The 72,089-nt window shown below is 42.0% G+C and overlaps 2 protein-coding genes and 1 pseudogene across 4 annotated transcripts; 2 read left to right on the plus strand and 1 right to left on the minus strand.

The window, feature by feature from the left end:
• Positions 1-35,194: 35,194 nt before the first annotated feature.
• Positions 35,195-42,235, plus strand: znf710a (zinc finger protein 710a). Of its 3 annotated transcripts, none has more exons than XM_029757600.1 (5): positions 35,195-35,259; positions 37,211-38,725; positions 39,581-39,772; positions 39,861-40,035; positions 40,563-42,235. In XM_029757600.1, the coding sequence occupies exons 1-5, from the start codon at positions 35,215-35,217 to the stop codon at positions 40,727-40,729; spliced, it is 2,094 nt and encodes a 697-aa protein (XP_029613460.1). In that variant the 5' UTR covers positions 35,195-35,214; the 3' UTR covers positions 40,730-42,235. The 3 variants fall into 3 exon arrangements, with proteins under 3 accessions (XP_029613460.1, XP_029613461.1, XP_029613462.1); XM_029757601.1 differs by having other exon boundaries at positions 37,211-38,695; XM_029757602.1 differs by having other exon boundaries at positions 37,211-38,614.
• Positions 42,210-53,657, minus strand: LOC115196730 (isocitrate dehydrogenase [NADP], mitochondrial-like; annotated as a pseudogene).
• Positions 53,658-59,967: 6,310 nt separating this feature from the next.
• si:ch211-107o10.3 (retinol dehydrogenase 12) lies at positions 59,968-71,068 on the plus strand. The gene is made up of 7 exons (XM_029757603.1): positions 59,968-60,239; positions 61,878-62,018; positions 62,116-62,307; positions 68,265-68,426; positions 70,191-70,307; positions 70,467-70,671; positions 70,833-71,068. Exons 1-7 carry the CDS (start codon positions 60,164-60,166, stop codon positions 70,927-70,929), a joined length of 990 nt encoding a protein of 329 aa, XP_029613463.1. The 5' UTR covers positions 59,968-60,163; the 3' UTR covers positions 70,930-71,068.
• Positions 71,069-72,089: the final 1,021 nt, after the last annotated feature.

The following is a 72,089-nucleotide window of genomic DNA, read 5'->3' on the forward strand; positions in this document are numbered from 1 at the left end:
CAACCTACAAGGGTAAAAACTCCAATAACTTTTGAACGGATTATTATAGAGACATAAGGTTTGGACCATTGGTTTTCTTAGAGGATTATCTACACATTTATTTTACCCACTGGTCAAAATATGCTTTTCGATTGGACACCCAACATATAGCAAAACGGCGCATATTCTAAATGTTCCATACATTTAACTTCACTCATAGAGGGACTTAACACAGATAAGAGCATCATTTCACACAGGAGGAAAATTCCAAGAATTATCTCACAAGAGAAAATCCTAAGAAATGTAGTTGGGTTAGCAATGAGCATACATTACATTATCGCTACTGTACGTTGATACTTGTGTCAGTCTATAAATTAATAGGCAAGATAGCTGTGTATTCATAATTGCATAAGGACATAATCTGGGACCTATTATTTTGCAATGATTAAACCTCATTTAAATTTTTTTTTTTTTAATAAGACTCGGGATGCTTTTTCAGCCGTATTTTCAATATACCAGCACTGTATGTCCACGTAATGGACAATGTAGGGCTGACTCCATTTAGTTGACTGGTTGATTGTTTGGTCGATAGGCTGTTGGTCAACTGAGATTTCTTTAGTCGAGCAGTTGCAATTTTTTATATATTTTTTAGGTGCACAAGACAGCTGTCTGATTCGTCCCTATGTGATTCATGTGATACTGAAATTGTATATGGTTATATTATGTAAAAACTAATGGTGCAACACTAACAAATCTAATATTATTTTCTCCCGCCTTGGATAGGTCGCTGTCAGCGGTTCTGAAACAATCTTCAGTGGGCCGTAGAATTGGTGACATTCCCTACGTAATGTTGCTATGTGCATAATAGCAAAGTTAACAATAAGAACAATGCGGCAGAGGCAGCAGCAGCAGAAATGAGGAAACAGCTTTGAAATGCAATCAAACAATTTAGTTTTCAAACTAAATAACAAAAAGGTAGCTTTGAATAATTAGCCTAAAAAATAAATAAATCGCAATTCACGAATGCATGCAACTGTTCTTAATCTGCTGTAATAAAGGCTTTATATATCTGGTACACTTATTTAGTGTTTCCACTGTTCCATATGGTCAGACAAAATTATAATATTGTAATCTAACTGTTTGGCACACATAATACTCACGGAACGCTTGCACCAATACCCTCCTTTTTCTGGATCTCCAGTAGTTTCCACAACTAAGTCAAATGTCTTCCACAGATCTGACTTCCCCTTTCCCTGCTGAGCAACCAGTAAACATTCACCCGTTTCGAGTTGCTTTTTCACATCCTCCGCATCCATTTTGCTGTCACGTGTTACTGTGTTAGGAGTTTGTTATAACCAATTTATTGATGTGATTGTGATAGGCCAGGCCCTATTAGTGACATGCATGCGATGCTTACATGTTTCACGTAAAGAGAGCAAGGGTTGAAGGAACATGAAATGTTTTTCCTAAACAAATTAAGAATTTCGGTAACAGAACTTTTCAGTCAGAAACAAGTAAGAAACTAAATGGCTGTAATTATGTTGCAGCTTCAGCATGGACAGCGCAATAAACACTTGTGCTGTGATGCCTATTCGCTGCAGTACGGAGGAGAGCAAGACATCGTGCGCCAGTCAGACAGGCACTCGCTGTCATTTTTGTTAAGAAAGAGCCCGATGGTCACACTGTGTTAAGTCATTTGTTTGTCTTAATTATTTAATCAAACAGTGTGCTTAAAACATCAGTACATATGTAGTTGTTTTTATTCAAACACATAGGGTGTGTCTGTCTATATATGGAAAAATTATTTTAAACAAGAACAGGACGACTCGGTCAACCAAGATTTTCTTTAGTCGGGACAACCCTAGGACTATGACCCTGAATTTGAAATATAGACCTGCATATACAAGACTGTATAGACATGCAGACCCAGATGTTCAGGAGGGATAGCAAAGCCATCAGGGTGTGATGACAGGAACTGTTCTCATACAGGGGTCAGGGCTGTAGGTAGCCTTCTGCTGTTGACACTGATACTGGCCTGGACACGCCTCCAGCCACAGAGGCCAGTCCAACTCAACACATAGAGATCGCTAACTGCTCACATACTCCTCAGACACACAGTTCTCAGTTGGGTTACAGGATACTTACTGACCTTTGCCATTCTAACCTGCCCAGCTCTCAGCGAAAGGGGGATGTCTTGATGTAGAGTTTAAAAGGTACTCACACTTAAACTATGAAAAGGAAAATCCAAAATCCAAGGAGGCCAAGATACAGAGATATAATTAAAAGGATAGTTCACCCAAATTGCAAAATGACACATTGGTTTCCTTACCCTGTAAGCAGTATACAGTGATGGAAAAAAGTATTTGATCCCCTGCTGATTTTGTACGTTTGCCCACTGACAAAGAAATGATCAGTCTATAATTTTAATGGTAGGTTTATTTGAACAGTGAGAGACAGAATAACAACAACAAAATCCAGAAAAACGCATGTCAAAAATGTTAGAAATTGATTTGCATTTTAATGAGGGAAATAAGTACACTGCTCAAAAAAATAAAGGGAACACTTAAACAACACAATGTAACCCCAAGTCAATCACACTTCTGTGAAATCAAACTGTCCACTTAGGAAGCAACACTGATTGACAATACATTTCACATGCTGTTGTGCAAATGGAATAGACAACAGGTGGAAATTATAAGCAATTAGCAAGACACCCCCAATAAAGGAGTGGTTCTGCAGGTGGGGACCACAGACCACTTCTCAGTTCCTATGCTTCCTGGCTGATGTTTTGGTCACTTTTGAATGCTGGCGGTGCTTTCACTCTAGTGGTAGCATGAGGCGGAGTCTACAACCCACACAAGTGGCTCAGGTAGTGCAGCTCATCCAGGATGGCACATCGATGCGAGCTGTGGCAAGAAGGTTTGCTGTGTCTGTCAGCGTAGTGTCCAGAGCATGGAGGTGCAAGCAGGAGACAGGCCAGTACATCAGGAGACGTGGAGGAGGCCGTAGGAGGGCAACAACCCAGCAGCAGGACCGCTATCTCCGCCTTTGTGCAAGGAGGAGCAGGAGGAGCACTGCCAGAGCCCTGCAAAATGACCTCCCGCAGGCCACAAATGTGCATATGTCTGCTCAAACGGTCAGAAACAGACTCCATGAGGGTGGTATGAGGGCCCGACGTCCACAGGTGGGGGTTGTGCTTACAGCCCAACACCGTACAGGACGTTTGGCATTTGCCAGAGAACACCAAGATTGGCAAATTCGCCACTGGAGCCCTGTGCTCTTCACAGATGAAGCAGGTTCACACTGAGCATGTGACAGACGTGACAGAGTCTGGAGACGCCGTGGAGAACGTTCTGCTGCCTGCAACATCCTCCAGCATGACCGGTTTGGAAGTGGGTCAGTCATGGTGTGGGGTGGCATTTCTTTGGGGGGCCGCACAGCCCTCCATGTGCTCGCCAGAGGTAGCCTGACTGCCATTAGGTACCGAGATGAGATCCTCAGACCCCTTGTGATACCATATGCTGGTGCGGTTGGCCCTGGGTTTCTCCTAATGCAAGACAATGCTAGACCTCATATGGCTGGAGTGTGTCAGCAGTTCCTGCAAGAGGAAGGCATTGATGCTATGGACTGGCCCGCCCGTTCCCCAGACCTGAATCCAATTGAGCACATCTGGGACATCATGTCTCACTCCATCCACCAAAGCCACGTTGCACCACAGACTGTCCAGAAGTTGGCGGATGCTTTAGTCCAGGTCTGGGAGGAGATCCCTCAGGAGACCATCTGCCACCTCATCAGGAGCATGCCTAGGCGTTGTAGGGAGGTCATACAGGCACGTGGAGGCCACACACACTACTGAGCCTCATTTTTCCTTGTTTTAAGGACATTACATCAAAGTTGGATCAGCCAGCCTGTAGTGTGGTTTTCCACTTTAATTTTGAGTGTGACTCCAAATCCAGACCTCCATGGGTTGATAAATTGGATTTCCATTGATTATGTTTCTGTGATTTTGTTGTCAGCACATTCAACTATGTGAAGAAAAAAGTATTTAATAAGATTATTTCATTCATTCAGATCTAGGATGTGTTATTTTAGTGTTCCCTTTATTTTTTTGAGCAGTATATTTGACCCCTCTGCAAAACATGACTTAGTACTTGGTGGCAAAATCCTTGTTGGCAATCACAGAGGTCAGACGTTTCTTGTAGTTGGCCACCAGGTTTGCACACATCTCAGGAGGAATTTTGTCCCACTCCTCTTTGCAGATCTTCTCCAAGTCATTAAGGTTTCGAGGCTGACGTTTGGCAACTCGAACCTTCAGCTCCCTCCACAGATTTTCTATGGGATTAAGGTCTGGAGACTAGCTAGGCCACTCCAGGACCTTAATGTGCTTCTTCTTGAGCCACTCCTTTGTTGCCTTGGCCGTGTGTTTTGGGTCATTGTCATGCTGGAAAACCCATCCACGACCCATTTTCAATGCCCTGGCTGAGGGAAGGAGGTTCTCACCCAAGATTTGACGGTACATGGCCCCGTCCATCATCCCTTTGATGAGGTGAAGTTGTCCTGTCCCCTTAACAGAAAAACACCCCCAAAGCATAATGTTTCCACCTCCATGTTTGACAGTGGGGATGGTGTTCTTGGGGTCATAGGCAGCATTCCTCCTCCAAACACGGCGAGTTGAGTTGATGCCAAAGAGCTCCATTTTGGTCTCATCTGACCACAAGACTTTCACCCAGTTGTCCTCTGAATCATTCAGATGTTCATTGGCAAACTTCAGACGGGCATGTATATGTGCTTTCTTGAGCAGGGGGACCTTGCGGGCGCTGCAGGATTTCAGTCCTTCACGGCGTAGTGTGTTACCAATTGTTTTCTTGGTGACTATGGTCCCAGCTGCCTTGAGATCATTGACAAGATCCTCCCGTGTAGTTCTGGGCTGATTCCTCTCCGTTCTCATAATTATTGCAACTCCACGAGGTGAGATCTTGCATGGAGCCCCAGGCCGAGGGAGATTGACAGTTCTTTTGTGTTTCTTCCATTTGCGAATAATCGCACCAACTGTTGTCACCTTCTCACCAAGCTGCTTAGCGATGGTATTGCAGCCCATTCCAGCCTTGTGTAGGTCTACAATCTTGTCCCTGACATCCTTGGAGAGCTCTTTGGTCTTGGCCATGGTGGAGAGTTTGGAATCTGATTGATTGGTTGCTTCTGTGGACAGGTGTCTTTTATACAGGTAACAAGCTGAGATTAGGAGCACTCCCTTTAAGAGTGTACTCCTAATCTCAGCTCGTTACCTGTATAAAAGACACCTGGGAGCCAGAAATCTTTCTGATTGAGAGGGGGTCAAATACTTATTTCCCTCATTAAAATGCAAATCAATTTATAACATTTTTGACATGCGTTTTTCTGGATATTTTTGTTGTTATTCTGTCTCTCACTGTTCAAATAAACCTACCATTAAAATTATAGACTGATCATTTCTTTGTCAGTGGGCAAACGTACAATATCAGCAGGGGATCAAATACTTTTTTCCCTCACTGTATGGGCGAAGTATGACAGCAATCCATGCTTTGGTTTAGTTTCCCTGGCAGTGGCTGGCTCTGTTTCCAAATGCTAATTCAAGTAATTGAACCGATATTAGCATTTTTCATGGATCATTTTCAAATCATCTTTAAGTGACATTGTTGAGCTTCACAATAAATGTTGAATACTTTTGAATGATTTGGACCTGATGCGTGAAAAATCATAATATCAGTCCCATTCCTTAAATGGGATTTGTGCCACAAATGCTAAAACATTAACATTTGGAAACAGTGCCAGGGAAACTGAACGGGCCAAAGCATGGATTGCTGTCATACATAATCAACACACATGTCCCGCCCACCTGAGGATCTGTCTTTTTCAGTCATCTATTTGCTGTGTTTGAGGGATGCAAAATCCACTTGTCACTTAAGTCTCGCTGGATTGATTGCAATCATTTTAATCTGAGGGTATCCTGCTATTGACACACTTGTTGAATTATGCAAGAGAACGTGACAACAACAGTAATTAATGAGGCAGTCTAGACAGCGCAGGAGAATGCAGGTAGTGTAGACAGAGCAGGTAGTGTAGACAGAGCAGGTAGGGTAGACAGAGCAGGTAGGGTAGACAGAGCAGGTAGGGTAGACAGAGCAGGTAGGGTAGACAGAGCAGGAGAATGCAGGTAGGCAGAGCAGGTAGGGTAGACAGAGCAGGTAGGGTAGACAGAGCAGGTAGGGTAGACAGAGCAGGTAGGGTAGACAGAGCAGATAGGGTAGACAGAGCAGGTCTATGGTGGTTGCAGCCGTGTTCTACACCTTTATGTTAATTTATTCATATACAGTGCCTTCGGAAAGTATTCAGACCACATTTTGTTACGTTACAGCCTTATTCTAAAATAGATTTGTTTTAATCCTCAGCCATCTACACATAATACCCCATACTATGTGTAGATGGGGGGGGGGATACCTTATTTACATAAGTATTCAGACCCTTCACTATGAGACTCAAAATTGAGCTCAGGTGAATCCTGTTTGCATTGATCCTCCTTGAGATGTTTCTACAACTTGATTGGAATCAACCTGTGGTAAATTCAATTGATTGGACATGATTTGGAAAGGCACACACCTGTCTATATAAAGGTCCCACAGTTGACAGTGCATGTCAGAGCAAAAACCAAACCATGAGGTCGAAGGAATTGTCCGTAGAGCTCCGAGACAGGATTGTATCGGGGCACCGATCTGGGGAAGGGTACCAAAACATTTCTGCAACATTGAAGGTCCCCAAGAACACATTGGCCTCCATCATTCTTAAATGGAAGAAGTTTGGAACCACCAAGACTCTTCCCAGAGTTGGCTGGCCAGCCAAACTGAGCAATCGGGGGAGAACGGCCTTGGTCAGGGAGGTGACCAAGAACCCGATGATCATTCTGACAGAGTTCTAGAGTTCCACTGTGGAGATGGGAGAACCTTCCAGAAGGACAACCATCTCTGCAGCACTCCATCAATCAGGCCTTTATGGTAGAGTGGCCACACCTCAGTACAAAGGCACATGACAGCCCTCTTGGAGTTTGCCAAAAATCACCTAAAGACTCTAAAACCATGAGAAACAAGATTCTCTGGTCTAATGAAATCAAGATTGAACTCTTTGGCCTGAATGCCAAGCGTCATGTCTGGAGGAAACCTGGCACCATCAAGATGGTGAAGGATGGTGGTGGCAGCATCATGCTGTGGGGATGTTTTTCAGCAGCAGGGACTAGGAGACTAGTCAGGATCGAGGCAAAGATGAACGGAGCAAAGTACAGAGAGATCCTCAATTAAAACCTGCTCCAGGGCGCTCAGAACCTCAGACTGGGGTAAAGGTTCCCCTTCCAACAGGACAACAACCCTGTTGGAAGTCTCTCATTGTCCTTGTCTGACCCAACCAGAGCCTGAAGTTGAACCCTATCAAACATCTCTGGAGAGACCTGAAATTAGCTGTGCAGCAATGCTCCCCATCCAACCTGACAGAGCTTGAGAGGATCTGCAGAAAACAATGAGAGAAACTCCCCAAATACAGTTGTGCCAAGCTTGTTGCATCATACCCAAGAAGACGCGAGGCTGTATCACTGCCATAGGTGCTTCAACAAAGTACTGAGTCTTAAAGGGTCTGAATACTTATGTAAACGTGATATCAGTTTAAAATGTTTTATAAATTTGCAAAATGTCTAAAACCTGTTTTTACTTTGTCATTATGGGGTATTATGTGTATATTCATGAGGTAAAATATATATATATATATAGGGTTTTTCTTTATTTTTACTATTTTATACATTGTAGAATAATAGTGAAGACATTAAAACTATGAAATAACACAGAATCATGTAGTAACCAAAATAAGTGTCAAACAAATCAAAATATATTTTATATTCTTCAAAGTAGCCACACTTTGCCTTGTCATCAAGGTAAAGTAAGGCTACTTTAAAGAATATAAAATATATTTTGATTTAACACTTTTTTGGTTACTACATGATTCTATCTGACTGTCTAATTAGTTATGCCTTTAAATGTTCCCACAGAGGTCATAAAGTTAAGTGGTCGTGAGAGTCCTTAGGTGCCTTTCGGCAAACTCCAAGCGGGCGGTTGTGCCTTTTACTGAGGAGTTTGGCTGGGCAGCCAGCTCTAGGAAGTGTATTGGTGGTTCCAAACTTCTTCCATTTAAGAATGATGGAGGCCACTGTGTTCTTGGGGACCTTCAATGCTGCAGACATTTTTTAGTACCCTTCCTCAGATCTGTGCCTCAACACAATCTTGTCTCTGAGCTCTACGGACAATTCCTTTGACCTCATAGCTTGGTTTTTGCTGTGACATGCACTGTCAACTGTGGGACCTTATATAGACAGGTGTGTGCCTTTCCAAATCATGTCCAATCAATTTAATTGATCACAGGTGGACTCCAACCAAGTTGTAAAAACATCTCAAGGACGATCAATGGAAACAGGATGCACCTGAGCTCAATTTAGAGTCTCATAGCAAAGGGTCTGAATACTTATGTAAATAAGGTATTTCAACAACAAGAAATGTATCTGCGAAAATGTCTAAAAACCTGTTTTCACTTTGTCATCATGGGGTATTGTGTGTAGATTGAGGAGGAAAACATTTATTTTAATCCATTTTAGAATAAGGCTGTAGACAACATTAGAACTGATTTAGCATGTATTAATTTTGTCTGCTTTCCAACAGACACTGAATTCACCTTTCAGCAGGACAATACACAAGGCCAAATCTACACTAGAATTGCTTACCAAGACAATATTGGATGTTCCTGAGTGGCCTACTGACAGTTTTGACTTAAATCTGATTGAAAATATATGTCAAGACTTAGCTGTCTAGCAATGATCAACAACCAACTTGACAGAGCTTGAACAATGTTTTAAAGAATAATGGGCAAATATTGCACAATCCAGGTATGCAAAGCTCTTACGAGACTTACCCAAAAAGACTCACAGCTGTAATAGTTGCCAAAGGTGTTTATAACATGTTTTGACAGGGGAACTATCTATTTAATTGAATCTATGCTCGAAAGAATACAAAGGTGAAAGTCATACGAAGTGCTGTACAAAAAAAGGAGCATACGTTTCGGCTTCAATACCTTCATCAGTGCTTTCGAATGATTTACAAGCATTTCGCTACACCCACAACAGCATCTGCTAAACACGTGTGTGACCAATAAAATTTGATTTGATGATGTCTAGATGCCCATTTTTAATGAGGACTCTGGATTGACTTGCAAAACCCACAACTTCAAATGAGACCCAGGTTTTCCTATTGCTATCTAATTTTTCCCTTGTGGCAAATGTTTTCCACCTGATCAGTTCATTTTATACTCAACAACCTTCCTGTTTACTACCAGTCTATCTAGTCATTCTGTGTGTGTGTGTGTGTGTGTGTGTGTGTGTGTATAAAAACACCTGCAGCAGTGTCAGTGATCATAAATATTCCACTGGGTTTGGAGCTTCAGCCTGAAGGCAGTGTAGTGTACAGCTGGCTCTCATTTTAATCTTGGAGGTAAATCAACATTAAAGTCATGGCCAGGACACGTCTGCACCTGCACAGCTGGGAGCTACAGGTTATGACATCACAAGGAGCAGCAGCACAGCTAGGCAACTTTAACACAGCCAATCTCAGCCCAAATTTGGGATTAATGATCAATTTAATATTTTGCGGCACATTGGGCCAAACATAAAATGGTAAGTATTTTGCATGTGTTCCAGTCCTGCACATTGCTATTGAGGTTAGTAATGCTCACTTTATCAAGCATCGCTGTATAATGTGAGCAGAGGGGGAGACCAATTCATTTCCAACCCCTGAACTTCCTCATCTGTTCCATGTCAGTCTCAGCTGTGTGTCATGTATACTAAAGCCTTCTCACACACATTCATCATGGAGCACACAGATCTCTTTCTAACTGGGAAGCTTTGTAGATGAAGCCAAAGCAATTGTCCTTGCATAATGTTCCTCCCCATGGGTTCTGGATGAATTGATTAGGATGTTTCAGGTGTGAAGCTGCAACTTGACTTAACCATGCTTTTATCTGTTTATCCTCTAGTCTAAAACTATTTACTTCTTACTACGCTTTTGACCCAGGAAGTAATTTTTTACAGTAAGCCTATTCCAACAAGTCTTCAAATGTGAATATGTGGTGTGTGTGTGCTTCCATACTACTGTTCAAAACAAGTTAACCCCCTGTGGATAAGACCAACAGTTGTTGTTACTGTATATTGTCTTCTGATTTACAGTAGTAAGAATATGGTGGATAGAGACCCCCCTACTGGTCAACCACAACCACATCAGGGCACAACCTCAAACTGGAATTAGCTCAACCCTCCAAAACTCTGCTATTTTGGCAAAAGGGCCCAGTAGGAAGGTATGCCTGCTTGAGATAAAATGTAGAAACAGGTGGCTCTTATTTTCTTGTCTATTTCCGTTCCCTTGTGGAAGTTTATTTGTATATCGTTAAAACAAGAATTGTTTCACAGTCATAAAGTTACACCACAAACAAATCATTTGTGGTGGTGATTACAATTTACAAGAAAAACATGTTCACTCCACTTTATGACCTCTGTGGGAACATTTAAAGGGATAACTAATTAGACAGTCAGAGGGTAAGATAAGTGAAGGAGATGCTTATTTGGATATAGTCTTGTCAAATCGTACAGTTCCTGAATACAAGGAAATTAGGAAGAAATCAAATCTCACCTAAATGAGCTGGACTATAGAATATCAGCATCATCTCAATGCAATAACTGTCTACTATGTATCAAGTTGCCCTCTCCAGAGCCCACCTACGGGGAGAGAATTTAGGAATCTTGTGAGAAGACTGGACCATTTTGGCAAATACACACACACTTCATCAGCCACTAAAATCCTTTCACTAACATTCACCTTGGTGACGAGCTGTACTTGTGCTGGTTATGTTGAAATCTACCAACAAAAAAAATGACATAAAGGTTACACTGTCTGTCACATATATAAAAACGTTTTAGCAGCCTGAATGTGCCATCAATCAATATGTTATTTTGGTTATTCAGTCGATTCATAAGAGTGCAAATGGCACTCGTTCTAAAATGTTAGGACTAAATTCAATGCAGGGCTGCCTGGGCATGACTAACTGGATCATTGACAGGCTCATTGACTGGTCTGAGCACATAGCCTACTCCTGTCGGCGCAGCCTCCCGGTCCCGGCAGCATTCAGGGGAAACAACTTCATTTACCCATAATACAAAAAACTAATTGATGAGAACCATAAAAACATTGCATGCTTATTCTATTTCTACACATAGACTGATTTCAAAGTGCAATCTGCGATATGTAGGCTACTGTTGATCATTGGTTTTAATTAATATTGATTCTTGAATAATTCATTGTATAAATGAATCATAAGCTTAAAATTAAGCTTACTTCATAATTTGTAAACAAATACTGTATTGCTTTAAAATATGCTTAAATAGTTAATGTTGACAATCACTTGATTGTATATAATCTACGGACTTTAATGCAAAATCCATATTCATATCAAATCAAGCCAGTCGCCCTACCTGCATGTCTTGAACGGAGTTCCTGCGCCATCTGGTGGATTTTCAATTTCACTACAGATAATGACGTCCGGGAATGTGAAATTCGACATGGAGAGAGGTTGAATTCACAGAGGTCGTTATTAATGTTGGTGAATTCGGTCAAAGTAACGTTGACTATCTGTCTAGAAACATTGTTACTTTATGCTGTAGTAGACCTACTCTTTAGAGTAGTGTAACTTCACTTTAATTTATTAAAAACGCTGTTCTCAGTCAGTGGCTTGGCACTGAATCAGCTGAAGAGAACCTACTAGCTGAAGAGAGTGCTAGCATTTGACGTATCATTATCAATCACACATGTGTTGTTCGAATCGTATTTAGGACTTTTTTTTGCAATGATTTACCATATAAGTTGTTGCATTGTGCACCGACCCATACCCTCCTTCAAACCAAACAAAGTGAGCCCTGTGTTTGGGAGTCTCATAAGGGCGCGCACAATTGGCCCAGCGTAGTTTGGGTTTGGCCGGGGTGGGCCGTCATTGTAAAATAAGAATTTCTTCTTAACTGACTTGCCAAGTTAAATAAATAAAACACGTTACGTCAAAGACAGTACAATATGATGATTGGCTAAAACTACTTCTCCAATCGAAATCCCTGATCACACTTGAAGGCGATGTCATGGCGACGTTGGCAAGCTAAGTTCACATGCTGACCAGACCGGACACGTCGCGTGCGCGAGCGTCGCAAAATACATTTAGAAATCCATGTTATTCAATTATTGCACCAACGAGCGTCAAAGATGCCAAGGGCTAAAATAGAACTCCTTTCTATTTCTGACGCAGATCGTGCTGAAAGTCCTGCCTCTCCCATCTCCTCATTGGTGTATAGAAGCAGGTACCCACGTGGGTGATTGAAAGACTAACTGTGTTGCTGGTCATCTTGGTAATACTATGAAAGTTTAGATGCGATCACCATATAAATTCAAAGATGAAAAAGCCTGGAAGGACGAGAGATGACTAGAAACCATTCGGTTGGCCGTTTTATGTGTGGATTAATTGTCGGAGTAGAGGACCTTGTGCATTTCAGGCAAAATAACAACTCAATGTTTATATCTCAGGACAAATTAGCAAGCAAGTGCACTTGAAAGCCTAACATTTCTAATGTATTGCTTATAAAGCTAATGCATAACCTATCCAAATGAATACATTTCATACCAGTCAGTAAACATGGTAATTGTATCAATGATTGACAATAACAGTTTTCCAATCTGGTTATGGATGTCACTGCAACCTTAAAGGTTCTAAATGATTTTACTACAGCCCTTGACTCTAAGCAATGTTGTACTGCTATCTTTATTGATTTGGCCAAAGCTTTTGATATGGTAGACCATTCCATGCTTGTGGGTTGGCTAAGGGGTATTGGTGTCTCTGAGGGGTCTTTGGCCTGGTTTGCTAACTACCTCTCTCAAAGAGTGCAATCTGTAAAGTCAGAACATCTGCCTGTCACCAAGGGAGTACCCCAAGGCTCGATCCTAGGCCCCACCATCTTCTCAGTTTACATCACCACATCCAGGGTGGCAGGGTAGGCTAGTGGTTAGAGCGTTGGGCTAGTAACCGCAAGGTTGCAAGTTTGAATCCCCGAGCTGACAAGGTACAAATCTGTCATTCTACCCCTGAACAAGGCAGTTAACCCATCCCGTCGATGTGGATAGGGGTGTGCTCCCTCTGCTATTTCCTGAAGTCTACGATCATCTCCTTTGTTTTATTGAAGATGAATGAGAGGTTGTTTTCCTGACACCAGACCGAGTGCCTTCACCTCCTCTCTATAAGCTGTCTCGTCGTTGTTGGTAATCAAGCCTACTACTGTTGTGTTGTCTGCAAACTTGATGATTGAGTTGGAGGCGTGCATGGTCACGCAGTCATGGGTGAACAGGGAGTACAGGAGGGGGCTGAGCACGCACCCTTGTGAGGCCACAGTGTTGAGGATCAGCAAAGTGGAGATGCTGTTTCCTTCCTTCACCACCTGGGGCTGGCCCGACAGGAAGTACAGGACCAACACAGGGCGGTGTTGAGACCCAGGGCCTCAAGCTTAATGATGAGCTTGGAGGGTACTATGGTGTTGAATGCTGAGCTGTAGTCAATGAATAGCATTCTTGCATAGGTATTCATCTTGTCCAGGTGGGATAGAGCAGTGTGATGGCGATCGCATTATCTGTGGACCTATTGGGGCAGTACGCAAATTGAAGTGGGTCTAGGGTGACAAGTAAGGTGGAGCTGATATGATCCTTGAGTAGTCTCTCAAAGCACTTCATGATTACAGAAGTGAGTGCTATGGGGCGATAGTCATTTAGTTCAGTTACCTTTGCCTTCTTGGGTACAGGAACAATGGTGGGATGTGGGGACAGCAGACTGGGATAGGGAGAGATTGAATATGTCCATAAACATGCTCTGAGGACGCGGCTAGGGATACCATCTGGGCTGACAGCCTTGCGAGGGTTAACACGTTTAAATGTCTTACTCACGTCGGCCATGGAGAAGGAGAGCCCACAGTCCTTGGTAGCTGGCCGTGTTGGTGGCACAGTATTATCCTTAAAGCGGGCAAAGGTGTTTTGTTTGTCTGGAAGCAAGATGTCGGTGTCCGTGACGTGGCTGGTTTTCCTTTTGTAGTCCATGATTGTCTGTAGACCCTGCCACATACATCTCGTGTCTGACATTTTACTTGTTTGATTGCCTTGCGGAATGAATAACTACACTGTTTGTATTCAGCCATATTCCCAGTCAACTTTCCATGGTTAAATGGGGTTGTTCGCGCTTCCAGTTTTACACGAATGCTGCCATCTATCTATGTTTTCTGGTTAGGGTAGGTTTTAATAGTCACAGTGGGTACAACATCTCCTATGCACTTCCTTAAACTCACTCACCGAATCAGGATATAAATCAATATTATTTTCTGAGGCTACATGGAACATGTCCGCGTGATTGAAACAGTCTTGAAGCATGGATTCCGATTGGTCAGACCAGCGTTGAATAGTCCGTCACGGGTACATCCTGTTTGAGTTTCTGCCTATAGGAAGGGAGGAGCAAAATGGAGTCGTGGTCAGATTTGCCAAAGGGAGGGTGGGGGAGAGCATTGTATGCATCTCAGAAGTTAGAGTAGCAGTGATCCAGAGTTTTGCCACCGCAGGTACTACAATCAATATACTGATACACTTTAGGTGTCCTTGTTCTCAAATTTGCTTTGTTGAAATCCCCAGCTACAATAAATGCAGCCTCAGGATATATGGTTTCCAGTTTGCATAAAGTCCAGTGAAGTTCCTTGAGGGCCATCATGGTATCGGCTTGAGGGGGGATATACATGGCTGTGACAATAACCGACAAGGATTCTCTTGGGAGATAATACGGTTGGCATTTGTTTGTGAGGAATTCGAGATCAGGTGAACAAAAGGACTTTAGTACCTGTATGTTGTTACAAATACACCTTGAATCGTTAATCATGAAACATACACCCCCGCCCTCCTTCTTCCCGGAGAGATGTTTATTTCTGTCGGCACGATGCACAAAGAATCCCGGTGGCTGTACCGACTCTGACAGCATATCCCAAGAGAGCCATGTTTCCGTGAAACAGTATGTTACAATCCCTGATGTCTCTGGAAAGCAACTCTTGCCCTAATTTCGTCTACCTAGTTTCTAGAGACTGGACTTTAGCAAGTTATATACTCGGAAGCAGTGGGTGGTGTGCGCGCCTCCGAAGTCTGACCAGAAGGCCGCTCCTTCTACCTCTTCTGCGGCGACGTTGTTTTGGGTCAGCCACTGGAATCAGTTCAGATGCACTGGGTGGTTCGGACAAAGGATCCGCTTTGGGAAAGTCATATTCCTGGTGGTAGTGCTGGTAAGTTGACGTCGTTCTGATATCCAATAGTTCTTCCCGGCTGTATGTAATAACACTGAAGATTTTCTGGGCTAACAATGTAAGAAATAATACATAACTAAATACTGTGAAGTTTCCTAAGGACAGGAAACAAGGTGGCCCTCTCTGTCGGCGCCATCTAGCATGGTGGTGGAACAATTGTGTTTTGTAAAGGAAGTATGCATATTTTCAATTTTTTTTCCTGCATTCTCGCCATTAAATCGAGTTAAGGAGGAAATTGATGTCTTTGCAGCCTGGATGGAGAATGTTTTATGTACGAACCGGTCCACGGGGGATACGAGTGTATAGCCGGCTGCATTCAATGCCTTTGGACAGTAAGATGAAACAACTCAAAATCGCCATCTGACGGATGTTGGGCTGTTAAAAGCCTATGGAGTCAATTTCCCTTAAGTGTGATTACCTTGGAACTAGAATGACCTTGTTTTTAGTCCGACAGTCATGCTACATGCTAACCCTTCAATTTGCAGCATTGGCGTCTGAAGTGGGATAGTTATGCCATTAATTTATTTAGCCAGTAATAGTCCACTCAGTAACATGTGCCACTGTTTTCTAGGGAGTCCTGGAATCCATAAAATAAATAAAACAGTACCAGTATTACATACAGTACCAGTCAAAAGTTTGGACACCTACTCATTCCAGGGTTTTTCTTTATTTGTACTATTTTCTACATTGTAGAATAGTAGTGAAGACATCAAAATTATGAAATAACACATATGGAATGATGTATATGTAGAAACCCAAAAAGTGTTAAACAAATATACAAATTTTTCATATTTAATATTTGAGATTCAACATATTTTTTATATTTGAGATTCTTCAAAGTAGATGACAGCTTTGCACACTCTTGGCATTCTCTCAACCAGCTTCATGAGGTAGGCACCAGGAATGCATTTCAATTAACATGTGTGCTTTGTCAAGTTAAATTGTGGAATTTCTTTCATTCTTAATGCATTTGAGCCTATCAGTTGTGCTGTGACAAGGGTGGGGTGGTATACAGAAGATAGCCCTATTTGGTAAAAGACCAAGTCCATATTGTGGCAAGAACAGCTCAAATAAGCAAAGAGAAATGGCAGTCCATCATTATTTCAAGACATGAAGGTCAGTCAATCTGGAAAGTTTCTTCAAGTGCAGTCGCAAAAACCATCAAGCGATATGATGAAACTGGCCCTCGTGAGGACCGCCACAGGAAAGGAAGACCCAGAGTTACCACTGCTGCAGAGGATAAGTTCATTAGAGTTACCAGCCTCAGAAATTGCAGCTCAAATAAATAATTCAGAGTTCAAGTAACAGACATCTCAACATCAACTGTTCAGAGTAGACTGCGTGAATCAGGCCTTCATGGTCGAATTGCTGCAAAGAAACCACAACTAAAGGACCCCAATAATAAGAAGAGACTTGCTTGGGCCAAGAAACACAAGTAATGGACATTAGACCAGTGGAAATCTGTCCTTTAGTCTGTGTCCAAATTTGAGATTTTTGGTTCCACTGCCGTGTCTTTGTGAGACGCAGAGTAGGTGAACGGATGATCTCGGCATGTGTGGTTCCCACTGTGAAGCATGGAGGAGGAGGTGTGATGTGTGGGGGTGCTTTGCTGGTGACACTGTCAGTAATTTATTTAGAATTCAAGGCACACGTAACCAGCATGGCTATCACAGCATTCTGCAGCGATACGCCATCCTATCTGGTTTGCGCTTAGAGGGACTATCATTTATTTTTCCACAGGACAACCAAACTCACTTCCAGGATGTGTAAGGGCTATTTCACCAAGAAGGAGAGTGATGGATTGCTGCAGATGACCTGGCCTGCACAGCCACCCAACCTCAACCCAATTGACATGGTTTGGGATTAGTTGGACCACAGATTGAAATAAAAGCAGTCAACAAGTGCTCAGCATATGTGGGAGCTCCTTCAAGACTGTTGGAAAAGTTGGTTGGGAGAATGCCAAGAGTGTGCAAAGCTGTCATCATGGCAAAGGGTGGCTAATTTGAATAATCTCAAATAAAAAATATATTTTGATTTGTCTAACACTTTTTTTGTAGTAAAAATAAAGAAAAACCCTCTTATTTAACCTTTATTTAACTAAAGGTTAAGTCAGTTAAGGACAATTTCTTATTTACAATGACGGCCTACCAACGGGGGCTGGGATTAAAATATATATATATACACACTTGAAGTCGGAGGTTTACATACACTTAGGTTGGAGTCATTAACTCATTTTTCAACCACTCCACAAATTTCTTGTTAACAAACTATAGTTTGGCAAGTCAGTTAGGACACCTACTTTGTGCATGACACAAGTAATCTTTCCAACAATTGTTTACAGACAGGTTATTCCACTTATAATGCCCTGTATCACAATTCCAGTGGGTCAGAAGTTTACATACACTAAGTTGACTGTGCCTTTGAACAGCTTGGAAAATTCCAGAAAATGATGTCATGGCTTTAGAAACTTCTGATAGGCTAATTGACATAATTTGAGTCAATTGGAGGTGTACCTGTGGATGTATTTCAAGGCCTACCTTCAAACTCAGTGCCTCTTTGCTTGACATCATGGGAAAAATCAAAAGAAATCAGCCAAGACCTCAGAAAATAAATTGTAGACCTCCACAAGTCTGGTTCATCCTTGGGAGCAATTTCCAAACGCCTGAAGGGACCACGTTCATCTGTACAAACAGTAGTACGCAAGTATAAACATCATGGGACCACGCAGCCGTCATATCGCTCAAGAAGGAGATTCGTTCTGTCTCCTAGAGATGAGCGTACTTTGGTGCAAATCAATCCAAGAACAGCAAATGACCTTGTGAAGATGCTGGAGGAAACAGGTACAGAGGTATCTATATCCACAGTACAACAAGTCCTATATAGACATAACCTGAAAGGCTGTTCAGCAAGGAAGAAGCCATTGCTCCAAAACCGCCATTAAAAAAGCCAGACTACGGTTTGCAATTGCACATGGGGACAAAGATTGTACTTTTTGAAGAAATGTCCTCTGGTCTGATGAAACAAAAATAGAACTGTTTGGCAATAATGACCATCGTTATGTTTGGAGGAAAAAGAACACCATCCAAACCGTGAAGCACAGTGGTGGCAGCATCATGTTGTGGGGGTGCTTTGCTGCAGGAGGGACTGGTGCACTTCACAAAACATATGGCATCATGAGGATGGAAAGTTATGTGGATATTGTCACAGGCCGGCTCATAGCCTGTGGCAAAAATGAGGGGACATCAACAACAGGTATAGGCCAATTCAAATGGTTCTTTATTGTAAACAAAACTATTAACTCTAAACAAAGAAAAAGGAATAAGGTGTGGAAATGTCATAATGTAGGGTGTATGTAAAGTGCATGGATGCGTGAATATGTGTGTGTGAACATGACTGATTGGAAACTACATAAAACTACAAAGGAACAAACAAAACAGGATCATACCTGGAGGAGCAAGGAGAGAGGTAGTGGAGCAGTTTTATACCCTGAGCCCAGGTGGCTCCAATCACGCCAGCTCCAATCACTAATGACCCTCCTCTGCCTGCAGGAGGAACCGCCCCTGCACTGCAGAGGAGCCGTGACACCCCCCTCCTTAAAATGAGGGTCCCACCCTCAATCCAAATTACAACCCAACATATTCAAAACCATCCAAAATTCCCCCCAAAAAACAAAAAAACGGATACCAGTCCCGGCTGCTAGTAGTAGTCCCATGTCCCCTAGCTGACTGTCCGTCCTCAAACTCAGCAGCCCTGGTACCTGGGGAGCAAATTAAGAGGAAAGAGGCGCAGACAGCCCGCAGGGGTCAGCAGAGAGAAAATACAAACTAGGCTAAAGGAGCATGGGACAGAGCATCAGCAATGATATTATCCTTACCCCTAATGTGTCTAATATCGAGGTTGAATGGTTGCAAGAACAAAGCCCAACGCATCAGGCGCTGGTTGGGATTTTGCAGGGACTTCAGAAAAATAAGGGGGTTGTGGTCAGTGAACACAGTTAAAGGGGTTAAACCAGAACCAACATAGACCTCGGAAGTGCTGTAAAGCCCAAATGAGACCTAAAGCCTCCTTTTCAATTACAGAATAGTTTTGCTGATACTTATTAAATTTCCGGGAAAAGAAACTGACAGGACACTCAACATTGTCATCATTTTCCTGGAGAAGCACAGCCCCAGCACCGATTTGACTGGCGTCTACCTGCAATTTGAAAGGTTTCCCAAAATTTGGTGCTGCCAACATGGGTGCCAAACACAAAAGAGCCTTAACTGCATCAAATGCCTCTTGATACTGGGTGGACCAGATAAATTCAGCCTTGGCCTTCAGATTGTCAGGGCGGACACTACTACCGAAAAGTTTACAGAAAGCACGGTAGTACCTCGCCATTCTCAGGAAGCGCATCAGTTCTTTCTTTGTGGAGGACTGTGGGAACTGCTTCACAGCCTGAACCTTGGCTTCCACGGGACAGACAACACCCTGACCAACAACCTTGCCTAGGTATGTGACTGTAGCTTTGGCCAACTCACACTTTTCCAAATTGATAGTCAACCTGGCCCACACCAGTCTTTCGAACAGGGCTTGCACTCTCCAGGCATACTCCTCCCAGGAGTCTGAGTAGATGACCACGTCGTCCAATTGAAGTCTCTTCTCCTGAGATACACAATAAAATCTCTGTTTGATAGGCTTAGCATCGCCGATGTCTATGTCATGTTCAATTAAGTGGGTTTTCGATAGTGTCAGAAAACAAAACAGGGTAGTTTCTAATAAGAGCTACCAATTCATCACATTTCTCAGTCTAAATGATCTACCAAAACCCCAAGGTTTTGCAAAGTCTGGGAGTTTTTCAACCGACCTTGTAAGACCTCATCCGAAACCCTAACTACCTCCTCTTCTCCCCCCTCCACAAAGTTAAAGCCACAAGATGCAGTGACTGGAGCAGCAGTCAACGCTGACCTCACCGCTGGAGTGCCTTCCACTTTGCTTAGATCACGGGAGTGATAACACTTTAACAGGTTCACATGGCATCATTTAGAGGACTTCCTATGACCAGGGGTTTCAATAAGATAGTTCAAATCTGACACTTTGTGCAACAGTGAAAGGACCACAGTATTTTGTCTGAAAAGGTGAACTTACAAGAGGCAAAAGAGCAAGTACACTATCACCGGGACTAAACTCACGCAGCTCAGCCTGTCCGTCATATTTCAGTTTCATTTTCTGTTGAGAACATTTTAGTTTCTTTTACCAGTTCACCAGCCCTATACAACTTCAACCTAAAACCATTTACATAGTCAATAAGGTTCCGAAGTGGTTCCTCAGGCAAACTGTCCTGCAGCACTGCTAAAGGCCCACGCACCTTATGACCAAAAACGAAGTCATTTGGGCTAAACCCTGTGCTTTCCTGCACTACTTCACGAGCAGCTAGTAACAGCCAAGGTAACCCCTCCTCCCAATCTGCAGACAGTTCTGTACAGTATGCGCAAAGCAAGGATTTTAAAGTTTGATGAAAACATTCCAAAGCTCCCTGACTTTGGGCATGGAACACAGTAGACTTGTTGTGTTTAACTTTAAGCTGTTTGAGAACCTGAGCAAATAAATGGGAGGTAAAGTTAGACCCCTGATCTGACTGGATGATTTTTGGAATCCCAAATGTTGATATTAATTGAGTTAACACTAACTGATTTTGAAGTTATGGTACGCAAGGGAAAAGCTGCCGGATATCTAGTTGCTTGACACATAACAGTTAATAAGTAGCTATGACCTGACTTGGACCGTGGTAAAGGCCCAACACAATCGATAATAAGATGCTCAAAAGGTTGCCCTAGGGCTGATATTGGATACAAAGGTGTTGGCTTTACAACCTGGTTTGGCTTGCTTGTGCGCTGACACGTATCACAAGTTTTAATAAACTGAGCTACATCCCGCTTTAAACGTGGCCAGAAAAAAATAACAGAGTATGCGATCATAAGTTTTATGAACACCCATATGACCTGCCACGTCACCATGTGACGTCTGCAACACTTTATTTCGCAAAGTAGTAGGTACAACTATTTGAAAGACTGGTTCTCCTAGACCCTGATCATAGTGTGGAACCCATTTCCTAACCAACAGCGCATCAAGAAGAAAACACTGAGCACTATTCCTCACCACTGAATCAGGAACAACTTTATCAAACAGATCATCCAAAGTAGTATCGGCCTTTTGCTCAGCTATCAATGAATCTCTAGAACTAGTCAACTGTTCTTTCTGGAGTTTGACTGGCAACTCAAGACTCTGGCTTACCCTCAACCTTATTACGAGAAGCAGCGCAGGTAACAGCACAAACTGGAAATACCTCAGGAGACACACAGTTGCAACCAGAAGATACCCTTGCTGGGGGCACTGAAGGTTGCTTCGTAAAGATGTTTAGTTTTCCATCTGCACACACCTTATTACCTGCCAAGTCATTCCCCAAAATCATGTGGACTCCCTCTACTGGCAACTGGGGTCTAACCCCAACATCTACATCACCCTCTACCAGACCACATTTTAGGGTAACTTCATGTAAAGGAGAAGAGAATGGAACTAAACCCATACCACGTACCATTACACATCTGCCAGTTTCAGACTCCTTAGAGAACGGCAAAACAGATTCCAGAATAAAATAATCTAAAGCTCCAGTGTCTCTTAAGATCTTGATTGAAACATTTTGGTTGCCATCTACCAGGGATACTACATCATCTGAAATAAAGGCTGAAAAATCACAGTGGGAAGACTGAGAATCAAACTCAACTAGTGGCTGAAAAAACTCACCCTGGTGGTCAGAGCCTGAAACAGGAGCTGCCATCACAGCAGGTTTAACTTGACCTGACTTTTTTGATTTAAGTAGAGGACAATATTTCTTCCAATGTCCAACTGAATCAAAAGAACACATGGCTCTCAATGCTCTCTCCAACAATATTGGCCCAACCAAAACATCCCCTCAAACAAAATTTGGCAAACTAAACTAACCCAAGGTAACTATAAAACAATAGTGAAATAAGCCAAATTACAAATAAACAGACGTATCAATAATAAAGCAAAGACAATCTAGACAAAACCTTAACCAACTATGACAAAATGTTAAAGTAAACTAAAACACTAAAGTAAGACTTAAAGTTAATTGTACTTTACTTACAGATGAGCCCCCACTTGTCACAGGCCAGCTCATAGCCTGTGGCAAAAGTGAGGGGACATCAACAACAGGTATAGGCCTATTCAAAAGGTTCTTTATTGTAAACAAAACTATTAACTCTAAACAAAGAAAAAGGAATGAGGTGTGGAAATGTCATAATGTAGGGTGTATGGATGCGTGAACATGACTGAGTGGAAGAGAGAGAGAGAGAGAGAGAGAGAGAGAGAGAGAGAGAGAGAGAGAGAGAGAGAGAGAGAGAGAGAGAGAGAGAGAGAGAGAGAGAGAGAGAGAGAGAGAGAGAGAGAGAGAGAGAGAGAGAGAGAGAGAGAGAGAGAGAGAGAGAGAGAAGCAGTTTTATACCCTGAGCCCAGGTGGCTCCAATCACTAATGACCCTCCTCTGCCTGCAGGAGGAACCGTGACAATATATAGAAGCTACATCTCAAGTTAAAGCTTGATCGCAAATGGGTCTTACAAAGCATACTTCCAAAGTTGTGGCAAAATGGCTTAAGGACAACAAAGTCAAGGTTTTGCAGTGGCCATCACAAAGCCTTGACCTCAACCCTATAGAAAATTTGTGGGCAAAACTGAAAAAGCGTGTGCGAGCAAGGAGGCCTACAAACCTGACTCAGTTACTCCAGCTCTGTCAGGAGGAATGTGCCAAAATTCACCCAACTTATTGTGGGAAGCTTGTGGAAGGCTACCCAAAATGTTTGACCCAAGTTAAAGAATTTAAAGGCAATGCTACCAAATACTAATTGAGTGTATGTAAACTTCTGACCCACTGGGAATGTGATGAAAGAAATAAAAGCTGAAATAAATCATTCTCTCTACTATTATTCTGACATTTCACATTCTTAAAATAAAGTGGTGATCCTAACTGACCTAAAACAGGGAATTTTTACTTGGATTAAATGTCAGGAATTGTGAAAAACTGAGTTTAAATGTATTTGGCTAAGATGTATGTAAACCGACTTCAACTGTATTACCATCTGATGATGATGAACTGTGAAATGCATCCAAACCTCATTGCATTCAGTAAGAAACTGTTGAATAACATTTGCTTTAGAGACATTTATTTAGAATACACAGCAAACTACATACAAAAATACTATGCATCGAAATATGTCAACGTGAGCCTTTTAAACAGAATGAATGTCTCATAGTTAAGTTACATGGAAGCTGTATGAACTTTTACTTCAATTGCCATAAGTGTAAATTCTATTCTAGGGGAACAAGGTTCACTAAGTCTGTATTTACGTACGTTTGTAGTATACACATTTAAATGTAGTTGGCTAAGGCTAAGGTGTACTGTATGTAAACTTCCGACTTCAACTGTGTGTGTGTGTGTGTGTGTGTGTGTGTGTGTGTATATATATATATATATATATATATATATAGGACAAAACACACATCACGACAAGAGACAACACTACATAAAGAGAGACCTAAGACAACAACATAGCAAGGCAGCAACACATGACAACACAAAAACCCTTGAATGAGTAGGTGTCCAAACTTTTGACTGGTACTGTTATATAGTGACCAACTAAGAGAAAATGCATGTGGTGAACATACAAAGGGTTTTGAAAGTAAGTCGATGTGCAGGGAGGCACTTTCTGAAAGATGGGGGTAGTGTGGTTGTTGAAAGGTGTTCCCTTTTCTGTCCAATGATGTACAATTGTGGGTACCTTTTTTTACTCATGAGTGCCCCTAGAGCAAATGTATGCAAAGTGCACTTTTAAAAAGCCTCTTTATCTCAGTTAACATAATTCATAATAAACTAGACCCTGAGATGTCCTGGGTTGAACCCTAGTCCAGACATGTGTATTCCCGAGTATAGTAAATCGTCTATCCCACTCAGACCAAAGGTAGACAGGATATTTCAGGATCGGTTTGGAGAGTATGAAAGGCATTTTGTAATATTAACAATAGATGTCAACCAGCATCACTAAGGTCTCAAAACAACTGAAGGAAGAGATTACTAGCAGCTGCTTTTAATTTGATTTGTTATATTTTTTAGACCATTGACTGTGCCCTCCAGTTTGATCTGGGTGGTGCTTTAGAGTATCTAAATACCTAAGTCAGGAACTGTAGCCCTCATGTTGTCTTTCCCTTCCGCATTCTCAGTCTCATGAAGCCTACTGCATGCCTGTAATGAAGGATAAGACATTTCAGATAGCATGTATCAGGAGGATGCATCACACAGGGGCTCAGTACTCAACTAGCCTGTTTGGCGTGTGGACAACACTCATTTTATGTTACAGCTTTGGTCTTTGTGAGTTTAAAAAAGTTGATTGTTGACAGCACGACCAACATCAAGAGGTGTCTGTAGTAGACCTACAACTCCAGACTATGATCTCTCTATCTCTGATTCAGTCCTAAGTATGATATTTCTGGGACCGAATCGATGATATTACAGGTGGAGGAGTGGATGTGGATGGACGCTTTGTTTAAATCACAAGTGTAGCTCAGCCCTCTCGTCAACACCATCCTTCATATTGGCCAACACTGTTATTATTGTTCATCACGTGCAACTTTGCCAGAGTAGAGCTGGAAGGTCAGTCTTTTCGATTACAGATTGCGTTGCTGATATCCGGTATCAGATTTTTGATCGTGACATCATTTGGGTCTGTGGGTAGAGTTAACCTCATGAAGGCCACACACAGACAGAAAAAATGAATAGTGTTACTATCTATGTCAGATGGAAAGAGGATGGATTGATGTGGTCACTCACATGATTATCCATCAGACATAGCCTAATGTTCCCCTTTCAATGGGGGATTGTATTTCAGGCACCATCTTTTCTAGATAAGTCATTTTGTGAATGTAATCTTTTTGGATTTGATTTTGTCAGTCACAGATGGTTGTAATTGTTAAAAATAGCATACTTTTCTCATGGGGAAAAGCACATCCTTCTTTCCCCAACAGTTGTTTTTCAATATATTATTATATTTATAACTCTGTTATCATGCCAGGAGACCTTTTTCAAATGAACATAGGCCTAGTTTTGATTATTCAAGGCAAGCTACATCATTTTTGTCACAGAGAAATTGAGAGAACGTATAGGCCTATTAGGCTGATGGTGTAACAGTAAAATGTAGAAATACAGTATATTAGTTGAGTTTCCTTGTATTTTATATATATATATATATATATATATATAAAAATGTGACTGATGAAGTTATTTAGCCAAAACTAAGATGGTGATGTTCAAGTTTTCTAGAATAGAACAAAGCAATGAAGACCCATCTTTACTAGCAACCTGCTGCCCATAAACCTGTATTGCTCTCTGTTCAATATGATCTGCGGCATATCAGAAACATTGATGTTGCACCTTACTTGTGTTCTTAGAATGGGGTAATACAATATGTTCTATCCAATGTAAAATGTTTATGCCATTGGTGACGAGTGGTCTTATACCATAGTGCTAAAAACACTCTATTGGCAGATGTAATGTTGAAAGCATTTCTATTGTGAATAAGCAGACTATTTTAGCATTGTATATAATCTGTAAGAAAGCCTTTAATGTGTTCCTCCCTTGTTTTTCTCCTTCAAAATGCATTTCCACTGAAACGTCTTTCTATTCCAACATTCAATACTTTTTATTTTTCGCTATGCTTTTCTCTCTCTTTTTCTGTCTCCCCTCCTTCTCTCTGTCCTTCTTTTCTTTCTTTCTCTTTGGCTTCCTTTCATTCCTATTTTCTTTCATTGTTTTTCTTTTTTCCCTCGCCTTGGGACCCCATTTTTTTTCTCTTCCTCTATTCAGGTTTTCTTTATTCTCTTTTCTGAATAGTTGTGGTACTTTGAGGGGAAGGAGAGGGAGAGGGGAGGGAGGTTAGTTTCAGTCAAAGCTGCAGCACAAAACTTCCTCCCACACCACATGCAGTGTCTCTTGGAATGAGTTTGTCACTGACTAGCAGGCAGCACACTCCCCCTCTTATGTATACCACCATGACTGACAGACCTCCAGTATGGTTCCATGGCACTTATCCCTACACAGTTTCAACTATTTTTATATACGAAATGTATTGGTGAGTGTTCTCTCCAGCATCGACATAGCATGTTGCAAAGAGCCATAGTGTTCCATTCCCTGGCCCTGGCTGAATGGTGTGTTGGGTTCAGTGTCACCTGGTGACTTTGATGGGGTGGTGTGTTATACTGTCACAGCTGTGTGTGAATGTTTTTATCTCGCAACAGAGCAATGGACAGGGAGGGAGGCATTCGTGCTACACAAGAACATCTTCATCACTGCAGAGAGATGACAGGCTACATACAGGAGGGGCTGCCATGTAGAGTAGCATGACTTACTCTCAGGCCTCAGTCTCAATGGGGATATACTCAGATAAGCACATTGGGCTGCACTACTACATAAATGTGTTGCTTAAACAGTTTTGGTTTAGTAACATCATTTAAAGGAGGTCAGGTGGATCGAGCAACCTCAGTCAATGATTATTACTCAGAATAAATCCTTTCGAAACGACCAGTTAATCACAGGATATCTGGATAGAAATCATTGTTTTTTTATGATAAAATATTAGCCTAAGCACCTGTGGTCACTATCTTAGTACCGCATTCTTTCTTGGACAATAATTGAAAGCATCAAAAAAACCTAATGGCAATGGAAAGTGGGTTGGATAAATTGGAAATGATTACAAATGCAGAATTGACAGGGAAACCGATAAAACTTTCTCTCCATAAGTAAGAACCAAAAGCATTGGATGATGGAATGGCAGGCTTGAAGGGGAGAAAAAGGTGAAAGACAGATGAAAGTGAAAAGAGATAAAAGTCGGAGAGAGGAGGGTGTGGGATAAAGCAGGAGGAAGGGAGGCAGAGATGAAAGCAAAATGAGAAAGATAAGAACAGAGTGAGAGAGACAGAGAGGGAAACGGAGGAAGAGATAGATAGTGTACAGAGCAGAGAGAGGGGTAACCATGGAAACAGGAGGAAGGTACAAAGAAGAGATAGACAAAGGGTTTTGAATTAAAAGAATGAAACTTGGATGAAGGAAAAGTAATTCGGACTGAAATTTGTTTCCAGGAGGTGAAGGAATAATACAAAACAGTGAGTAAACCATAGAGGGACAGCAACAGCTCTGTCCTGCTGTCTGTTTATGAGTCCATGTGAATGAGGTGGGCTCTGCCCAAAACTAGGCACTCCAGAGACCTCTAGTGTTAATAGGTTTCACTGACTCATTGTGGGCCTCACCTTGAGTAAATCTGGAGACATGGGAGTAGTGTAGGACACTGGCCTCATGCTACCTCTCTGAGCGGTGTGCAAGGTGTCAGGGCCTGTCCACACATAATGACTGGACAGAACTTGACGAGCCTTTACCTCGGTGCATGGCGTAAAGCGTCTTGAGGCTCAAAGTCCTTGGGATGAGATATCTGGGTAGATCTATCACAAACCTCATCTTAAAATGAAGCGGTAGGCTATATTTGATAGGAAAATACATGGCTCTTTCCTCCATGGTGCCACTTTGTGTTTAGTGACTGATTCAATTAATTTGAGGTCCATGCTATATGCTGTACTGTGTTCTTCTACTCTGTCATAGATACATTCAGAGAATATCTATATATTCATATTTGTATATCTATATAGAGTTACAGGCAAACAGAGGCTTTTTATTCTGTGGTTTTTGAGTCTCTTGTGGCTCTCTTTCTTTCTCCCTTCCCCCTCTCTGTTTTTCTCTTCTCTCTGTCTTTCTCTCTCGTCCTCTGTCTCTCTCACTCACTCCCCCTCCCTCCCCCCTCTCTCTCTTGATCTCTCTCTCCTCACTCACTCTCCACTCCTGCTCTCTCTCTCGCTCTCCCATGCCCCCTCTTTTCTCTCACTCTCTTATGCTCTCTCTCTCTTTCACTCTCCTTTTTCTCTTTCCTTCCATAGCTCTCTCACTCCCTCGCCCCCCTCTCTGCTCCTTTTATATCCTCCTTGCTGAATGCTCTTCTCCTCTCCTCCCTCAACTCTGTCTTTTCTCTTTTATATTCAGTCTTTTTTTCCAGCTCTCCCACACGCCTTTCTCCAATGTTGTCTCCTAGCAGAGCTATTTCATTCCTAATATTCTGTCTTTCCATTTAGTAGCCCTGTGCAGAATGAGGGGAGTAATCTTTTATTTAGGATTTTGTCTGCCCATCTCTGCATCCTGTCTCTGTGTCTGTGAAACTGATTCGTTAGAAGAATCTAACAGTAGCAATGGTTATCAAAATTAAGGTTTTAAAAACAATTCTAATAAATGCAACAGTTGGGCAATGGATGAAGATACTCCAAACTTTTAGAATTTAAAAAATCCATCAGGTATCGACACATGAAACATTTTACTAGCACGGACAAATATGAATGGAGTTCAGGGATGTTGGTGGGAATTCTGGTATTCAATTTATTGTCAAATTTCTTTTTTTATGCACTCATCTATGCATTTTCTAATGGTATCAGGTATTTATTTTATATTTTGTGTTCAAATAAAGGAAATGATATGTGCCTAATTTGCATAAAGACACTGGTGTATTTGCATATATGAACATAAAGTGGTCGAACAGGGCTGCAATCACCACAACGTCCTGTCTATGCCTACCTGCTCTGTCAACCCTACCTGCTCTGTCACCCTACCTGCTCTGTCTACCCTACCTGCTCTGGTCACCCTACCTGCTCTGTCTACCCTACCTGCTCTGTCTACCCTACCTGCTCTGTTGACCCTACCTGCTTTATTTACCCTACCTGCTCTGTCTACACTACTTGCATTCTCCTGCTCCGTCTACCCTACCTGCTCTGTCCACCCTACCTGCTCTGTTTACCCTACCTGCACGGTCTACCCTACCTGCTCTGTCTACACTACCTGCACTGTCTAACCTACCTGCTCTGTTAACCTTACCTGCACTGTCTACCCTACCTGCACTATCCACCCTACCTGCTCTGGTCACCCTACCTGCTCTGTCTACCCTACCTGCTCTGTGCACCCTACCTGCACTGTCCTACCCTACCTGCTCTGTCTACACTACCTGCTCTGTCCAAACTACCTGCACTGTTCTACCCTACCTGTTCTGTCTACCCTACCTGCACTGTCCTACCTTACCTGCTCTGTCTACCCTACATGCTTTGTCTACCCTACCTGCTCTGTCTACCCTACCTGCTCTGGTCACCCTACCTCCTCTGTCTACCCTACCTGATCTGTCTACCCTACCTGCTCTGTCTACACTACTTGCATTCTCCTGCTCTGTCTACCCTACCTGCTCTGTCAACCCTACCTGCTCTGTCTACACTACCTGCTTTGTCTACCCTACCTGCTCTGTCTACCTTACCTGCTCTGGTCACCCTACCTCGTCTGTCTACCCTACCTTCTCTGTCTACCCTACCTGCTCTGTCTACCCTATCTGCTCTGTCTACCCTACCTGCTCTGTCTACCCTATCTGCTCTGTCTACCTTACCTGCTCTGTCCACTCTACCTGCACTCACCTGAGTTGTCTAGACTGCCTCATTAATTATCTTCTCTTTCTTGTGATGTAAGTGTCGAGACGATATGTTAAATCCCAGACAAAGCTTTAGCGTTCTTATAGATGCAACGGAAAGACAATGCATTCCATTGAGCCCATTTCAGCCATTACTGTGGTGTGTTTGACAGGTCATTACAAACATTTCCACAGTCGTAAAGTTAACTGGAAAAAACGACCAGCACAAGCAAGAGTATGAAAGAGTCGCAGGAGTAAAATGAAAGCAATCAATCCAGCGAGAATTTGAGTGACAAGTGGATTTTTCTCCTTCAAACACAGGAAATAGATGACTGAAAAAGACAGATCCTCAGGTTTTATTTATTTATTTATATTTTACTAGGCAAGTCAGTTAAGAACAAATTCTTATTTTCAATGACGGCCTAGGAACAGTGGGTTAACTGCCTGTTCAGGAGCAGAACAACAGATTTGTACCTTGTCAGCTTGGGGAATCGATCTTGCAACCTTTCGGTTACTAGTCCAACGCTCTAACCACTAGGCTACGCTGCCGGTGGGCAGGGCATGCTAGTTGCTAGTTACTAAAAGAGAAAAAAAAATACTTCAGAAATCTGTATTGTTCAATCAGTAATGCTGCAGATGCGTGTTTGTTTGCTTCAGTAAGTGTTGTCTGTGTAAGTCATTTACAGGCCAACTTAGCAGAGAGCCGGACAGATGCAGGCAGGGTGGGGCAGCTTTTATACCCATTGCAATATTCCATCTGCAACACTCACATTCAAATTGTGCAATTGTCTGTGCTTATGAAAAAGCCTGCTGTTTTTTGGGGAGAAGCTTAATTACACTGGCTAATCATGCTTGAGGCACAGCATTATATCAGTGTGCCATGCAGAGGTGAGGTGAGGCTGGTGTGGCTTTGACTCTGGGCCTGGCTGCTTCCTGATACATGCCTGAGATGGGAGGTCAGATAGGCTACTAGACTACAAACAACATTAACCCACAGGACTGATCACAAGCCCAGGTTCAAAACCAGAGGAAAGTGATATCTTTGTAAGTTTTTTTTCACATCGTTGTTTCCCAGGGTGTAGAGAATGTGAGGGGGTTAACTGGAAAGACACTGGTCAGAGACACTCTTCCTCTACCCCACTTGAAATGTGAATATACACTAAGTGTACAAAACATGCTGCTCGTTCCATGACAGACTGACCAGGTGAATCCAGGGGAAAGTTATGATCCCTTATTGATGTCAGTTAAATCCACTTCAATTAGTGTAGATGAAGGGGAGGAGACAGGTTAAATAAGGAGTTTAAGCCTTTGAGACAATTGAGACATGGATTGTGTATGTGTGCCATTCAGAGGGTGAATGTGCAAGACAAAAGATTGAAGTGCCTTTGAACGGGTTATGGTAGTAGGTGCCAGGCACACCGGTTTGTGCCAAAAACTGCAACTCTGCTGTGTTTTTCACACTCAACAGTTTCCCGTGTGTATCAAGAATGGTCCACCTCCCAAAGGACATCCTGCCAACTTAACACAACTGTGGGAAGCATTGGAGTCAACATGGACCAGCATCCCTGTGGATGCTTTCGACACCTTGTAGAGTCCATGCCCTGACGAATTGAGGCTGTTCTGAGGGCAAAAGGGGGTGCAACTCAATATTAGGACGTTCCTAATGTTTTGTACACTCAGTGTATATCTTGAAGTCTTTAGTTGTTTTTTTGCAGATGGTTACTAGTAGGTCTAATGGAGGTGCAGACTCAATGTCCAAAGCTTAGCGTTACCCTGAGCTACCATAAGATCTGATTCCATTCTCCCCACTCTGTCACTATGATGAATGAAGATGTCTCTGAAACACTGGCTATGTGAGCTCAATACACAAGGGAGTCAGGGGAACATATGGAGAAGGAGGGTGGGGGTGTGTGTGTGTTTGTGTTTGTTTGTGTGTTTTAACAAAGACACACAGTAAGATATTTTGTATGTACAATCAATATGTGTCCCACAGCATAATTCCATGTCACTATTAGTAGAAGTCCCTCTTCACAGGGTAAGGCTGACCTCTGGCAGCTGAGTCTCTCTCTCTCTCTCTCTCTCTCTCTCTGAGGAAATGTTATCAAATCTGACTCACTGAGATATGATACTGTTGGATATATTATGGTTCCTCTCTTCCAGATCATAGCATGTAAAGAACTAGTCTGTGAGGAAATGTAAAGAGAAACGTATTACAGTAACTCACACAGACACCCATTTCATAAGTGTGTTGTTTTAGAGCTTCAGGGTGGTGGAGGGAACTGAAAGTGTGTGTTGGTGTCAGTGTGTGCTGGTGTCAGTGTGTGCCTGTTCCACTTCCCAGGCATACACACACACACACACACAGTGGAAACACTATTAGTAGCTACACTAGTGAGAGCTGGGCCATGGCTCACTTCCCTCTGTTTCTCTCAGTACGGATGCATGTGGAAACCTGTGGAAACACACAGAGCGGTGACATGAGCAGGCTCTCATTATTCGTTGTATGTTTCTCTCTCTCTCTCTCATATTAGTGCTGGTTTCCAGCAGCAGCCCCAGATGTATAGGCAGATGGGCAACTGGACAGGTTCTGTGTTGTGAAGATGTGGGCCTGGAACGGAGCCAGTGTGTTCCTTCCCCAAACTTTTGTTGTCTGCCTTTTTCATTTTCCCCATAGGCTAGTTCTGTGTTGTTTAATGTACGGGGCCCTTGTTGTTTCCTCCATGTGATTTCTTTGTCTTTCAGCCTCTTATCTCTTTGTTTCTTCCCTTGCTCTCCTTCTATTTTCTTTCCCATTCTCTCGACTTCCTGCTATCTCTCCCCCTCACGCACACCCTCACTCAATCTTTCTCTCCCTCGCTCTCACTCCCTATCTTCTTCTCCCCTCCTCTCTCTATCTCTCTCTCATTCTCACAGCATTCCCAACTGCTGATGATTGATCAAGGTTTTCAAGGTTTGCCCTTTCCTGTTATTTAGGGGAGAATATTATGCTCTATACAATTAGGATTGGCATGTGTTCATATAGTGTGTGTGTGTGTGTGTGTGTGTGTGTGTGTGTGTGTGTGTGTGTGTGTGTGTGTGTGTGTGTGTGTGTGTGTGTGTGTGTGTGTGTGTGTGTAACAAAGACACACAGTATGATACAGTATGTTGTATGTACAGTCAGTACGTGTCCCACAGCATAATTCCATGTCACTACTAGTAGATGTCCCTCCTCACAGGGTAAAGTTGACCCCTGGTAGCTGAGTCTCTCTCTCACTGAGGAAATGTTATCAAATCAGACTATCACTGATCTATCACTAGTGTGTGTTGTGACAGGAGTACTCTGTCAGGGATATTGATCTGTTGTTTCTGACTTAAAGAGAAGCATGGTCATATAAGCGTACCTGGCTCATTACTAAGATCATCCGGAGTCGGACCACTGACTACCTAAGCACACACCTAAGCACACACTGACTACCTAAGCTCAGCCCGCAGGTACTTTGCCGCACTGTTTCTGAATACAGACTGAAATAAATCTGGAAGTTCAATAGTTAATGTCTTCCCTTGCTGTTTTTCCTTTTCCTCTCTCTCTCTCTCTCTCTCTCTCTCTCTCTCTCTCTCTCTCGCTCGCTCGCTCCCTCTCTCTCCCTATCTTCTTTCCTTTCTCTTCATTCCCCTCGCTCTCACCCCCCTCGCTCTCCTTCATTCTGCACTCCCCCCCTCTCTCTCTCTCTTGCTGATGGACTCTTCTTTTTATTTTCACACTCCACCATCCCCCTTTTTTCTTATTTTTCTCTTCTTCTTTCCTCTAGCCCTCCCTCCCCCTTCTCTTTCTTTCACTGCATTTTCTTTCAGCCCTCCCTCTCTCTATCTCTCTTCCCCATCCCCACCCCCTCTCGAACACTCCCCCTCCCTCCTCTATTTTCTTTTCTCTTTCATTCTTTCTTTCTCTTTCTTTTACCACATCCTTTCTTATGCTTTGCTCTCCCTCCCCCAGTCTCTCCTATCCCTTCTTCCTCCTTTTTTTGCTGCATTCTGTTCTTCCCTCCCCCTCCCCCATCTCTCTTTCCTCTCTCTCTTTTTCTTTCTGTCTCTCTAACCCCCCTTCCTCCCTCCTCTCTGCCTCACTCCCTCTCCCTCTTTCTTCCTTATTCTATCTCCCCATGTCTGTCTCACTCCCTCCCTCTCTTTCCTGACTGCTTTTCTCTCCTTTCTCCTCTTTCATTTGTCACTCATTTTTCTACTGAATGTCAGACATGGTACACTTAAAACTGTCTCACTTTTAATACATTTCATTTAAAAAATAAAGCCAACAAACTACATGTTCTCTAGAAAGTAAATATTTTAGCATATCTCAGTCACTATTTTTGTGACAGTTACACACCTACACCCATGCTGTGTCTGGGTCTGTGTCTGTGTGTGTGTGTGTGTGTGTGTGTGTGTGTGTGTGTGTGTGTGTGTGTGTGTGTGTGTGTGTGTGTGTGTGTGTGTGTGTGTGTGTGTGTGTGTGTGTGTGTGTGTGTGTGTGTGTGTGTGTGTGTGTGTGTGTGTGTGTGTGTGTGTGTGTGTGTGTGTGTGTGTGTGTGTGTGCGCGCGCGCGGAGGAGCAACTGATTAGATGTTATAATTGTTTGTGTGTTGGAGTATGCTTGCAAAAGGAAATGCAAAGTATAAGTGTGATAAGAGAAGCTAGGGTTTCTGTGTGCCTTAAAGACAAATGTGTGTTGAAGGGTCATGCTGAATTGTGTGTGGTGAGAAAGAGAGAGAAAATGTGTGTGCTGTATGTATGTGTGTTTGTCGGTGTGTGTGTGTGTGTGTGTGTGAGTGAGTGAGTGAGGGGGAAAGAGAAAGAGAGAGAATGAAAAAGGAGAGGGGGAGAGAGAAAGAGAAGTGAGATGTAGGAAGGAAGGGGTAGGGAGGGAGAGAAAGAAAGAAAGAAATGGGGCGATTGTGTGTGTGTGTGTGTGTGTGTGTGTGTGTGTGTGTGTGTGTGTGTGTGTGTGTGTGTGTGTGTGTGTGTGTGTGTGTGTGTGTGTGTGTGTGTGTGTGTGTGTGTGTGTGTGTGGAGGGGGCAGGAGAGGCGGGGCCGGCACAGTCAGTTCTGATAACAGCAACAGTAGGAGGAGGATGAGTCGTGGGACCGCCCCACTCTCCCACAGATATAAATAGGAGCTGGATTTTTTTACTCCACTCAGTTCTCCTGAAGGATGAGATCCCTGAAACACCTCAAACATCACACCAGGAACAATGTGGTGAGTTCCTATCCTCTGAGACCGTGATTACAATACTAGTTCAGATAGTGGGGTTGTTATAAAGGTGGTTACACTGTGTCTTTCTAAGTCAAAGGTGATTACTTTTCTACATAGAGTACTGCAGCAAGAACATATTTTACAGATAAGACTAGACTACTAACTATTCTCTGTCTCTCACACATTTTCTAGGCTATTGTTAATAATTTGGTTCTCATTGTTTGACATTTTGACTTAAACCTTACATACAACTTAAAATGTATAACTATGGATTCTTGCAATTACTATCTTGCCTTTCTGTTTCTCTGTTATTTGTCTTTCATTTCTCCTGCCTTTCATTTTGTCGTGTTTTTCTCCTTCCTTCCCCCTCTCTACCTCCCCTCCTTTCTCTCTTTCTCTCACTCACTCACTCTGTCTCTATCTGTCTCTTTCACTCCCCCCACACCCCTCCCTCTCCTTTTCCTTTCTCTCCCTCTCCCCTTCTCTCTCACATGCTCACTCAATCTCTCCCTTCCCCTCCCTCCTCTTCCCTCCCTCCCTTCTCTTTCTTTATCTTTCAGCCCCTCCATCTCATTTCTCTCCCTCCCTCCCTCCCACCACTCCTCCCCCGCCCACATCTCCCTCTCTCTTCCTCCCTCTCCTTCTTTCTATCTCACACACAGAGCCACACACACAAACACACACAGAGAGAGAGAGAGAGAGAGGGGGAGAGAGAGATACACACCTCACTCACTCTGTTCCTCTTTCACAAACACACAGTTTGTCCTTGTCTGACTACTTTAAAAGCAGTAATTATAAATGACGTGGTTATCAGGGCATCCAGGTCTACCCAACTCTTTCTTTCTCTCTCTCTCTCTCTCTCTCTCTCTCTCTTTCTTTTTTCCCCATCTCTCCATCCTCTGTCTCTTTCTTCAGTATTGTATTATGAATGGTAGCAGCTCATGATGTGTGGTAGTGTATGACCTAGACTAAGGTGTAGGCCTATAAAGAGACAGGTCTTTCTCATTCATTTTCCCATCACTACACCAGGTTTGTAGGAAACAACTGAAAGTATCGGGGTAGACTAGTGACTTGTCATGTATCATGGAGCTGAGGCTTGGTCATGCCAGCATTCAGCTTTCTTCTAGTTCCACTCTGTTTTACCTTTTCAAACATCTAGAGGGCAAACACAATCATTTGTAGTTTATCATGCTGCATTTCAGTTTAAACCACAACATTACTCTTATGTATAAGTCTTGAATACCGAAAGATTTGAGAGTTCTCCTCTCAATCATATTTCTGTCATGGTTATAACTGAGTCTGTCATGTGTGCAAGGCAGACAGCTAGGCTTGCTCCTCATGAATGGGGCTGATAGATAGCCCCAACCTTCAGCCCAGTGATGATGAACCCAGCATGTTCAGCCTGGCCAGGGCCACTCTGGACTCCACAGGAAGCTCTGTGGACAGGCCACGGAAGTCCACTTCCTGGTTGGACCTGCATCCCATTTCTGTTCCTTATTATTTTAAAGGGTGTCAAGGAAGGAAGCGGGGCTCAGGCACAGATCGGCCTTATCTCCTCCATCTAATGTTCTCTACTGGATTCAGAGCAAAGAAGCCCGGCATTGTCAGAATGCGGCTAACTGTTTCTAGCAGGCTAACACTGTCTGGAAAACATTCTTGTAACAGTGGAGTTGTAGGGAAGGAGGGTTGCATAACAAACAAATGTCAGACCACTTCAGGGATCTTAAGGGCTATCCTTAATCATTATTCCCACCACACACACCTACCATTGATTTCTTAGGAATCCATATCACTTAGAGAGATCTGTTGGTCAGTCCTTGTAGTTAAGCAATATGTGTAAGCAACGTGTCTTATGTTATAAAGCAATCTCACAATGCTGAATACATGTCCTTGTGTGATGTGGGCTGCTGCTGTGTGCTGACCTGATCAGTGCTGTGTGTGTGTTCTCTGTCAGGAGGAGGAGAGTGGCCGTCTGGTGCGGTGCTACCCCAAGGTGGTGGAGGGCCAGGTGGATGCAGGAACACAGACAGATCCCGTGGTGGTGCTGTCTTTAGCCCAGGCTGCTGTCCTGGGCCTCATCTCCCAGAATGAGATCTTTGGAGCCACCATCGCCCCCAATGGCTTCTACATGGGCGATCCCAAGGAGTATGGCAGGACCCCTCCTCCTCCAGAGGGCATGGAGTATGAGTACGCTGACCAGCTGATTGGGGCCAACGGGGACTACCTGGCTGAGCCTGTAGGGGAGTCGGAGCCCCACAGGAATGAGAGGAGGCGCCCCGGGCCCAGAGGGAGAACCAGGGGGCCCAGGAATGAAGGAGGAGCACCAGGGGAGCCTCACAAAGTCCCCAGTGTACAGACTCAGGTCAAAGGGGAGAGGGGAGAGTCTGAAACCCCTCCGTCCTGCATCCACATGGCAAAAAGCCCTAGTAGCCCAGGCAAGATGGAGGAGCCAGCCACTCACAGAGGGCCTCTGAAGGAGGAGCAGAGCTGTGGTAACTGTGCTGTGTGTGTGAGAGAGACGTCCAGTCAGACCAAGACAGACACTCGGCCAGAGGAGAGGAGAGGAAGAGGAGGAGAGGGGCAAGAAGAGGAGTTAGCTGAGGAGGACGGAGTGTTGAACCTCAAGACTGGAGGAGATAGGGGAGACAGTCCCAATCCCATCATGAACCACTACTTTGAGTCCAGCGAGGTGGCCTATGAGTCTGCTGACGTGGCCGTGGGGGACTATGATGAGAGCAGCCAGGGCATGCTGTGGGCTGCAGACGCTGAGGGGATAGCCAGGCGCATGCAGATCGACCGGCTGGACATCAACGTCCAGATAGATGAGTCCTACTGCGTGGATGTGGGAGAGGGCCTGAAGAGATGGAAGTGCCGCATGTGTGAGAAGTCGTACACCTCCAAGTACAACCTGGTCACCCACATCCTGGGCCACAACGGCATCAAGCCCCACGAGTGTCTGCACTGTGGCAAGCTGTTCAAGCAGCCCAGCCACCTCCAGACCCACCTGCTCACCCACCAGGGCACCCGGCCACACAAGTGCACCGTGTGTAAGAAGGCCTTCACCCAGACCAGCCACCTGAAGAGGCACATGCTGCAGCACTCCGACATCAAGCCTTACAGCTGCCGCTTCTGTGGGCGAGGCTTCGCCTACCCCAGCGAGCTCCGGTCCCACGAGAACAAGCACGAGAACGGCCACTGCCACTTGTGTTCCCAGTGTGGTATGGAGTTCCCCACCCACGCCCACCTGAAGCGCCACCAGACCAGCCACCAGGGCCCCACCACTTACCAGTGCACCGAGTGCAACAAGTCCTTTGCCTACCGCAGCCAGCTGCAGAACCACCTCATGAAGCACCAGAACGTAAGGCCCTACGTCTGCCCAGAGTGTGGCATGGAGTTTGTCCAGATCCATCACCTCAAGCAGCATGCCCTCACTCATAAGGTACTAATACCGCAAGTCCTCACTGACCAGGTACTGAAACTCCACTGACTTTTGATGGTCCATATATTACACTATGCTCTAGGTCATCAAATAGTCTGCTTCTAATGAATCACAAACCCCTTGATTAATGCGATAAACACTAAGATAAGGGCTGTAGTGTGTTGCTCAATATTCCCACAAATTCAGACTTTAAGAGGCAGAGACCGATGGGGTTAGGTGAACTCAGAGGTATATCAAAATATCTAAAGGCTGTTATTCCTATTGCCCCAACCAGTTGCAGTGTAAACATAGCCTTCAAAGTGCTTGGTTCATTGTATTTGGCCTGACCTCTTCCTGTATGTGCTGTGAGGTGTGTCATACCAACTCATACCTCTTTGTATGCCTGATCCTACAGTCTATGCTCTGATCTCTACCATGATTCATCCTAGACCTAGAGCCTCGCTCTTAGTAATTATAGTGTCACATTAACAAAGTATTTACTCAAATATTGGCTTCCAAATAATGTTACGAATAATTACACTTATTTTTAGTGTTCATCAAAATCTAGGCGTATCCAAACATTCATGTTAATGTTTTAACACGCTTTTCAATACTAAACATGCACCTTTCCATATTGTGAGAGCGTCACAGGCTCAGAGCCAACACTTGGTGGAGCTAATGTGTATGCATCAAGTTGCGGCCATTAAGCAAGGATTTCACGTCTACCGTACAGCAATTACACATCCTGTGCTGACCTATGATTTCTCTGTGTTTGTGTGTATTCTTCTCTATAATAACAACCAATATTTATGTTAATTTCAATGTCTCTGTGAAACCATAGCTTGCTGTTTATCAACAAGAAAATGATCTAATTAATTAAATTGCCAACCCTCGTTATTTTCCCAGGGTATGAAAGAATTCAAATGTGAGGTGTGTGCCCGGGAGTTCACCCTCTCTGCTAACCTCAAGAGGCACATGCTGATCCACGCCAGCATCAGGCCCTTCCAGTGTCACGTCTGCTTCAAGACCTTCATCCAGAAACAGACCCTCAAAACACACATGATCGTCCACCTGCCTGTCAAACCTTTCAAGTGCAAGGTAAGAGGAGTAGTTCTCAATAGACAGTATGGGTTGAGTTCCACAGTTCCAAGAGTGTTGAGAGTATTATTATTCTATTGTGTTCCAGGTGTGTGGCAAATCTTTCAACAGAATGTACAACCTCCTGGGCCACATGCACCTCCACGCTGGCAGCAAGCCCTTCAAGTGTCCTTACTGCTCCAGCAAGTTCAACCTGAAGGGCAATCTGAGCCGACACATGAAGGTCAAACACGGCATCCTGGATGCTTCACCAGACGGACAAGGTGACTAACATCAGTACCATCCATCAGTTTGTACCTTATGTCAGTTATGCACCTGATGGCAGTTATGATTTGGTCATGAATTAATGCAATACCATGTGATTTTTTTTTTACATAATGTTAATTTCTCAGATACACTTGAAATTTCAATGGGCGTCATGTTGCGTTGTTGTCAGTCAGTCTGCCCTTAATGCACTTTGACTCAGCATGTACTGTAATCTACTGGCCAAGTGTTTTGGTGCTTTTCTACCGCTCTTCTCCCTCTGTGTTTTGTAAATATAGAAGTTCTTGGATTAGACATTCCTGTCCCTATCAGTGGAGAGTGATAGGGAGGCAGGGGAAGGGGAGGACTGTATTGTCCTCTGTGGCTGGGAGTTGGTGTGTGTGTGTGAGAGAGAGAGAGAGAGAGAGAGAGAGAGAGAAAGAGAGAGAGAGAGAGAGAGAGAGAGGGAGAGAGAGAGAGAGAGAAAGAGAGGAGGACAAGAGGACAAGATGGGCTCATGAGTGTGTCTGTGCATTTCCTTCCTCAGAAGCCCCCCCTGACATAGAGAACCAGGAGGAATATGATGAAGAGAACCTTGAATTCAGCGAACGAGAGAACCTGGCCAGTATCAACACACCAGACATCACTAAACTGTCTGAATTGGAGTATTATAGCAGCTACACCAAGGGTGCAGGGCGCTACAACACTGCATGAATGATGAGAAAAGACCCCATATTGAGTAGAAGTGTAAACTAATAAAGGGAGGTAGTGCCGCTAGCAGTTTAAAGTGGTGGAATCTGCCCATTCATATGCACTGGAATCTCGCTTTTCTTGCTCTGATTTTCATTGGGAGTGAGAGACAGGTCATTTGGGATTGTACATTTCTCATCGGCACCTTGTTTTGTATTGAAACGTGAGTTCACCTCTAGGTGCCACAACATTGTGATTGATGTGTTCACGTGAAAAAGGTCATATCTGAAAATAAATAATCTAACCTCCTGGGAGAGTCCTACTCAACATACATCCCCAGGGGTGGCCTAACTCTGTAAGCACACTTTTTAGGGAAACAAATACATGATAGTGAAATGCACTTACTCAGACAATCCCCAGCAAGTGTGCGGATAAGTCAGAATACAGCTGAGTATTATTGCTTTTATTAACATGTATAGAAATGCATACAGGCCAGTCAAATAAATGTGTCGTCTGTTTATGTCCCTTACCAACGCTGATACCGTTCAAGCAGTTCATGTGAACCAACCATTATTTGTTTTTACTTCCCGGGTTAACATTTTATACTGTGAGTAGTTTCAACTACAGTTGTAGGATTTTAATTTCATTGTTATATTTGCAATGTGCAGAAATAAATAATTCACCCAGTGACAGACTCTGCTGATATTGCTCATGACATCACTTTATAGCCCCATGTGACCAGCTTGATTTGAAGTTCCTGCATTGTCACTTTTGTCCCCAGTCAAATAATGATATTGTTGCAGACCACATCTTGGTGTGCTAAAAGCTAAATAAATTATTTCCCCCCATTGCAGCCACCATTTACCAAAGAATCTTACCATTTCTGGGCCATATTGCCAAACCCTGCAGCTAAAGGCAATAGCAGTCTAGTGACATCCTTTCTCTGCATTGTGGAGCTTGATTTCATGTTGCCCAATAGACTTTTTGGGCTTTATCCTCACCAAAGTAGATTTAAAAAGATTACCATGAACACACTAGTGCAGTTTCATTTTTCAGGATGCGTCACAATTTATGCCCCATGCAGACCTTTATGGGACAGATCTCAAAAGCAAATGCAGCCCCTGCATGCGCATGGTGGTTTTGGTTCAGGGCGGAGTCTCAACAGGAACGGTCCTAAAACTTTGGACAGAAATTAAGTGTCCTATCCATCATGCTGCACACTGGTCTAAAGTGATGAACGACAACTCCCAACATGACAGGGCCAGACCCAGCAGAAAATTTGAGAAATTCACAATATTTTTTCCCTGCTTAATTTTACAGACATCACCTGCAAACTAGGTATCAATACACAATGTTGATGTGCGTTTAATTAACAAAATGCAAATTTGAGAAAACTATTTACAGTGGGAAATAAATATCTGAAACTTGAATGGCTTTCTGTGTTACACATTGGTGTGGAAATATCCTGTTGCTAGAACTATGTAAAATGTGTACCAGACAATACTGTAAAATAATAAATTTATTTACCTTTAAAATCAGTGTGCTCCTTTTATCATATAATATTAAAATGAGGCAGAACACAAGCATAGGATCAAACAAGATGTATTAGCAAATATTCTTGACATGGCCTTCATGTTTCTTTAAAGGCATAATACAGTATCGGAATACAGTACTTCATTACAAAAATAGAACCCTGGAAATAGGGACAGGAGTGCTAGATGGAACAAATCAACAGTACAATCACCTAATTTCACACACCACATATTACTTCATCAGACAATATGCATGTGGCTATCTGACCTAAGTTAAAAATGAGGTACAAAAACAGGACAATGTCACTGTCAGGCTAGCTGCACTCTTCAGTCCTTCACTTGCCCAGGGCTTTGTCCAGGTTATTCTTGATGGCGTCCAGGAAGTCTTCAGTGTTGACATAGTGCTCATTCAGCTTGCATCTGCAACGAAAGGACAGATCAGCAGTCAAGGCCCTGTCCCTGAGAGAGTCATGCACACTTCAATAACAGGTAAAAATCGAATGATTCTTTCCCCCATGATTATAATACAAAAACATGACAATGATCCATGCATTAATAAACATGTTAGGCAGATCAATAATTTAGTAAATGCAATAGTAATGAGCTCACTTGGAAAGGCCATGAATGCAGCCGGCAAGGTCCTTAGTCATAACACCACTCTCAACGGTCTCCACACACACCCGCTCCAGAGTCAGAGCGAACCTGCAGGTCAAACAGACAAGATTTCAGTCATAGTCACAACAGCTGACCTTTGAATCTAAAACACTGCCATTTGCCTGGCAAACACTAACGGAACAGGACAGTGGGACTTTTACAGCACAACTGCTTGTTGTATGATAATTAATTCCCTTCATGGTACAGTATATGAAGACTTAAGTTAAAGCCAAATGTGATCAGTAAATGATCATATCTAGTGACAAACTGTTTAAAAAATAATTTAAGACTAGCTCAATTAATTTCTTACTTGATCAGGTCAGGGTTGCCATCAAGTTTACCCCGGTGCTCAAGCCCTCTGGTCCAAGCAAAGATGCTGGCAATGGGGTTGGTGCTTGTTGGGTTTCCCTAAAGGTGGACAAAGGTCACAGTTTAACCATGGAAATACTGATACTTTACTGATCATGTAAAAGCAGGTACAAAATATGGCTACAACAATCCCATGGTGATGGATAATTCTTTTCAGCCTATGAAGTCATTTTGGCAGCATATTTCCCACCACTAGACGGCACTGTTCATACACAAATCAACCAGGCAGACATTAAAAACAGAGACACTAATTTTACTCCTCCCATACCACTGTTGCATCCGCCATGATTTATGCTTCTCTAAATATGGACCTAGGGTTGTAATGGAGGCGGTTAGTACTAGAGTGACTAACCTTCTGGTGCTCGCGGTAGTGCCTGGTCACTGTGCCGTGGGCTGCCTCTGCCTCAATGGTCTTGCCATCGGGACACACCAGCACTGACGTCATCAGACCCAGAGAGCCGAAACCTGTGGAGAACCCATACGGTATGTCAGTCACCCATAGTCAAACCTGTTACAGGACTATTTTAATCCAAACTCATTTAATTTGAAGTGAGGTGTAAATTTCCTAATTCCTCACCCTGAGCCAAGATGTCAGACTGTACATCTCCATCGTAGTTCTTGCAGGCCCACACGAAGGCACCATCGGACTTCAGCACTTGGGCAACCATGTCATCAATGAGCCTGTGCTCGTACCAGATCTTCAGCTTGTCAAACTCTGGCTTGTAATTCCTATGGACACAAACAATATGGTAGTGAGTGCAGCAGGGTTGTGAAAGTTTAAACGACATTGGGATCGATAACATTTAAAACAATCACTAACTGAAAACTTTTTTTTTTTACAAAATTATAATCCCAGTGCAGTTATCACAAAACTACCACTAACAGACCCCAATATTTTTTTGTTACAAATACCTTATGCAACAACGCTGTAACGTTAGGAGATATGAATCTTTCAAATTATTTGACACGGATATAAAGCGAAGTGACAGGAGCGAAGTCCTGTATGGCAATATTTGAGACGTTAAGAGGTGATGAAATGCAAACTTTGCAAGGTGGAATTGAGCTACAGTTGCAATGCTGAAGGACAACCCAACCAGTTGCTGGTAGCAGTGTGATAAGAGACAGTGAGAAAATCACAGCGCTGATTACAGAAATGATTGCCGTTGATATGCAGCCATTGTCAATGGTAGAGGATGTCAGCTTCAATACTTTAACGGCATATTGAAAACAAGACTACAAATGCTATGTCTAAAAACCGGGATGGCCCTGATGGAGAAATTGTACAATGATTGCTCTGCAAGTACAAGTAGGGTTTTCACTAGTTACCACTGCCACAAAGTCAAAACTCTATTGTAAAAATTCATGCAAAAAAAAAAATATATATATATATATATATATATATATTTTTTGGCCTTAATTTAAAGGTTAGGCATAAGGTTAGCAGTGTAGTTGAGGTTAGGATTAAAATCACGTTAAGAAGAGAATTTGTAGAAATAGGTCGGCTTTATGACTTTGGTACCTAGTGACGACCGGTATGTAGGTAGCCAGGACTGCGGTAGAGTGAAGTGCATTGCCCCACCAGCGGTCATACACAGAACCACATCTGAATTGTGAATTCGCGTAATTTTATGATTTAATAAGGTTTAAAATGATTTTTAAAAAGTGCAGTTTAAACATTAAGAGAAAGGGTACATTTGTCACAATCCTAGAGTGCAGTGCATTACACAATATAACCTATGCGAGGAACCCCATGAACCAGGAAGAAACAACCAATATTTTACTCCATAACAGGTTAAGGCTAAAGAGGTCATAAAAAGCAACAAATACTAACGCCTGGTAGATTTCCTCAAAGATGTCCTTGAATCTACCGTCATAGGCTTTGAGAATGGTGTTCTTGGTACTCAGGTAGAGGGGCCACTTCTTGCCAATGGCGTACTGAAAGCAGCTGTGCGCAAAGCCTGAAATAGACTGTTGTGGAATAGAAAGAACATGGGTCACCCCAAGTGTAGGTCAAAAGCAGCAGTACAGAGGTTAACATCCTTCTGGCTATTAACCCCCCGATTAGTCCGCACTTCACACTTCTATTTCCACTAGACAAATTGAAAGTCGGCCACATGACCTCTGATATTGTCAAATCAAACACTCCTGCTCATGATGGTAAACAAACATGGTAAGGCAGGTTTACAGGAGGTGAACTCACTCCATACACTACCGCTTGAATCTCATAGGAGAAAAAAAAAACATAGGAGAAAATAATGTCTGGGGAAAAAAAAAAACAGTTGACAAAATAAAGTAATCTTAAAACTTGTTGGGGATAGGGGGCAGTATTTGCAAGGCCGGATAAAAAATGTACCCGATTTAATCTGGTTACTACTCCTGCCCAGTAACTAGAATATGCATATAATTAGTAGATTTGGATAGAAAACACTCTAAAGTTTCTAAAACTGTTTGAATGGTGTCTGTGTATAACAGAACTCATATGGCAGTCAAAACCCTGAGACAAATCCTAACAGGAAGTGGAAATCTGATTTGTGGAATCACTTCAAGCCTTTGCCATTGAAACACACAGGGACTTATTAATCATTTAGCACTTCCTAAGGCTTCCACTAGATGTCAACAGTCTTTACAAAGTGGTTTGAGTCTTCTATGGTAGAAACTGACCCAAAGAGAGGCTTGGGAAGTTGGTCACAGGGGGAGGGCCATTACTACTATGACGCGGGCGCCCATGGGAACCCTTTTGTTCCGAAACGTTTAGTAAGACAATGCAATCGTCCGCCTTGAATATTATTGAAGCTCTGGTTGAAAAAGGCCCTAAAGATTTGTTATACAACGTTTGACATGTTTGAACGAACGTAAATATATATTTTTTGCACATTCGTGACAAGTCCCGTGCGCTTCAGTAGATTATGAGTAGCCTTCGGAACGCGCTAACAAAAAGGAACTATTGGGACATAAATTATTAACTTTTTAGAACAAAACTACATTTGTTGTGGACCTGGGATTCCTGGAAGTGCTTTCTGATGAAGATATTCAAAGGTAAGGGAATATTTGCAATAGTACATTTGATTTTAGATGGTTCCAAGATGGCGCTAACATGTATCGCCTAGCCTATTTTTCTGAGCATACCACGTTGTTTATTGCAAAATGTGATTTCCCAGTAAAGTTATTTTTAAATCTGGCAATGCGGTTGCATTCACGAGATGTTAATCTATAATTCTTTGAATGACAATATTACATTTTAACAATGTTTTCGAATAGTAATTTTGTAAATTGTAGCGCTGGTGCACCGGAAGCATTTGAGGGAAAATATTTTCTGAACGTCACGCGCCGATGTAAAATGCTGTTTTTATATACAAATATGAACTTCATCGAACAAAAAAATGCATGTATTGTGTAACATGATGTCCTAGGAGTGTCATCTGATGAAGATTGTCAAAGGTTAGTGCTGCATTTAGCTGTGTTTTGGGTATTTGTGATGCATCTAGTTGCTTTGAAAATGGCAGTGTGATTTTATTTTGGCAGGGTACTCTCCTAACATAATCTAATGTTTTGCTTTTGCTGTAAAGCCTTTTTGAAAATCGGACAACGTGGTTCGATTCAGGAGAGGTGTATCTATAAAATGGTGTAAAATATTCATGTGTTTGAGAAATTGAAGTTATAGCATTTATGAGGTTTTGTATTTCGCGCGACGCGATTCCACTGGCTGTTGACTAGGGTGGCCCACGTTCCCAGACAGGTTAAGAAGTGAATGACGTGCTGAACTCGCCTCATCTGTGTTGTACATGCCCATTCCACAGCCACCTCCAGGAAACTTGTAGACCTCCCACTCCTGGCCTTTGCTCCCATCAGTAGGAGAGAAGACCATCTTGAACGTGCCTGGCTGGCTGATAACAAAGTCTGTAGCTCTGTACTGTAAAAACAATGGATAGGTTACAATCACATATACTGAAGACAAAAATAATACAATTTCTTTCATTTAGAAGGAACTTACCTGGTCACCAAAGGCATGTCTGCCAATGGTGATGGGCTGGGTCCAACCTGGAACTAGCCTGGGAATGTTCTTGCAGATGATTGGCTCACGGAAGACTGTGCCACCCAGGATGTTCCTGATAGTTCCGTTGGGGCTCTTCCACATCTTCTTCAGTTTGAACTCTGATGGAAAACCACAGTTCTCACGTAACAGTAATATGGCAACATTTAAACCATCAGCCGTAGGTTCCCATTATTGCAACAACAAAAAAATGTAAAGGAGTGACCCTTGGGGGGGGGGGGGGGGGGGGGGGGGGCATTTGGAGAAGGGATGAAACCTTTACAGTAAAACTATAAAATACTTAAATGCTATTCAAATACCTTCTACTCTTTGTTCATCGGGAGTGATGGTGGCACATTTAACAGCGACATGGTACTTCTGGGTGGCGATGGCAGAGTCGATGGTGACCTGGTCATCAGTCTGATCACGGTATGGCAGACCCAGGTCGTAGTACTTCAGCTCCACAGCCACATTGGAGAGGATAAGCTGGAGGAGTAGAACACATTGACAGAGGAATCAGAACTCAAACTATGTCCAGCTGCAGGCTGTCACAGACAAAGAAAGTTGACCTTACGTATAAACGGAAAGGAAGAGGCAAAGCGAGAGGATTTACGGCGCCCATAATCTGTCCAGGTGAGAGTCCGAGGTTTGTGACAAAGTGTTGAATTACGTGAGGCATATTTGATAAAAATATACGTTTTGTCATGTTTAGGCTGTTACAAATGTACAGATCCAAGTGGATGCACGTGGCATTCCGGCAACTGAGAAAAACAACTTCGTTGTGCCAGTCACGCATATCTGACCTCATTGCTAGAATGGTCCCATCGGACTTGGAGGACATTTATTTCCATTGTTGGAGCAGTCACTTGACCATCTTGTCAATATAATAGATCTTTGGTATAATTTATTCAGAGGACTAGAGGATTCCAGACATTGTCTCAGTGAGCTATGACTCTATGGCTTTAATCAATGTCCACAACACAGTCCAAGTACATAAGGGTCAAAATAACAGTAAGATAGTCAATTCAATATTGACACGAAATCTTTAAAAAATACAATGAATGCCATTTAGATACCACTCATTGTTTTTTTTATTTAACCAGGCAAGTCAGATAAGAACAAATTCTTATTTACAATGACTGCCTACCAAAAGGCCTCCTGCGGGGGCTTGGATAAAAAAAAATTAAAAAAAATATAGGACAAAAACACACATCACGACAAGAGACACCGCAACACTACATAAAGAGGGACCTAAAGACAACAACATAGCATGGCAGCAACATGAAAACACAGCATGGTAGCAACACGAAAACACAGCATGGTAGCAACACAACATGGCATCAACATGGTAGATGTAATAATTGTATCCTCATTCATGTGGTGTGATCCCATATTGTTTTACGTGGAACAATACGCATTAAACATGTTTAGTCAGAAAATGGGTCATGTTTTTCTTCCATTAATATTTATGTTCAGACTGATCCAACACACCATCTGCTATCTCCAGGAGGCGAGCAGCCAATGCAAGCGAAAAACCCTCCCCCACAGCATACAGGCAATCTCCCAGCACTCAGACACATAAACACTCGCAATCTGTGGGTCAGTCAGTTGTGTAAAAATAGACTAGTCAGAGAGCAATCCTCCCCTGGGTCTGACAGACACCACTGTGTCATCCCTCTACCCTCCTCCAGTGGTCCCAGTTCAGCACCTTCTCTTTGATGAACTCCCAGATAATCCTGGTCATCTCATCTCCGTCCATCTCCACCACAGGCTGGGACACCTTGATACGTTTGTCCCCATCTGTCCAAAATAGAAGAGTGCATTAATGGAAACTGGCAGCCTTTGTCCCAATCTTGACCTACACCTAGTAGTGAGGAGCACCAATGTTGGCCTAGTTTAAGTACAAAAACTGCACAGCAACCAAAGTCTGTCATTATAGCTCATTACCATACACACACACACACACACACACACACACACACACACACACATTTATTATTATAATATATATTTTTTTATGATAACTTATGTTTGACTGCAACATGCCCACCCAAAAACCAATGACAACCAATACTACAACATGTACTGGAATATTTTCTTTGAAAGTCTGAATATTCTAAAAGTCTCAGAAAAGATTTCCTGAACAGACTCATGCTGCTTGGGAGGGTTCTAGAAACTATTGGTTCTCAATTAGGAGAGTTGTGAGATCAAAGTCACCTCATCCTACAAGACACGGCACTGTCATTTGCACTTCATGGTTTCATATCTCCATGAACAGTTAGATATTCAGCTCTCTTAATGCCCATAACTAAAGAATGTTGACAGCAAGACATTTCCATTTTTCTTCATCTGTAGCTGCAATGCATCTTGCCCTCTGATTCACCCAGACAAGTAGTCCAATTATCTATTACAAAACAAGGCTCTGCTCCCACACGACTCTGCCTTTTAAAAGGCCCTGGCAGAAGGCAGGCCCTCGCCCACTCTTCCAGATAGACCATGCAGTGGAGAGGGAGTGGAAAGGGGGAGGTGCAGAGAATCAAGTGACTTTCTGATGTTCCTGCCAAGTCTATATTTCTACTGCTCCCCAGGACATCCAAGAAGTGTAGAGAAACAAAATGGCGGTATTCAGTAGAATGATCAAATAAGACCGCCACATGGACCTATGCTGTACGACAACCTGTATATTAAGTATACACAACATGTGACCTTTAGTGCAACTATGCACCTTTCAAAACAGCCTACTCCAGAAACTCTGTTGGACATTCCCAAACCCTCTCAACAAGGTGTAAAATAAGGCCCATAACTTCGCCCGCAAGCAAAGAGATATTTTGTTTTATGTGTAATGTAAGTGCCTTAATGTGTTTGGACCCCAGGAAGAGTAGCTGCTGCCTTTGCAACAGCTAATGAGGATACCTAATAAATACGGTGAGATATATATGGACTGCTTCGCTTACTCATCTCTGCCACAAGTCTTCATTTAGGTCTACATTCCTTGGCCATGATCCAATAGATGTTCGGCAGTAGTCGCATACAGTAAAAGGGAGATTGGGTTATCTAGTTTACTGCATGCAATCAAAGGAAGACTCATTCAGTCATAAAGGACATAATCCTTTGAGAGCCAATAGTTGACTTTGGTTGACTTGCCATAACAACTGGCAACAATTAGGCCATCCTTCCATCTCAACTGGCAACAATTAGGCCATCCATCACTTTTGAATACTGTGGAGAACATTTAGCAGAAATCAGATGTGTTTTGAGCAAAAATGTTGGCAGGTGTGAAAAGCTTACTGACACGGGGTGAACTCTGAATGAAAGATTCATCACCCCCCCCCCCTCCAAACATTTGTTTAAAAAAGAAAAGAAAAAAGGCAATGTAAAGTGTTGGTCATGTTTCATGAGCTGAATAAAAGATCCAATATTTTCTATAGGCAAAAAAAGCTTCTCATTTTGCGCACAAATTTGTTTACATCCCTGTTAGTGACCATTTCGCCTTCGCCCTAGATAACCCATCCACATGACAGGTGTGGCATATCAAGAAGCGGATTAAACAGCTTGATCATTACACAGGTCCTGGGACAATAAAAGGCCACTAAAATGTGCAGTTGTCACGTCTCAAGTTGAGGGAGTGTGCAATTGGAATGCTGACTGCAGGAATGGCCACCAGAGCTGTTGCCAGATGTTCATGTTCATTTCTCTACCATAAGCCACCTCCGTTTTAGAGAATTTGACAGTACGTCCACCAGCCTCACAACGTGTAACCACGCCAGCCTAGGGACCTCCACATCCGGCTTCTAAGCTTTCACAAAACATGTTTATACATTAGTCATTAACGTATGCAAAATATCAGTAGGAGGCCAACAGGGACACGTGAGCAAACAGTCACTTGCAACTGGAGGTCTTATCTGAAAGATAGCTTGTCTTGTGTGATACAGGCCTTTCATATCCATATGACATGCACCTATTTGAGTAGTCAAGGACAATGCAAACCAAAATATCTGCATGCGCTTAACTCTTGAAGGTCAGATATTTTTTACATTTACATTTACATTTTAGTCATTTAGCAGACGCTCTTATCCAGAGCGACTTACAGTAGTGAATGCATACATTTCATACATTATTTTTTTTTTTGTGCTGGCCCCCCGTGGGAATCGAACCCACAACCCTGGTGTTGCAAACACAATGCTCTACCAACTGAGCAACAGGGAAGGCTATGGTTATCCTGCTAACTAAAATCTCAGTCAAGTGTGTTTAGGGTTATTTTTTTTAAACATACATAAGGTCTAGGCTACATTTCAGGTCATCCATTTAAAACTGAACTTGGTTACTCTTCAAGAAGCATGAGATGAGCAAATTAAAGTAGTAATTTGTTTCTGCATACGCATTGAACGAAGTGTGTTTGTGTATGGTACAAACAGACGACCAAAACATTTGTGGGTTATAACGTGGATTTATATAACGCCATTTTCTGTATATCACGCTACTATAAGTATGTTATACCAAATAAAATGACAAAAGTATACCCCTGAATTATGACCCATACTTGAAGGGTAGGGCAGTGGGAAGGCAAGTGTGTCATTGACAGAACAAATGTCTATATTTTAGAAATAGCACATGGTACCATACCTATTCATGCCTGTATTTAAAAATTCTTCCACTTAGCAAAATTCAAAGCTCCAGTTACAAGCAATAAAATGCTCCTGGCAGACAAAGTCCATCTTGTGACTGTAATAATAAAAACTGAACAGTTTGCCAATACCTTTATGAACATGTTTAATTGAATCAAAGCAATACAAACTCAGACTAATGATGTGTTTTGGTTAAGAAAAGGTCAAATGTCACACCAAAACCATCCACCATAGTTTGAAAGTTTCCATCCATGATCATTGTAATACTGTAACAGAAGTGTTGCCTGTGATTGCTTTAAAATCAGCCTAATATTTTTACGTCTGTCCTTACAAACACAACAAGGGTATGACTGGATGGATAGTGGGTTGTTTTAACAGGACCAAAGCCTGTAATCTATCTAGAGCCCCTTCATTGGAGTCATTCCTCACAAAACCCCATACTAGACAAACACATCAGTGGCAGCAAGCTAGGTCACTTCTTCCAACACATAAATATCAAGATTAGGATTCAGAGACAACTGAGTGTAAAGCCTACATGTGTGCAGATAGAGGGGGAAACAAGCTACCCTTCAACTGACCTGCTACTTTATACAGTGCTTCAAAGTCAAAGAACAGAAGCGGCAGGGCATTACAGCTAGCTACTGACAAAATAAATACCATCCATATTTTGGACTTTCTAATTTGAAAGTTAATCTGGAAGGTTATAGGGCATCTGTAAAGTTATTAGGGAGGTCAAGATGATTTTTTAATTAGTGCCCGTCAAACAGCTTTCTTGATAGACTCCACAGTTGCGACATGGTTCAGTTATTGCTGCTGGTTGGACGTAAACACATTTCCCTGTTGCAGAGCCTTGTCCCACAATAGGCTGACCTTGGTAAAGGTCTCTTCGCAACAACAACAAAAAGTGGCTAGAGCCAAACAATGGAGGTGTAAACATTGACAGTTATTAAAAATAATTGTATTAATGTATATTCTGTATTTCATACTGACACTATACATTTTTCCCACAGCTAAAATAAATAAATACGTTCGCAAACGTTGCTCGCATGGTAAATGGTAATGGCCAGATTTGATATTTCAATATTTAGAATACATTAATCTAATATCGAGAACTTTATTTAGCCTAATTCGTCGTGAGGCACTCTACTTTAGGCCAAAGGTGAAATGCATTTTTATTTTACTTTTTATAGACAACAAAGTGACAGACAAATCTCCCTCGACCCTCTTCCCCTCACTACCGGTTTCTAGGTCAGGCCTGGTAAAACAAGTCAATTTTATGCACTGACAGCTAACGTTAGCCATTCACCGAGCAAATGTTGTACTATGTACATTCGTGGAATAAATTGGCTAATTGAAGAATTTTTCATATTAGTAGTAACAGTTACTTACCCCTCAACCAAAATAAACAAACATCTAAAACTGGCCAAATGGGGCGCAAGAGACAGCTAGCTACCTTACCTAGCTAAAGTAACGGCGAGAAAGCTACACTGGATAGGCAGGCTAACGTTACTTTGCCGGGCATTGCGGTGTGCCTTATAAAAGTATTTTCTGTATGATTCTGTAAAATATAATGTAACTATGACAAATGGCCACTATTTGGCTCAAAACTCACAATTCCTCTGTTGCAAACTCTGGGAGGTTGCAGCTGGCGCGAGCACAGCGGGGTTTTTGGAGAGAGTGGTCGCCGACCTAGAGAGAGAGCGGAGGACCTTCAAGTATCCAGCCATGATTTGCCCAAATTACTTGCAGCTAACAACCGAGAAACTCCGAGCAAAGAAGGGCCGAAATGAACCCCGCTCACTGCAATATAGTCAGCAACCCCCACCCACGCTTGACGCTACGTCACACAGTCAAAGACAAAAGAGGAGGGAGGGACTTCTAAATAACCGTTCCAATCCGCATTGGGGATTTATGATTTTCATTCTGCGCCAACCCAATCTGAGAGAGGAGAGGTATAGCCTGGGAGACTGGGTTGTCTGCGCAGCCATCCGTTCTGCTGTCTAGACTCTAGACAAGAGCCAGTTAACTCTCAGTTTTATTCATGACCGCGGGAAGTAGGGGTGCTGAGGGTGCTCAGCACCCCCTGAAAAATCTGACCAGATTATATATATTTTTAAATACAATTAAAAAAAATATATATATTTTTTTTTAATCACAAATTGTGCACTGGACCTTTACCAGTCCTGTATTAGCCTTTGATATAAAAAAGTACACTTAAAGCATTCCAATCCCGATTAAAATGCTATAGCTCCATTCCGTAAATTCTGGCTCTAGGACCATGCAAAGCATTGCTCGGAGAGCAGATGCCAGCCTTTTCTGTCTCTTTTACAAAGCAGATGGCAGACTGCCATTTGCTTTACCAGTCAGCTGTTAAGGCAGTGCGCTGATTGCTTTGAATTAGAATTTGTAAACAATGTGCCCTCAAAAAAATGTTTTTGGGGGGGGGGGGCACTGAACACATTTTAGGTCTTGTGAAAGGAAACTTGTACATTGAGGCTGTACTCTTACAGTTTTTGACAGTAGCCAATAGGGTTTTGTGGCTATTTGAGCCTAATGCAGGCCTACCAACAAAACCAATAGAGCGTATCCCATGACATTTTCACATGTAAATAGCTTTTGATTTCTATGATATAGCCTACAGCCTATATGTGTTCAATACAGGCCTACATTGCATTAGAGTTTTAAAAATGTTTTTACATTATGAAAGGCTGACATTAGTTCATTATTTTTATACTTGGTCTGTAACACCATGGGCCATATAGCTGACTGTAAAGTGCATTGTATTATGTTGTATGATGCAAGAAACCACTTTATAAAATAAAATGTATTATTATTGCCATACAGAGAATTAGACAATGTAGGCTACACCTCTGACTGTTGGCTAATTTGCATATTCAAGCCTACCTTAAAATAAAACACTGCCCCTTTAATGAAGACATGAGCTTTTTACCTGACTCCTTTCAAAGACAGCTTGAAAGTAGCCTACATGTTTTGTGCTCTTGAAGGAAGCAGTAACTCCCCATTGCTGACCTATACTTATCTATAACTGGGCTAATAACGTTCTAACTAGCAAAGGATATCAACAAATGTTCACACTTGTGGCTTTGATCTGAAAAGCGCATTCATTCACTCTGGGTTGATATTGAAAGACCCCTCCTGGGCTACCTACCAATAGAAATCTACACTGTTGCGCTCTGGCTCTGTCTACAACAAAATTACAGATTCAATAATGCAAAACTTGATTTGTTTTGGTTTGTTGCATTAAAAAGGGGCTGATACACTGTAATGTTGATTCGATCATAGAAAAAACGTTGATCTATATAGTGAAAACTAATGGGGTGAACTCAGTGAAGTTCAGTCTCTTGCCTTTCTGTGCGGCCTGGTGTGGCAGTGCTGGAGGAGCTGTGCAGCTTACGTCTTGAACACACCAATAGGGTTACTATGCAAAATGGTACATAACATCATCTGGATAAGTGTGCAACAAAGAACAACATTCACCTTCTGCTGCCATTTCTGTCAAGCCGTCTACACTTACCCTACAGTTTGATGCATACATTTGCTCCAGTGTGGTGTAGCGGTCTAAGGCACTACATCTCAGTGCTAGAGGTGTCACTACAGACCCTGGTTCAATCCCGGGCTGTAACTGGCCGTGATCGGGAGTCCCATAGGGAGGCGCACAATTGGCTCAGCGCTGTCCGGGTTAGGGGAGAGTTTGGCCGGGGTAGGCTGTCATTGTAAATAAGAATTTGTTCTTAACTTACTTGCCTAATTAAATAAAGGTTAAAAAAAAATTGAATAAATTCCAATGTACGCACCACGCAGAACGCACTGCAATTGCCTCAACAACGCAATGCTGCAAGGCAAACGCAGTGTTCCATTGGAAAATAATGTACTTCTGGGGTACCAAATAAAAACACTGTTTGTGTGATCGAGGCGTTAGAGAGAAGATTACTTGTTAACCAAGGGTTAATTTAATTGGGAGGTGGGGATCCCTCCTTTTCGGTGACCATTCAAAACCAAAAGCTATTTTATCGCTATTAAAATATAGGTTGTGATAGCTGTAAGCCTAATTGTTACTTTCATTTATTCGCCCAGTAGGCTAGTGCAATTTTGGTTTCATGTAGGCCTATTGGTATGAAAATAAACGACTAAACAACTTGCTATTTAGATCATTTCCCCCAAAAGACATGTCTTGTTTTTGGCTTCAAAGATAAAAGCAATTGCAGTCTATAACAAATGTGCATTGTCATGCAGTGACATAATGATAATTGAGATAATGCAAATAATTAATGATTACCTAGTTGGGCTAACGGTTGTAACTTCTTGCTTTAGGCCTACATCATCATCCTCTGCCTGCATCCCTACCTGTAGCCTACCCGCCTCTTCCTTCTCTTACTCTATCAGTCTTGCTTGTCCATCTTCCTGAATTAAAATGAGATATTCTAACAGATAAATATTGATGGGAAAATGTCATTAAATATTACTAAGTTATTTAGCTATAGTGTGGATGTAGGGCTGTTCTTTTGTATATAATGAGCAACCAGATGCTGCATAGGCAACACAATGATTTCAGATAGAGACAAACTGTTTTTCCGGGCCGCCTCCGCATCGGCTACTATTTTGCAATATTAATATTCTCTGAGTAGTCTTGCTGATACAAAATGTTTCACACAAGGATGGTTTCATATAACCTATAGCAGGGGGTCTGCAACCTTTTTCATATGAGTGACAATTTACAATTGATCCTGCAATTTCAAAAAATCTGCGTACCAGTTATGACTTTCATATAAGCATTGTAGGCTACTCAACTGTCCCCAGAAAATGTCTAACTGCCCACAAATTGAATAGCCTAATTCTAGCTACTAGACAGAGACACGGTCCATTCAGCCACATCACAAGGAGCTCAACTATGCCTACCTGTACCAGGCGGGCAGCGGTGCTAAATCATGGGTGCAGACTTAATGTGTAGATTTTTTTTCATTCCTTAGTCGAGTTTGTTTGTCTTTATGCATCCTTGTCGATTGTGGCCTTAAGCGATTCCTTTGAAGTATTCCTTTTATTTCAATGCACTTGTAGGATTTATCTGACATAGTTTGCATTTGCATTCGCAGTCAGCTGTTTTATGCTCCGGCTACTTTCACATTGATGTCGGTATTTGAAGTGTGCATTATGCATCTATAGTGTGCATTATGCATCTATTTCATGTTGCGCTGTATGCACTGTTCCACAAGTAGCCTAAATAAGTCAATGCAGCCCATGTATGAGGTTGAGTAGTACATTGTACACACCATTTGTAACGACAGTCGTCAGGAATGGACCAAGGCGCAGCGGGTTGAGTGCTCATAATTAACTTTTTAATGAAAACACTTATACCAAACAAAACAAAACGATGGATGACGAATACAGACTTAAAGGCCAACAACAGCAATTCAAGTGACAACCTCCCACAAATTACAAACACACCCTAATATATAGGACTCTCAATCAAAGGCAACTAGACAACACCTGCCTTCAATTGAGAGTCCACACCCCAATTAACTAAACATAGAAACAGACTAACTAGAAAGAACATAGACTAACAGAGCAGTGACCAAAACCCCGGAATACATAAATCAACTACCCTCTACATAATACACAAACCCTGAACCACATAAACCAAATAACCTCTGCCACGTCCTGACCAGCCTACACTAACAAAATAACCCTCATACTGGTCAGAACGTGACACCATTCTACAGACCTATAAACCTAATAAACCTAATATTGGGGTGATAATGTCTGGGCGACATTTTTATCCTTCCATCCCCAGTCAGCGAAAAAAAACTCAGCATGCCCTCCCCCAAACTACTTCCCGCAGCTATGATGATATACACAGAATGAGACGCAGCCATGATTCATTTGAATATAATAACGTTTTAGGTAGGCATAATTGACTCTCAGCAGCAGTTAGAGCAAAGACATTCTATGCTGGTTGTCCAAATTCACAGTGTAGTTTATATATTCTGTGGTTTGATAGGCCCAGATGGGTTGTGTATGGACTGGGATATGGAGCCAACAGAATCCTCTCACATTCCGTCTCCTCTATGAAGGGCTCTATTTTTAGCTGTGGAGGGTTACCATACTGGGAGAAAGAATGGGAAGTGCACAGTCATGTGAGACTCAAAGCTTGGAGGTGATCCAGTCCCTCAGTTCAGACCAGGCAGGTCACCTCCCAAGTCTTCATAAAGTCAGAGGAGGGAGGGCATTAAAGGACAAAGACACTCTGAGAGGACATTTTAATGAAATTATGTGTTTGAACACATTTTACACACACGCCACAAATTAACTACTTATTTTCCTCCACAAAAAAATTTGATTCGTCCATTTATATGACATTAGTAATACTTTGGAACTCAAATATATGCATTTGTTATCTTTTTTTCCTGAATAGACAGGCTTGTGGTTGGTTATCCACTAGATCCCTGGACAAGATGTTTTCATCTAATTTATTTTCACTCCTACAGTGATCTAGATGAAAGGTCAATCAGAGGAGAGACAGTGCTATGACATATGACTTGAGTGAGAACCTACTCTTTTGTACCTTAGAATGGATTTTATCTTCCAGGCAGTCTGGAATGCAGTTCAACCTATTAGTAACATATGAAATATTACCCAACAAACTGATAAGGCCCTAAGGTACAAATGTTATGTACATATCTTTAGGGCACTTTCCATTCTGGAAGTCACACACAGTAGTCTATCGTCTTGTGACAGATTGCCAGTCCACGCAAGATTAGGTTCTGGTTTCAGAGAACACAATGTCCAGTTTACTCACATCTCTTTAGTACACCTTACCCTAGTGATGATCTAAATCTGGCATAACATACTGTTTCTATCATGACACAAGGCGAGACCCAGATGCAGACACAGGAGGCAGATGGTTAGAGTCTTACAATATTTATTAATCCAATAGGGTAAGGCAAGAGAATGGTCGTGGACAGGCAAACGGGTCAAAACCAGTTCAGAGTCCAAAAGGAAACGAAGGACAGGCAGAATCAATGTCAGGGCAGGCAGGATAGTAGTCCAGAGTCAGACAGGTGTCAAAACCAGGAAGACTATCAAAAAGAGGATAGCAAAAAAAAAGGCATATGGGGAAACCGCGCTGGTTGACTTGACTAACATACAAGGTGAACTGGCACAGAGAGACAGGAAACACAGGGATAAATACACTGGGGAAAATAAGCGACACCTGGAAGGGGAGGAGACAATCACAGGAACAAGTGAAACAGATCAGGGTGTGACAGTATCACTTAGAAACCAGTGAGAGAAAACAAATCTGGACATTCTACACATATAGGATCAGTTCCTCCATATCGAAGAGGTATAAGTCACCCAGTATAAGTCATCCAATAGGCATTATATAATTAATTGCATTTCTTTTTTTATTTTATTTATTTTACCAGGTAAGTTGACTAAGAACACTTTCTCATTTACACCAACGACCTGGGGAATAGTTACAGGGGAGAGGAGGGGGGATGAATCAACCAATTGTAAGCTGGGGATGATTAGGTGGCCATGATGGTACGTATGAAGACCAGATTGGGAATTTAGCCAGGACACCGGGGTTACACCCCGACTCTTACGATAAGTGTCATGGGATCTTTAGTGACCACAGAGAGTCAGGACACCCGTTTAACGTCCCATCCGAAAGACAGCACCCTACAAAGGGCAATGTCCCCAATCACTGGCATTGGCATTGGCATTGCCTAAATGTGGCCTAAGAAAGATGTTATCTTCTCAGTGGTGTTTTGTATACAGTCTATGGTTTGATCAATCACGTTTATGGGTTTAATTGACTTCCTGCACTGGTTGTCGGCCTAAGAACAATAATTTGACACTGTTTGTTCTATCAGCTTCACCTGCTGGAATAATATTAATGATTTTGTATATAGTAAGTGGACGTGGAGTGACCTCTGCTGGAGGAATATTGTAGATGAAACAATAGGCAACCCAGCATATGATTGGTCCAATGGATGTACCAATAGGATTCCCCCGTTCTGTAACACGTTGTTTCTTTGACCTTCCAGTACTTCCTGATTGCACATTACGTCACATTGATAAACTGTTTTATTTCGACGAAGTTGATATGTATGAGATTATGATATATTTGAGTTGAATTAACTAGAGGTTCTCCTTGTTCTTTTCGCTGAATAGCAACATTGAATGAGAGGTTACTTCTATAGTCAGTAGCAGTTAAAGTACTGATAACATGCAGAACTACGGTAAAGCAATAAATACTTTTTTGGGACAATATCCGACGGGGATCGCTTTTATCACAGTCACAGGTAAAAAAACAAACATTATTGTTTTAATTATCACAGGTCCTTTATGAAATGTAACAACAACGTAGGTAACGTAACATTCTGTCAAAAAGCACATGTTCAACTTAATAAAAAACTATTTTACCTGTCTCAATATATATATATGTTAATAGGCTCTTATATAGTAAGAGCCTATTAAATGCCAAATAAAGTAGCAAGGTTGACCATAACAATATTGACGATTTCATCTTTAAATAAGCCATAAATCAGCTTGTGACAGGGGGAATGGAAGCTTGTTGGGTGCAACAGGGAGGGGCAATTGAATGCGAGTTTCACAAAACGTTTGTTATTGTTAAAACATTTATAGCCTGTCTATCTATAGGTAACAACAGGGTTATGCTCGAACTGCTCAGTTTTCCACAACAAAACACCAGAAAATGGCCAAAAAGAGTAAAAACAGTTAACCTGCTTTTACACTATGATTGACTATTAGTTTTCTTTTGGGGATAAAAATATATATACATTAAAACATATAATTTAAAACAATGAATATAACATGCTTTGAAAATGCAATATTGGTCCACAATTTATACCTAAAAATGTAAAGGGATGCAAAAGGCACTCTTTTCATGGAACTGTAAGGACTGATGCTGGAGAAGAGAAGCAGGTACAGGGAGTCAACATTTAATTGGAACGGACATGAAAACAGGACAGGAACAGCGTCAGAACCATGTAATACACAGACGTAAGACAATTAATGCAGAAGCGGGGAACGGAGCTGGGGAACAGACACATAGGGGAGGTAATAAACAGGTGATCAATTCAAATGTATTTTTTATAGCTCTTCTTAGATCAGCTGATATCTCAAAGTGCTGTACAAAAACCCAGACTGAGTCCAGGTGAGTCCAATGAATCGCTGAAGCGGATGACGAGGGAAGGCAGGTTTGCATAATCATGGTGGCAGTAGTGCATAATGCAGGGCAGTCTGGCACCCTCTTTCCCTATTGTAATGTAATCAAATCAGATTCTGACTGGCCCTATTGTGATGTCATCAAATCAGATTTCTGTCTCACCTTATTCTGATATCATCGCATCAGATTCCTTCTGGCCCTGTTGAGAGGGCATCAAATCATAATCTGTGTGACCTTGTTGTGATGTCATCACATCAGAGGTTTTAACATAGAGGTCCTATGAAACTGTGTTTAAAATTCTACCCCTAGAAATGATGTCTAGCGTTACTGTGTTGTGATGTCATCACATCATATTCCGTCTGGCCTTGTGATGTCAACATTTCGTCTGACTAGATACTGGATGTATTTTGTTCACCTGGTGTGCTAAGAGGGCGGATGTTGCATCTTTAGAATGGGACTTCTGATACCTATCATCAAGATCACCAATATTGTCAGATTGAGCTTTTAAAGCTTAATTTCATGTGAAAAATGAATTTAAAGTCTTGGATAAAATCTTTATATGCTACCCATTTCTTTGAATAATTGTTTGACCAAATTAATCGGATTTACTTGTAAAGTTACTCAATGATGATTAATCATAAAAATGTATTACTTTAACTATCTATAAGCTACTTTAAAATACTTATAAAGCATTTACAAATAAATTATAAAGTGTACCTCAATGTAAGGTGTTACCATAATATTGTGACAGGAGTGGGGCTCTTTGCTCTCCGTAAATGGCTGGCTGGAGGGGTGTGTACGAGCAAAGCCCGGCTGGACGGGAAGACTGTCCTTATCACCGGAGCCAACACTGGGATTGGGAAAGAGACTGCAGTTGACATGGCTAGCAGGGGTGAGCAACAAGTATTCAACTTCTTCTCTGTTCATTGTAGTTGGGCAGTTGATTTGATGAGCTCACAGTGTAATGTCTGTTCTGTGTTTGGCCACAGGGGCGAGGGTTATTCTGGCCTGCAGGGACATGACAAGAGCCAATCAAGCTGCAGAGGGCATCAGGAAGCGGAGTGGCAATGGGAATGTGATTGTCAAAAAGTTGGACTTGGCATCCCTACAGTCGGTGCGACAGCTAGCCAAAGAGATCCTGGAAAGTGAAGAGAGACTGGACATCCTTATTAATAATGCAGGTAGAGGGACACTTTTCAGCTAGCACATAACGTTATGAGCACCATATGTTTATTATAGCTTGGTGAGAGCGTGGTTGTCCTATAGTTATTTTGCATACAACCTTCCCACAACTTTCTGGGAATGGTGCAGAATAGTTGCTTAAACCTCTACAGGATCGGTGGGTCCTCTGCGGGACGGTCGAGCTAATGTAGGCTAATGCGATTAGAATGAGGTTGTAAGTTAGAAGAACATTTCCCAGGACGTAGACATATCTGATATTGGCAGAAAGCTTCAATTTTTGTTTATCTAACTGCACTGTCCAATTTACAGTAGCTATTACAGTGAAATAATACCATGCTATTGTTTGAGGAGAGTGCACAGTTTTGAACTTGAAAAGTTCTTAATAAACCAATTAGGCACATTTGGGTAGTCTTGACACAAAATCTTGAACATAAATGCAATGGTTCATTGGATCAGTCTAAAACTTTGCACATACACTGCTGCCATCTAGTGGCCAAAATCTAAATTGTGCCTGGACTGGAATAATACATTATGGCCTTTCTCTTGTATTTCAAAGATGATGGTACAAAAAAATACAAAAAAAAGTTTTTTTCTTTGTATTATCTTTTACCAGATATAATGTGTTATATTCTCCTACATTCCTTTCACATTTCAACAAACTTCAAAGTGTTTTCTTTCAAATGGTATCAAGAATATGCACATCTTGCTTCAGGTCCTGAGCTACAGGCAGTTAGATTTGGGTATGTCATTTTAGGCGAACATTGAAAAAAAGGGGCGGATCCTTCAGAGTTAACAGAAAGTTTCCTAAACGTTCAAACATGGTTACATTTAAATTTTCTTTTGGTAATTTTCTAGGAACATTCTCCAACTGGTTTTACATTGGGATGGTTCTCAAATAGTCCAGAGAACATTAAGAAACAACGTTCTTCTGTTGGAATTTCAGTACTTCAGCATAACATTTACTACAGGTTTCTTCATTGTTCTATTTAAAGTCATGTTCTCAAAATGTTCTGAGAACGTTAAGAAAACCTTCCATAAAAACCACAAGAAAACTTTAGTAACGTTCAGAGAACTAATGTTATTTCAAAACATATGCATTCCGTTGTCAGCATCAACACAACTCTCTCTATCCTCTATCTTGTTAAGTGTATTCAGGTGTTTTAGCCGCACCCACTAATTAGCCACACCTGATCTTAATGAGTGATTGTTTCCTTTGAAATGGGGCCTGTTTGAATAGACTAAAATGAACAGCTTTGTAGGCTTAAAAAACCATGGCGTACTAGCTCCATCCTGGTGGCTCAGTGGACTAATTCCATGCATAGAGAACAGAATATTATAGGTTTGAATCTCACTGATGCTGTGTCACAATAAATTTAATTTCTGTTCTCAGAGTTTTAATAAAACCTCCCAGGAAAACTTTAAAGGAACTAGAGTAAAACGCTCTCAGAACGTCCCTGCAACCTAAAAGTAAACGTTCCCAGAACAGGCTAAGTTAATCAAAGGTTCAGTTTTACCGCTCAGGAATAGTATGGCTTCGTTCCCACAAACAATGTGAAACCAAAAATATACGTTCTCACAACTTCCAAGGAACCAAATGTGCTACCCTGGGTTTGGGTCAATTCCATTTAAATTCCAGTCAATTCATAAATTCCACATTTTCCCCACTGAAAAGCATTGAACAGAATTAGAATTTCAGTGTACTTCCTGAATTGACTGGAATTTAAACGGAATTGACCCCAACCCTGGTGCTAGCTAGGTCTACAACACTCTAGGTTAGGTCTGGTAAAGGAACACTCCACCACACTGTAGGTTAGGTCAGTGTGACTATTGATAAACTTGTATGTTATGATGCACCAACTGTTCAATGGCACAAATAGTCAATAGGCAGAGGAAGTCATTTCGATGGTGTATGTTCAGAGTGTCCCTGCATGGCCCTGCAATAGACTAGAGTCCTGTCCAGGGGGTGTACTTGTACACCATGCTGCCTCAAGCTACAGAAACAGGAGATAAGCTCCTTTGAGCCAAGGCTTGTGCAAGGCTACTTATGTTCATTCGAGGGCAGGCTTGACTGAATGAACAGCAGAGACAAGATGCAGGAATGAACATCTATTACAATTGTTTGGGGAATAGCCTTGTCTCTGAAGGGTGATCCTTGGAGCCAGATGCTGTGATGCAGGTAGCTTTTGCTGCAAGACGTAAGTGAGAGAACAAGAGCAAGCCGTAATTTAAATACATCACAAGATGTATTCCCATTGGTGAGAAAAGAGCAATTTGATTATTGTACAGGCATGCCCATTGATTAATTGGAGGGGGAGGGGGGGCTGTTACAACTCAAGGTGTCATAAAAAAAAAAAAATGCAACCCCCTCCCCAAAGTAAAAAATATTTTCACATGACCCTCCCCTGTAAAATATATTGAACACCCTCCCCCCTCATATAATTAACTCAAAATAATGTTTCCGACCATAAATAACAATAACTGTAGCGACCCTGTGTTTATAAACATGAATATCTACTTTGGTTTTGTGGCACATTCAATGCCACACAGGGCTACGGGCCAGAAGGTTGAGGGTTCGCCGACCACCACAGAGGAGCTCATTCTCCCTGCCTGTTTAATTTCTTCACGATCAGAGCCGGTTGCAGACAATGATTATTCCTGTTGGAAGGATTTAATAATTTGCAATTATGTCTACTTATGATAAGGTAAAAGGTTTATGTTTCTCTCTCCATATGATATGGTAAATATATCCAAAGCAAAAAACATCTACATTTAAATGGTATTAATATTAATTTGGATATATTTCCATTAATTCCCATATATTCCCGTTAATTCCCATATATTCCTGTTAATTCCCACGGAAAGTTTCCACCAGTGAATATTCCCCAAAATGTGCAACCCTAGTCCCCAGCTAAGCACCATCACACCTCCTCCTCCATGCTTCACGGTGGGAACCACACGTGCGGATATCATCCGTTCACCTACTCTGCGTCTCACAAAGTCACGCCGGTTGGAACCAAAAATCTCAAATTTGGACTCATCAGACCAAAGGACAGATTTCCACTGGTCTAATGTCCATTGCTTGTGTTTCTTGGTCCAAGCAAGCCTCTTCTTCTTATTGGTGTCTTTTAGTAGTGGTTTCTTGCAGCAATTCAACCATGAGGCCTGATTTACGCAGTCTCCTCTGAACAGTTGATGTTGAGATGTGTGCGATACTTGAACTCTGTGAAGCATTTATTTTGGCTGCAGTTAACTCTAATAAACTTATCCTCTGCAGCAGAGGTAACTCTGGGTATTCCTTTCCTGTGGTGGTCCTCATGAGAGCCAGTTTCTTCATAGCGCTCGATGGATATGCGACTGCACTTGAAGAAACTTTCCCAACGTTCTTTACATTTTCCAGATTGACTGACCTTCATGTCGTAAAGTAATGATGGACTGTCGTTTCTCTTTGCATATTTGAGTTGTTCTTGCCATAATATGGACTTGGTCTTATAACAAATAGGGCTATCTTCTGTATACCTTGTATACCTTCTGTATACCTTGTCACAACACAGCTGATTGGCTCAAACCCATTTAGAAGGAAAAATAATCCACAAATGAACTTTTAACAATGCACACCTGTTAATTGAAATGCATTCCAGGCGACTACCTAATGAAGCTGGTTGAGAGAATGCCAAGAGTGTGAAAAGCTGTCATTATGGCAAAGGGTGGCTACTTTGAAGAATCTCAAATATATTTAGATTTGTTTAACACTCTTCTGGTTGCTACATGATTCCAAGTGTTTTATTTCATAGTTTTGATGTCTTCGCTATTATTCTACAATGTAGAAAATAGTAAAAATAAAGAAAAACCCTTAAATGAGTACGTGTGTCCAAACTTTTGCATGGTACTGTATATGCAACGTATTTTCAACTAACAGGTTTCTGTGCAAAATCACTACACAACAATAAACAAAACATACCGACATGGTTTGCGTTTTCAACACCACAATAAATAGACTGTCAATCTCGACAGAAAACACATCCCTCCCTACCTTGTAGGCTTACCCAGTATAAAATGCACTTGTTGCAGATTAAAGTCTGCATAAATACATAGCACACATAAAAATACCTTCTGATGTTAAATTCCCATGTGCCGAATAAAAAATGTAAGTTAAATGGGTTTCCATTGCATTTTCAACTATGGACATACTGATGGTTTTGTCACAAAAAATGTTGCGTAGGTACAGGTATAGCTAATGTGCCCACTATGGTATTGGCACGTGAGCTCTAGCCAACAGATACAGTGCAGGTATAGCTTACTACATGATGAGATTATTATGGACAATAGTGTGCGATTATTATTATTATTTGTCAAATGGCAAGCATCGATCATCATGTCACCAGAATAAGACCCTCAATATTTATTGGAAGGAGCATCGACCTCATCACTGTGCACTTTTACGCCGCCCTGTGAAGTTCATCATAATTTATTTAATCTGTAGCCTAATAAACTGCATGCTTTCCCAGGATGTGGAGAAATGTTTTATCAAACATGTAGGCTACTTTACTACCATAAAAAGGTTGGATGGATACCTGGTTAATGTCAAGGATGCTGGAATTATATTTTGGATGATGCCCACGCCTACAGGAGAAGTTTTGAAGTAGATTCATCAGATTAAAACGTTGTGCCACATATAAAAAGTAATACATTAAACGCGTTAGCTTCTAGTTGCGTGAGGAATAGCCACTCGGATTGGAGAGGAGGCAGAGCATGTGTTAAGCTTTCCTGAATAACTGGGCCTGCCGGTAGCGTATGTGTTCACATTATTATAGGATGACTTGGGAGCATGATGATTAAAAACAGACAGTGCGTTCAGTATCAGAAGTAGAAATACAGCCAGACTGGCCTGCTACTGTGCCTTTCTGTGTCTTTCTATAAACTGTAGAGAGTAGACCCACAACTGATCCAAATCAAATGAAACATTCAAATCACAGGGCTTTTGCGCCGTTATTTTATTTACAAAGGACATTTTCACTGCAGCCTAGAGTAGTCTAGAATGTTGTACTCACTTGAAAATAATAATGCAATTATTTGGCTAGGCTAGTCTAGGTAGGATAATTGTATTGTCCATTAACAAGATCATGAGAGGATATTTTTTTTATCTGTGTGTGTCATGTCTTCACTGTTCATTCATGCGCAATGATGCACCTGGCCTCTTCACTGCCTATCAGCTATTCCTATTTGTTCTGGTTGATTCATATAAAATGTTGATGCAGCTTTGAATGTTTTTACATGTAGTATGATTGCTAGTTAGCCTATTGCAGATCTGGACAAACAATCCCCTTACCACTGTTATCACTATGAGTGGTGGATCGAGGGCAGGATAGAAGGTTAGACTGGTAGACTATACTGACCTGTGGTATAGTAACAGTTAGCACACAGAAAAGCGTAGAGCATACAGGAAATACAAAAACATGTGAGCAGATAAAGAAATTTGGCTAGGATGGAAGAAATTATATAGTAAAACCTGCAACTAGCGGATGTAAACCAGGGGACAAATCGCACTGCCCTCCCCTGTGCCCAATAAAAAACACACAACCCTCCCCAAAGCAACAAATACAAGTTTAACAACCCTCCCCTCCCCCAGTAAGTTATGATCTGTCCCTTAGCAAGCGTGGTAAAGTTGCACTATTCAGCTGTGCTCATTGGCAAGAGGGTAATAGGTGACTGACGTTCTGCACGTGGCTAATTTATAGTAAAGGAGGAGGAGTGACATGATGCTGTGCTGTTGATGAGAAGATTGTAAACATTAGATATAAATTCCCTCTGTGCCCATAGAAGAGGAAGCAATGTGAATTATATTGTGCTTACTAAATTAAGTGAGCTATCCATTCAGACCAGCCTTACTTATTGAACCTATGTTATCAACTACATTTCAGGGAGTAGACTAACTTTTCTTCTCTATGTCTGTTGATAGGTATCATGAGCTGTCCAAAATGGCAGACTGAAGATGGCTTTGAGATGCAGTTTGGTACCAACCACTTAGGCCACTTTTTATTGACAAATTGCCTTTTGGGTCTCCTTAAGAAATCAGTCCCAAGCCGTATTGTCAACGTCTCCAGTTTAGCTCATGAAAAAGGTATAACCTTGTCTTTGTCATTTACCATATAAAACAATGATTCAGTGTTTATAGGATTTATGACTGATTGCCCAAACGAAATCCATGATTTAGCCTGTAATTGTTTTCATGTACAGTGCCTTCAGAAAATTCAAACCCCTTGACTTATTCCACATTTTGTTGTGTTACAGCCTTAATTCAAAAAGGATTAAATAGATTTCTCTCACCCATTTACACACAACACCCCATAATGACAAATCGAAAACATGTTTTAAGTTTAGCAAATGTATTGAAAATGAAACACAGAAATATCTCATTTACAAAAGTATTCACACACCTGAGTCAATACCTTGTAGAAGCACCTTTGGCAGCGATTACAGCTGTGAGTCTTTCTTGGTACGTCTCTAAGAGCTTTTCACTCCAGGATTGTAAAACATTTGCCCATTATTCTTTTCAAAATTCTTCAAGCTCTGTTTAATTGGTTGTTGATCATTTCTAGACAATAATGTTCAGGTCTTACCATAGCTTTTCAAGCAGATTTAAGTAAAAACTGTAACTTGGCCACTCAGAAACATTCACTGTCTTCTTGGTAAGCAACTCCAGTGTAGATTTGGCCGTGTGTTTTAGGTTATTGTCCTGCTGTAAGGTGAATTAATCTCCCAGTGTCTTGTGGAAAGCAGACTGAACCAGGTTTTCCTCTAGCATTTTGCCTGTGCTTAGTTCCATTCCGTTACATTTTTATCCTGAAAACCTCCCCAGTCCTTAATGATTACAATCATGTCCATAACATGATGCAACTACCACTATGCTTGAAAATATAGAGAGTGGTACTCAGTAATGGGTTGTATTGGATTTGCCCCAAACATAACACTTTGTATTCAGGACTAAAAGTTAATTACTTTAGTGCCTTGTTGCAAAGAGTATGCATGTTTTTGGAATATTTTTATTCTGTAAAGGTTTTCTTCTTTTCACTCTGTCAATTAGGTTAGTGTTGTGGAGTAGCTACAATGTTGTTGATCAAGCCTCAGTTTTCTCCTTTCTCCTGTAACTGTTTTAAAGTCACAATTGGCCTCATGGTTACATCCCTGAGCGGTTTCCTTCCTCTCCAGCAACTGAGTTATGAAGGATGCCTGCATCTTTGTAGTGACTGGGTGTATTGATACACCATCCAAAGTGTAATTAACTTCACCATGCTCGAACGGATATTCAATGTCTACTTTTTTTTTTACCCATCTAACAGTAGGTGCCCGTCTTTGGGAAGCATCGGAAAACCTCCTTGGTCTTTGTGGTTGAATCTGTTTTTGAAATTCACTGCTCAACTGAGGGACCATACAGATAATTGTATGTGTGGGGTACAGAGATGAGGTAGTCATTCAAAAATCATGTTAAAAACTATTATTGCACACAGAGTCCATGCAACTTATTATGTGACATGTTCAGCAATATTTTACTCCTGAACTTATTTAGGCTTGCGATAACAAAGGGGTTGAATACTTATTGACTCATTTCAGCTTTTGGTTTTTAATTAATTTGTAATAATTTAGAAAAACATATTTCCACTTTGACATTATGGGGTATTGTGTGTAGACCAGTGCCAACAAATCTAAATTTAAACCATTTTAAATTCAGGCTGTAACACAACAACATTTGGAAAAAGTCAAGTGGTATGAATACTTTCTGAAGGCACTGTACCTTTCATTGCTTCGTGTTAGGCCATGTTTTGACGTTATATCCATATGTGACTTACTACGTTCCACTTTTAATAATAATACTTTTTTTCAACAGGCAAGATCTATTTTGATGACATAAACTTAGATAAAGATTACAGTCCATGGAAAAGCTACCGGCAAAGTAAGCTAGCTAATGTGCTCTTTACTAGGGAGCTGGCAACACGACTACAAGGTAATTCAACTCTGCTGCACAACATCTTTTCATTTTACAACATGCATTTGGAATGGTGTGTTGCATCTCTCTTCAATAGAGTGGCTGCAGACTCACTGCATTGAATTAGGCTGATAGAAGACATTACCTGTGTTTGTGTGTGTTTCTCTGTGACTGTAGGAACTGGAGTAACTACATATAGCCTCCATCCTGGAGTCATCCGGACTGAGCTTGGTCGGCACTTCTGGCCCACCATACCCCTGTGGAAAAGAGCCATCTTCAAGACTCTTAGTTTTTGGCTCAAGTCCCCTAGAGAGGGAGCCCAGACCACCATCCACTGTGCTGTAGAAGAAAGCCTGTCAGATGTCAGTGGACTCTACTACAGGTCAGATGCCATTAGAGCTTGTTTTTGCCCAACCTTAGCTTCTTTTCACGGTGGGTGTTACATTCCATGCTTACAGAATATGGATCTAGGTAAGATATATTTGATGTGTGTCATTAACTTTGTGTGTGTGTTTGGAATCTTTTTTTCTGTCCTGGCTACAGTGACTGCGCCCCAAAAACTGTGGCCCCTCAGGGCCAGGATGATGCATCTGCCAAGAAGCTGTGGGACCTGAGTGCCTCCATGGTTGGTCTGGCATGATGGACCTGGTTACCACTAGGACTGGCCTAGCCTTTAGAATGTTGACATACAGTTGAAGTCAGAAGTTTACATACACTTAGGTTGGAGTCATTAAAACTCGTTTTTCAACTACTCCACAAATTTCTTGTTAACAATCTACAGTTTTGGCAAGTCGGTTAGGACATCTACTTTGTGCATGACAAAAGTAATTGTTCCAACAATTGTTTACAGACAGATTATTTCAATAACAATTCACTGTGACACAATTCCAGTGGGTCAGAAGTTTACATACACTAAGTTGACTGTGCCTTTAAACAGCTTGGAAAATTCCAGAAAATTATGTCATGTATTTAGAAGCTTCTGACAGGCTAATTGGCATAATTTGAGTCAATTGGAGGTGTACCCGTGGATGTATTTCAAGGCCTACCTTCAAACTCAGTGCCTCTTTGCTTGACATCATGGGAAAATCAAAAGAAATCAGCCAAGACCTCAGAAAAAAAATTGTAGACCTCCACAAGTCTGGTTCATCCTTGGGAGCAATTTCCAAACTCCTAAAGGTACACGTTCATCTGTACAAACAATAGTACGCAAGTATAAACACCATGGAACCACGCAGCCGTCATACCGCTCAGGAAGGAGACATGTTCTGTCTCCTAGAGATGAATGTACTTTGGTGCGAAAAGTGCAAATCAATCCCAGAACAACAGCAAAGGACCTTGTGAAGATGCTGGAGGAAACTGGTACAAAAGTATCTATATCCACAGTAAAACGAGTCCTATATCGACATAACCTGAAAGGCCGCTTAGCAAGGAAGGAGCCACTGCTCCAAAACCGCCATAAAAAAGCCAGACTACGGTTTGCAACTGCACATGGGGACAAAGATTGTACTTTTTGGAGGAATGTCCTCTGGTCTGATGAAACAAAATAGAACTGTTTGGCCATAATGACCATTGTTATGTTTGGAGGAAAAAGGGGGAGGCTTGCAAGCCGAAGAACACCATCCCAACCGTGAAGTACGGGGGTGGCATCATCATGTTGTGGGGGTGCTTTGCTGCAGGGGGGACTGGGGCACTTCACAAAATAGATAGCATCATGAGGATGGAAAATTAGGTGGATTTATTGAAGCAACATCTCAAGACATCAGTCAGGAAGTTAAAGCTTGGTCGCAAATGGGTCTTCCA

This window comes from Salmo trutta, chromosome 7 (genome assembly GCF_901001165.1).
Source record: "Salmo trutta chromosome 7, fSalTru1.1, whole genome shotgun sequence".
Lineage (NCBI taxonomy): Eukaryota > Metazoa > Chordata > Actinopteri > Salmoniformes > Salmonidae > Salmo > Salmo trutta.

Bases quoted from the DNA above. Each gene is read 5' to 3' on its own strand.
- znf710a (XM_029757600.1), top strand. From the start codon at position 35,215: ATGAGATCCCTGAAACACCTCAAACATCACACCAGGAACAATGTG. The intron at 35,260-37,210 runs GTGAGTTCCTAT...GTTCTCTGTCAG, and splicing joins ATCACACCAGGAACAATGTG to GAGGAGGAGAGTGGCCGTCT. The intron at 39,773-39,860 runs GTAAGAGGAGTA...ATTGTGTTCCAG, and splicing joins TCAAACCTTTCAAGTGCAAG to GTGTGTGGCAAATCTTTCAA.
- si:ch211-107o10.3 (XM_029757603.1), top strand. From the start codon at position 60,164: ATGCAGAACTACGGTAAAGCAATAAATACTTTTTTGGGACAATATCCG. The intron at 62,019-62,115 runs GTGAGCAACAAG...GTTTGGCCACAG, and splicing joins AGTTGACATGGCTAGCAGGG to GGGCGAGGGTTATTCTGGCC. The intron at 68,427-70,190 runs GTATAACCTTGT...TTTTTTCAACAG, and splicing joins CAGTTTAGCTCATGAAAAAG to GCAAGATCTATTTTGATGAC.